Source organism: Mauremys reevesii, linkage group 1 (assembly GCF_016161935.1).
Source record: "Mauremys reevesii isolate NIE-2019 linkage group 1, ASM1616193v1, whole genome shotgun sequence".
Classification (NCBI taxonomy): domain Eukaryota; kingdom Metazoa; phylum Chordata; order Testudines; family Geoemydidae; genus Mauremys; species Mauremys reevesii.
In genome coordinates this window covers 128,139,126-128,206,774 of record NC_052623.1, presented here as the reverse complement: position 1 = coordinate 128,206,774, position 67,649 = coordinate 128,139,126, and the positions used below count along the sequence as shown (strand labels likewise).

The 67,649-nt window shown below is 43.5% G+C and overlaps 2 protein-coding genes across 3 annotated transcripts; one reads left to right on the top strand and one right to left on the bottom strand.

Annotated features, from left to right (window-relative positions):
* The first annotated feature begins 18,074 nt into the window (after positions 1 to 18,074).
* On the top strand, positions 18,075 to 31,983 carry LOC120395794 (acetylserotonin O-methyltransferase-like). The gene is made up of 8 exons (XM_039520512.1): positions 18,075 to 18,146; positions 18,244 to 18,418; positions 22,089 to 22,218; positions 23,620 to 23,688; positions 24,242 to 24,360; positions 28,127 to 28,267; positions 30,235 to 30,357; positions 31,118 to 31,983. Exons 1-8 carry the CDS (start codon positions 18,075 to 18,077, stop codon positions 31,327 to 31,329), a joined length of 1,041 nt encoding a protein of 346 aa, XP_039376446.1. The 3' UTR covers positions 31,330 to 31,983.
* Positions 31,984 to 48,494: 16,511 nt separating this feature from the next.
* On the bottom strand, positions 48,495 to 64,904 carry LOC120383012 (acetylserotonin O-methyltransferase-like). 2 transcript variants are annotated; one of them, XM_039500610.1, is made up of 9 exons: positions 64,869 to 64,904; positions 59,667 to 59,834; positions 57,902 to 58,076; positions 56,083 to 56,212; positions 55,047 to 55,115; positions 54,375 to 54,493; positions 51,096 to 51,236; positions 49,626 to 49,748; positions 48,495 to 48,985 (listed from the first exon to the last, which is right to left on the bottom strand). In XM_039500610.1, exons 2-9 carry the CDS (start codon positions 59,736 to 59,738, stop codon positions 48,774 to 48,776), a joined length of 1,041 nt encoding a protein of 346 aa, XP_039356544.1. In that variant the 5' UTR covers positions 59,739 to 59,834; positions 64,869 to 64,904; the 3' UTR covers positions 48,495 to 48,773. The 2 variants fall into 2 exon arrangements, with proteins under 2 accessions (XP_039356544.1, XP_039356553.1); XM_039500619.1 differs by lacking the exon at positions 55,047 to 55,115.
* Positions 64,905 to 67,649: the final 2,745 nt, after the last annotated feature.

Here is a 67,649-nt window from a genome sequence, read left to right as displayed (position 1 = left end):
AGATTCACATCCAGTATTCACCATTCAAAACATTACCATACAGTTAATGTTCAGGATGGGGTTTGTTTGTATTGTAAAAAAAAACCCTAGAGGGGGAAAGAAACTGGTGAGAAGCATGAGTTGAGTTAGTTTACATTAAAAGTGGTGAGGAGCATGAGTTGAGTTAGTTTACATTAAAAGGACAGCATATGCCAAGGTTATTTTTCCCATGATATTTAAATTCATGTTTTTCTCACTGTTTACAACAGTGAACTGAAAACTGATCTGGTTTCTCTGCTTCAGCTGCTTTTGCTCCATCCCACAAACACACGGGTTTGTTCCTGCAGAGTGGGCACACCTTTAATCATGCAATTTTTAACCAAAAAGGGTGGGGGCTAGTTAAAAAGCCCACCCTCCTAGCTAAACTGGTATTAAAACAAGCCGCTGCCCATAAAAAAAATGGTTCAGCAAAAAAAGCAAAATCGGGCCCAGGCGGGCAGGCAACAAACAAAAAAATTAAAAAACAGGTTAAAAAATTTTAAGGGTATAATAAAAAAAAAGTAAGTAAGTATAAGCATGGGGATTTCAAATACTCAAAAGGATATTTGAAATGGTAATTTAAGTTAATAAAAGTGGCTGTTAAAAAACAAGCAAGTAATTTAAAAAAAAAGTAAAAAGTTAACTCTAGTTGCTAAAGGAAACAGCAGTTAAACTTTGTAAAAATGCTAAAAAAAAGTTCTTGGTGTCTTTAAAATGTTTGTAAATATATTCAGGCAAAAAAATTATTAAATTGCAATTATTTGGCTATAAACAATTTAGTCAAATTAGCTAAAAAAATGTATACAGTGCTATGTAATTAAAATCCTATTAGGCTCTAAGGGGCACTATAAAAAGTGCTTTTCTTTCAGTGTTTAAAAGCAAAAGTTAAAAGTAAAAAAAAAGCCATCAAAATTCTGGTAAAGTTAATTATGTCCCTTTTAAGGTAAAAATCTTTAAGTTGTAAATAGCTTTAAATCCAAAAGCAAGCCAAAAAGCAACTGTATTAATGCAAATTATCTAACTAATAAGGTAAAAGCCACTAAAATCTGGGCTGCCTATAAAACAAATACAAAAAAAATGGGGTAATTCCTCTGTTTTGCCTAAAATCAACAAGGGTATTTGTATATTTTAAGCAATAATTAACTGCCCAGAAGGGGTAGACCTCTGTTTTTTTGTTTTTCAAATAATCAAAAAAAAACTAAGGCCAGCTAAACAGCATTTAACCTACCATGCATGTACTGGCACAATAAAAATTATATTTTGTGTTCTATGTCCTGTCTTGTGGTGTTTGTCTAGTGGCCAAAATTGTTGTGTTTAATATTTTCATAAAATGGTCTGGTTTAAAATCAAGCAAAAGGGTTAAATTAAAATGCAAATACTTGTTTTGTTCAACTTAAAATACAAAGTGTTTAAATACATCAAAAATGTAATATACTAAAGTCTAATACATTTCCTTAAGTAAAAAAAAAAAACTTCATTGGCCAAATTGTTAATTAAAAATTGTTGTTAAAATTTGCATACCAACAGTCTTTAAAAGCAAGAACATAAAAAGTTAACCCACTCCCCATATTGTCCATGGAATCTTCTGGCTACCTCAAATTTCTAGCCAGAGGGCTGGGAATGGTAAAAAGCTATTAAACTAAAGGTTATATTAAGTAAACTCCTCAAAGTGGGTGTGCTTGTCCTGGCTTGTTGCTCCAAAGCGCTGTAATAAAGTGATGGGGATTTTCAGGGACCCTGCATGCCTTGCCCCAAAACGTCCAGCTGGTCCCAAGCTAAGTTAGCAACAGTAGGCCATTGTAGGCCAGCTTGACATTTAGGCATAGGAAAAATTTGCAAGAGCTTGTGTGGCATAATCAAGAGCTTGTGTGGCATAATCAAGAGCTTGTGTGGCATAATCAAAAGGCCAACAGGAGAAAAAGGGAACCCACGCCTACTAGTAATTGGGTAACCTGAGCTAGGATAACAGCATATTAGCTATGGAAGATTAATAAAGCAGAAGAGTCTTGTACAATGAAAACCGCAAGTAGGTGGGCATACAGTTAGGAAAGTGCTTACTGTACAACTCTATTGGAAAATAATTGCATTAGGTAATTTAGGCCTTGTCTACACTACAAGACTATTTCGAATCAACTTAGTGCGAATTTGTGGATTCGACCTTATGAAGTCGAATTTGTGTATCCGTACTAAATACACTAATTCGAATTTCTGAGTCCACATTCACGGGGCCAGCGTCGACTTTGGAAGCGGTGCACTGTGGGAAGCTATCCCACAGTTCCCGCAGTCCCCGCTGCCCATTGCAATACTGGGTAGAGCCCCCAATGCCTGCTGGGAGGAGAAATGTGTCGAGGGTGGTTTTGGGTAAGTGTCGTCATTGAACCGTCAATCACAACCTCCCTCCCTCCCTCCTTGAAAGCGCCTGCGGGCAATCTGTTCATGCACTTTTCTGGTCAGTGACAGCGCGGACGCCACAGCACTGCAAGCATGGAGCCCACTGCGATCATCGCCGTTTTCTCCTCCTCGCACTTTATCGTCCACCTCTTCCACAGTCAGCTGCTGAGAAATTGGGCTACTTTTCAATGGTGCTGCAAGCACTGGGGGACCATAGGGGACGTTTTACAAACATCAACGTCGGGTGGCCGGGCAAGCTTCATGATGCGTGTGTTTTCAGGAACTGTGGGCTGCTCAGATGCCTGCAGGAAGGTAGTTTCTTCCCGGACCACAAAATAACTGTTGTGGATGTGCAGATGCCTATAGTCATCCTCGGGGACCCAGCCTGCCCGCTAATGCACTTGCTCATGAAGCCCTATACAGGCGCCTGGGACAGCGACAAGGAACTCTTCAAATACCAGCGAGCAGCGAGCAGCGAGCAGCGTGACCTGTGACTGTTCAGTTTCTTTACAGAGAAGCTGAACCTGCCCCTGTTTCTTTACCCAGTTACTGTTGACTCTCCTCTTCGGTTACATACCCCGTTCACCCCGTTACCCCCACTTTCAGCACACGTGTAAAAATAAAATACATGTCCCATTATTACTTAACAAAGGTTTCTTTATTCATGACTTTTCGTGAAAGGTTTGAAACTGGGACGCAGGCTGTGCTGGGTAGGGTGTGCGGTGATGTAAAGACCGCCTCTAAACTCAAGGAATGACAGGCTCCTGCTCCTAGAGCAGTCCGCAGTGCCGGAATGCTTCTTTCAACGGAGCCTGCCATCCCTCTTTATGGAATTCTGTGTGCGGGCGGATATGTGACCTTGAGGTGGAGGAGGACGGATACAGATTCCTCAGCTGCGTGACTCAGCGGTCCAGGACAAGGACTGCTGTATAAGATCTGTAACCGCCCTCCCCCGCTGCAAAGTCACATCTCCCCCATCCACACAGATCCTGGAAACCACCTCCAAAAACCGACCAGGGTGCCTACTGACTGCACCGTGTGTGTGACCCGCTGCTGATCCTGGCCCCGTGTCTGTACCCTGGGAAAGGTGACTGTCCTATGCAATTAACCACCCCCTTCCCCACGCCCCCCATTCAAACACAGTCTTCTTTGAAAAAACATAACGGAAACAATAATTAACAGCAAAGCATTTTTATTAATTAAGTAGACAGTTAGGGGATGGGACTGGGATTGGGACTACTGTGAGTCTGGAAGTGAAGGACTTCGGCAAATGTAGGGTATGAGAGCTTTTGGGTACTTGAGCACTGTGCTGTGGTTAGTGACAGTATTCACGTCCCCGGCCGCCCCTCCTCCTGATTATTTTCGGTGAGGGGGGTATGGGACTTTGTGGCAGGAGAGTGCGGTTGCAGATACACTGCAGGGTGTCTCTGTCCTCCTGCGGTCCTGCAGAACATCCACAAGGCGCCTGAGCGTGTCCGTTTGCTCCCTCACTAGTCCAAGCAGCGTTTCAGTCGCCTGCTTGTCTTCCTCACGCCACCTCTCCTCCCATTCGCTGTGTGAGCGCTGGCACAGAGAGACGGTCTCCCTCCACTGGCTCTGCTGGTCCGCCTCTTCTAGGTAGCAGCCCATACGTTCCTCGAACATCTTGTCCCTTGTCTTTTTCTTTCGCTGCCTAATCTTTGCCAGCCTCTGCGATGGGGATGCTGTGGCAGGTCTGGAGACAGTGGAAGCTGTGAGATGGGAAACAGGGAGTGAATTCCTTGCAAAGATACATTTTTGTGAACAATTAACTGAGTCTAGGCTGTCTCTGTGAATTCTGGGTTGAGACCCCTGTGCCTGCTGGGGCACAAATCATTTGCGCGGTGGATTCTGGGTAAATGTCGCCAGTCATTCCTTCCTCCGGGAAAGCAACGGCAGACAATCACTTCAAGCCCATTTTCCCAGAATTGCCCTGGCATACGCCATAGCATGGCAACCATGGACACTGTTTTGCCTTTTGTGTATGTCACCGTATGTGTACTAGATGTCGCTGACAGAGGCGGGCCATCAGCGCTACACAGCAGCATGCTTTTGCTTTTGCATGACAGCAGAGATGGTTACTAGCCATATTGTACCATCTACCATACCATAAATTGGTAATAAGATGGTAATAAGATGGGCATGGTTACCTGTCCTTTTGCACTGCACCATTTGCTGCTGTCATAAGTGCCCCTGACTGAGCAGCCAGGGGCGCAAAAGCAAAAATTGGGAATGACTCCCTGAGTCAATCCCTCCTTTTTGGTATCTAAAAATAGAATCAGTCCTGCCTAGATTATGGGCAAGTGTACTAGAGAACCACTGTATCATAGAACCAGAGAGCACAGCTGCTCTGTGTCAGATCCTGCATAAATTATGAGCTGTATGCTATTCACAGGGGGTGCTCCTGCAACAACACCACCTGTTCATTCCGTTCTTACCCCAGCCTTCCTGGGCTTCCATACCATTGTCCCCCCACTTGTGTGATGAAGTAATAAAGAATGCAGGAATAAGACACAGTAACTTGTTTGTGAGAAATGAGTGGAAGGAAGCCTCCAGCTGCAATGATAGTCCAGGCAGGACATTAAGGAGTGTGGATGAAGGAGCCCATCATCCCTCTGCTAGTCCAGGGGCAATTGAATCTTTTATTTACAATGAAGGGTGGGGGCTGATGGAGCTCAGCCCCCTGTTGCAATGATGAGGACGGTTACCAGCCATATTGTACCATCTGCCATCAAAAATTAGGGACAGGCGCCCTTGATCGACCTTACTGATGCTAGTCGGCATGGTTACCAGCCCTTTTGCACTGCCCCATGTGCCAATAGGCTGATGATGAGGACGGATTTCCATCTTTTTGTACCATCAGCCATCCATAGCATGGGGGGAGCAAGGATGTTGGTGTTGAGTGCTGCACCATCGCGTCTATCTGCAGCATTCAGTAAAGATAGGGTGACATGTAAAAGAGTCAACAGAGGATTGTTTTCACTTCTGGTGGTGGGTGGGGTGTGTGCGCAAATTGCCGAACTATGCCCTGACCCACCGCAGACACTGTGTTTGACCCTAGAAGCATTTGGAGCTCATCCAAGAATGCAAATACTTTTCGGAGACAGCAGGAACTGTGGGATACCTTGCGTCCTCATTCCCCATTCCCTCCATGAGCGTCCATTATATTCTTTGGCTTTCCGTTACGCTCGTCACGCAGCTGCGTGCTGAGTCTGTGCTATGCCGTCTGTCGGTAGATTTTTTAAAAATACTTTGGACCAGGCGTAAAATTACAGTAATTACCCTAATTAGATGCAGGAGTCTCCGAGCGAGATCACCCTGAGGAGGGTCACTGAAGGAGATAAAGAGCGCATGCTGCGTGAAAGCTAGCACGAACCAGGGCCCGATGCAGCCGTGCTCGGGGAGGCAGTGCTCCCTGAGTTCCTCATGAAAGCCTTGCGCGGAAAACTGTGCTACCACGGAGCACCCAATAAGGCACCTCTCCCCAGGAACCTCCTGCTGATACTTTTCGATTAACGCAAGGAGAGCTTCGTGGAGATCTCCAAGGATGATTTCTGTTCTATCCCCATATCTAGAGAGACCTCCTTTTCACACAGTTAAGATTCCTGTTATATTAAGAATAAAAGTTAACATGGTTAAAGCACTTACCGACTGCTCCTTCCCCTGATTCAGGGTCCGGGTTCATGGCCGGGGAGGGTTGTTGGGGGATCTCCGTGACGGTGATGAATAGATCCTGGCTGTCGGGGAAACCAGCGTTGTAAGCGCTCTCGCCTGCCTCGTCCTCCACAAACCCTTCCTCATCTTCCCCGTCCGCGAACATCACCGAGGAACTGGCTGTTGACACTGTCCCATCGTCAGAGTCCACGGTCACTGGTGGGGCAGTGGTGGCAGGCTCCGTAGCGTCCGTTTGCCGCTTTGATTTTTTGGTAGCCTTGTCTGGGGTCCTTGATTTTCACGCGGCGCTGCGTTGCATCCCGCCTGTATCCTCTGTCTCTCATGGCTTTGAAGACCTTCTCGTAGGTCTTCGCATTCCCTGTTTTGGAGCACAGCTCCGAAAGCACAGACTCCTTGCCCCACACACCGATCAGATCGAAGAGTTCCCAGTCAGTCTATGCTGGGTCCCTCTTTCTATTCACAGATAACATGAACTCCTCTGCTGGAGAGCTCTGCATCGTTGCAGGTGCTGCGGAGCTCGCCCCGATGTCCAGCCAGGACATCAGATTCAAAGTGCCCAGACAGGAAAATGAATTCAAATTTTCCCGGGTCATTTCCTGTGTGGCTGGTCAGAGAATCCAAGCTCGGTCTGCTGTCCAGAGCGTCAACAGAGTGGTGCACTGTGGGATAGCTCCCGGAGCTACTAAGTTCGATTTGCATCCACACCTAGCCTAATTCGAGCTAGCCATGTCGAATTTAGCGTTACTCCACCTGTCGGGGTGGAGTACCAAATTCGAACTAAAGAGCCCTCTAGTTCAAATTAAATGGCTTCCTGAGTGCTGCACCATCGCGTCTATCTGCAGCATTCAGTAAAGATAGGGTGACATGTAAAAGAGTCAACAGAGGATTGTTTTCACTTCTGGTGGTGGGTGGGGTGTGTGCGCAAATTGCCGAACTATGCCCTGACCCACCGCAGACACTGTGTTTGACCCTAGAAGCATTTGGAGCTCATCCAAGAATGCAGATACTTTTCGGAGACAGCAGGAACTGTGGGATACCTTGCGTCCTCATTCCCCATTCCCTCCATGAGCGTCCATTATATTCTTTGGCTTTCCGTTACGCTCGTCACGCAGCTGCGTGCTGAGTCTGTGCTATGCCGTCTGTCGGTAGATTTTTTAAAAATACTTTGGACCAGGCGTAAAATTACAGTAATTACCCTAATTAGATGCAGGAGTCTCCGAGCGAGATCACCCTGAGGAGGGTCACTGAAGGAGATAAAGAGCGCATGCTGCGTGAAAGCTAGCACGAACCAGGGCCCGATGCAGCTGTGCTCGGGGAGGCAGTGCTCCCTGAGTTCCTCATGAAAGCCTTGCGCGGAAAACTGTGCTACCACGGAGCACCCAATTTAGCAGCGTTAATTCGAACTAACCGCTCAACCGTCCACACCAGGAAGCCATTTAATTTGAACTAGAGGGCTCTTTAGTTCGAATTTGGTACTCCACCCCGACAGGTGGAGTAACACTAAATTCGACATGGCTAGTTCGAATTAGGCTAGGTGTGGATGGAAATCGAACTTAGTAGCTCCGGGAGCTATCCCACAGTGCACCACTCTGTTGACGCTCTGGACAGCAGTCCGAGCTTCGATGCTCTGACCAGCCACACAGGAAACGACCCGGGAAAATTTGAATTCCTTTTCCTTTCTGGACAGTTAGAATCTCATTTTGTGGTTGGACATCGGGGCGAGCTCAGCAGCACCGGCAGCAATGCAGAGCTCTCCAGCAGAGGAGTTCATGTAATCTCTGAATAGAAAGAGGGACCCGGCATAGACTGACCGGGAACTCTTCGATCTGATCGGTGTGGGGGGCGAGTAGTCTGTGCTTTCGGAGCTGCGCTCCAACAAACGGAATGCAAAGACCTACGAGAAGGTCTCCAAAGCCATGATACAGACAGAGGATACAGCCGTCATGCAACGCAGTGCCGCGTGAAAATCAAGGACCCCAGACAAGGCTACCAAAAAATCAAAGCGGCCAATGGATGCTACGGAGCCTGCCACCACTGCCCCACCAGTGACCATGGACTCTGATGATGGGACAGTGTCGACGGACAGTTCCTCGACGATGTTCACGGACGGGGAAGATGAGGAAGGGTTTGTGGAGGACGAGGCAGGCGACAGCGCTTACAATACTGCTTTCCCCGACAGCCAGGATCTCTTCATCACCGTCACGGAGATCCCCTACCAACCCTCCCCGGCCATGAACCCGGATCCTGAATCAGGGGTAGGAGCAGTCGGTAAGTGCTTTAACCATGTTAACTTTTATTCTTAATATAACAGGAATCTGAAGTGTGTGAAAAGGAGGTCTCTGTATATATGGTGATAGAACAGAAATCCTCCTGGGAGATCTCCACGAAGCTCTCCTGCCGTTAATCGATAAGCATCAGCAGGAGGTTCCTGGGGAGAGCTGCCTTATTGGGTGCTCCGTGATAGCACACTTTTCCGCGCGAGGCTTTCATGCGGTATTCAGGGAGCACTGCCTCCCAGAGCACGGCTGCATAGGTCCGTGGTTCGTGCTAGATTTCACGCAGCATGCGCTCTCTATCTCCTTCAGTGCCCGTCCTCACGGTTATCTCGCTCGGAGACTCCTGCATCTAAGTAGGGGAAGAACTGTTACGTTACGCCTGGTCCAAAGTATTTTTAATAAATAAACGGACAGACGGCATAGCACAGACTCAGCATGCAGCTGCGTGACGAGCGTAACGGAAAGCCAAAGAATCAAATGGACTCATGGAGGAGAGGGGAACGAGGACGCAAGGTATCCCACAGTTCCTGCTGTCTCCGAAAAGCATTTGCATTCTTGGCTGATCTCCAAATGCTTCTAGGGTCAAACACAGTGTCCGCGGTGGGTCGGGGCATAGCTCGGCAATTTACGCACCACCCCCGACCCCCAGAAGTTAAAGGGAAAACAATCCTCTGTTGACTCTTTTACATGTCACCGTATCTGTACTGAATGCTGCAGATAGACGCGCTGCTGCAGCACTCAACAACAACATCCTTCCTCCCACCCCGCCATGGGTGGCTGATGGTACAATAGGACTGCTACCCGTCCTCATCATCAGCCTATTGGCACATGGGGCAGTGCAAAAGGACTGGTAACCATACCAACTTGCTTGGGACCGGTCGATCAAGGTCGCCTGGTCCTAATTTTTCATGGTAGATGGTGCAGTATGCCTGGTAACCGTCCTCATCATTGCAACAGGGGGCTGAGCTCCATCAGCCCCCACCCTTCATTGTAAAGAAAAGATTCAATTGCCCCTGGACTAGCAGAGGGATGATTGGCTCCCTCCTCCACACCCCTTAATGTCATCTCTGGACTATCATTGCAGCTGGAGGCTTCCTTCCACTCATTTCTCACAAACGACTACCTGTGTCTTATTCATGCATTCTATATTACTTCATCACACAAGTGGGGGGACAATGGTATGGTAGCCCAGGAAGGCTGGGGTAAGAACGGAATGAACAGGTGGTGTTGTTGCAGGAGCACACCCTGTGAATAGCATTCAGCTCAAAATTTATGCATGATTGGACAGAGAGCAGCTGTGCTCTCTGGTTCTATGATACAGTGGTTCTCTAGTACAGTTGCCCATATTCTAGGCAGGACTGATTCTATTTTTAGATACCCAAAAAGAAGGGATTGACTCAGGGAGTCATTCCCAAATTTTGCTTTTGCGCCCCTGGCTGATTGGCCAGGGGCACTTATGACAGCACCAAATGGCGCAGTGCAAAAGGACAGGTAACCATGACCATCTTATTACCGTCTTCTTACCAGTTCATGGTATGGTAGACGGTACAGTATGCCTGGTAACCATCTCTGCTGTCATGCAAAAGCAAAAGCATGCTGCTGTGTAGTGCTGCTGGTCCGCCTCTGTCAGCAGCATCTAGTACACATACGGTGACATACACAAAAGGCAAAATAGGGTCCATTGTTGCCACGCTATGGCGTGTGCCAGGGCATTTCATGGAAAACGTGCTCGAAATGATTGTCTGCCGTTGCTTTCCCGGAGGAAGGAATGACTGGCGACATTTACCCAGAATCCACCGCGCAAATGATTTGTGCCCCAGCAGGCACAGGGGTCTCAACCCAGAATTCACAGAGACAGCCTAGACTCAGTTAATTGTTCGCAAAAAAGTATCTTTGCAAGGAATTCACTAACTGTTTCCCATCTCACAGCTTCCACTGTCTCCAGACCTTCCACAGCATCCCCCTCGCAGAGGCTGGCGAAGATTAGGCGGCGAAAGAAAAAGACAAGGGACACGATTTTCGATGAATGTGTGGGCTGCTACCTAGCCGAGGCGGACCAGCAGAGGCAGTGGAGGGAGAAAGTCTCTCTGTACCAGCGCTCACACAGCGAATGGGAGGAGAGGTGGCGTGAGGAACACAAGCAGGCGACTCAAGCAATGCTTATACTAGTGAGGGAGCAAACGGACATGCTCCGGCGACTTGTGTATGTTCTGCAGGACCGCTGCAGGACAGAGCCCCCGGCAGTATCTCTGCAACCACCCTCCCCCGCCACAAAGTCACATACCCCCCTCACCCTAAATAACCAGGAGGATGCCCGCCCTGGGCCGTGAATACTGTCACTGCACCCCAGCAGAGTGCTCAAGTAACCAAAAGCTCTCATACCCTACGTTTGCATAAGTCCTTCCCTTCCGGACTCAAACAAGTCCCAATCCCAGTCCCATCCCATAACTGTGTACTTAAGTAATAAAAATACTTTGCTGTTAAGTACTGTTTCCGTCATGTTTTTTCACTGAAGACTGTGTTTGAATGGGGTGCGTGGGGAAGTGCGTTGCTAATTGCATAGGACAGGCACCTTTCCCAGGGTACAGACACGGGGGCCGGATCAGCAGTGGGTCACACACACAGTGCAGTCAGTAGGCACCGTGGTCGGTATGGGAGGTGGTTTCCAGGTTCTGTGTGGGCGGTGGGGATGTGACTTTTTAGCGGAGGAGGGCGGTTACAGATCTTATACAGCGGTCCTTGTCCTGGACCGCTGAGTCACGCAGCAGAGGAATCTGTATCCGTCCTCCTCCGCCACAAGGCCACATAGCCCCCCGCACACAGAATCCCAAAAAGGAGGGATGGCAGGCTCCGTTGAAACAAGCAGTCCGGCAATGCAGACCGCTGTAGGAGCAGGAGCCTGTCATTCCTTGAGTTTAGAGGCGGTCTTTACATCAGCGCACACCCTACCCACCACAGTCTGCGTTCCAGTTTCAACCCTTTAAGGAAAAGTCATGAATAAAGAAATCTCTCCTCAGTAACAGTGTGACATGTATTTTATTTTTACACGTGTCTTGGAAGTGGGGGAAACGGGGAGAACGGGGTATTTAACCGAAGAGGAGAGTCAACAGTAACTGGGTAAAGAAACAGGGGCAGGTTCAGCTTCTCTGTAAAGAAACTGAACAGTCACAGGTCACGCTGCTCGCTGCTCGCTGGTATTTAAAGAGTTCCTTGTCGCTGTCCCAGGCACCTGTATAGGGCTTCATGAGCAAGTGCATTAGCGGGCAGGCTGGGTCACCGAGGATCACTATAGGCAAATGCACATCCACAACAGTTATTTCGTGGTACGGGAAGAAACTACCTTCCAGCAGGCGTCTGAGCAGCCCACAGTTCCTGAGAACACACGCATCAGGAACCTTGCCCGGCCATCCGACGTTCATGTTGGTAAAACGTCCCCTATGGTCCCCCAGTGCTTGCAGAACCATTGAAAAGTAGCCCAATTTCTCAGCAGCTGAATGTGGAAGAGGTGGACGATAAAGTGCGAGGAGGAGAAAACGGCGAGGATCGCAGCGGGCTCCATGCTTGCAGTGCTGTGGCATCCACGCTGTCACTGACCAGAAAAGTGCACGAACAGATTGCCCGCAGGCGCTTTCAGGGAGGGAGGGAGTGAGGGCGTGATTGACGGTTCAATGACGACAGTTACCCAAAACCACCCTCGACACATTTTTTCCCCCAGCAGGCATTGGGGGCTCTACCCAGCATTCCAATGGGCAGCGGGGACTGCGGGAACTGTGGGATAGCTTCCCACAGTGCACCGCTTCCAAAGTCGACGCTGGCCCCGTGAATGTGGACTCAGAAATTCGAATTAGTGTATTTAGTATGGATACACAAATTCGACTTCATAAGGTCGAATCCACAAATTCGAACTAAGTTGATTCGAAATAGTCTTGTAGTGTAGACAAGGCCTAAGTAAAAAGTAAAAGTTTCCTTTGTTGGTTAAAAAAAGCCCCCCCCCCCAAAATAAAACAAAATAAATTAACTAAAAAAAAAAGTTAGCATGCTCAGTATAAAAATAAAACACTGGCTCCAGTCAAAAACACCGCTCACAGCTAAAACTTGGCTAACAACCAAGAAAAAGGGCGGGGGCTTAAACGTGCCCACGCAGCTATGAAATCTGCAAAACAGTGCCAGGCACTAATAAAATGTGTTAGGTTTCTTTTCTCACAGGTAAAAAAGCGCTACCCAAAACCCCTACCAACCCTGCCACTCCTTAAAACCAAAAAACTAAATCATAGAATCATGGAATCATAGAATCTCAGGGTTGGAAGGGACCTCAGGAGGTCATCTAGTCCAACCCCCTGCTCAAAGCAGGACCAAACCCAACTAAATCATCCCAGCCAGGGCTTTGTCAAGCCTGACTTTAAAAACCTCTAAGGAAGGAGATTCTACCACCTCCCTAGGTAACCCATTCCAGTGCTTCACCACCCTACTAGTGAAAAAGTTTTTCCTAATGTCCAACCTAAACCTCCCCCTCTGCAACTTGAGACCATTATTCCTTGTTCTGTCATCTTCTACCACTGAGAACAGTCTAGATCCATCCTCTTTGGAACCCCCTTTCAGGTAGTTGAAAGCAGCTATCAAATCCCCCCTCATTCTTCTCTTCTGCAGGCTAAACAATCTCAGTTCCCTTAGCCTTTCCTCATAAGTCATGTGCTCCAGCCCCCTAATCATTTTTGTTGCCCTCTGCTGGACTCTCTCCAATTTATCCACATCCTTCTTGTAGTGTGGGGCCCAAAACTGGACACAGTACTCCAAATGAGGCCTCACCATTGCTGAATAGAGGGGAATGATCACGTCCCTCGATCTGCTGGAAATGCCCCTACTTATACAACCCAAAATGCCATTAGCCTTCTTGGCAACAAGGGCACACTGTTGACTCATATTCAGCTTTTCGTCCACCGTAACCCCTAGGTCCTTTTCTGCAGAACTGCTGCCTAGTCATTCGGTCCCTAGTCTGTAGCAGTGCATGGGATTCTGCCGTCCTAAGTGCAGGACTCTGAACTTGTCCTTGTTGAACCTCATCATATTTCTTTTGACCCAATCCTCTAATTTGTCTAGGTCCCTCTGAATCCTATCCCTACCCTTCAGCATATCAACCACTCCTCCCAGTTTAGTGTCATCTGCAAACTTGCTAAGGGTGCAGTCCACACCATCCTCCAGATCGTTAATGAAGATATTGAACAAAACTGGCCCCAGCACCGACCCTTGGTACCCTTGATACCGGCTGCCAACTAGACATGAAACCATTGATCACTACCTGTTGAGCCCGACCATCTAGCCAGTTTTCTATCCACCTTACCGTCCATTCATCCAGCCCATACTTCTTTAACTTGCTGGCAAGAATACTGTGGGAGACCGTATCAAAAGCTTTGCTAAAGTCCAGAAATAGCACATCCACTGCTTTCCCCTCCTCCATAGAGCCGGTTATCTCATCATAGAAGGCAATTAGGTTAGTCAGGCATGACTTGCCCTTGGTGAATCCATGCTGACTGTTCCTGATCACTTTCTCCTCCTTTAAGTGGTTCAGAATTGATTCCTTGAGGACCTGTTTCATGATTTTTCCAGGGACTGAGGTGAGACTGACTGGCCTGTAGTTCCCTGGATCTTCCTTCTTCCCTTTTTTAAAGATGGGCACTACATTAGCTTTTTTCCAGTCATCCGGGACCTCCCCCGATTGCCATGATTTTTCAAAGATAATGGCCAATGGCTCTGCAATCTCATCGGCCAACTCCTTTATCACCCCCGGATGCAGTGCATCTGGCCCCATGGACTTGTGCTCGTCCAGCTTTTCTAAATAGTCCTGAACTACTTCTTTCTCCACAGAGAGCTGGTCACCTCCTCCCCATACCGTGCTGCAGAATGCAGCTGTCTGGGAGCTGACCTTGTCTGTGAAGATAGAGGCGAAAAAAGCATTGATTACACTAGCTTTCTCCACATCCTCTATCACTAGGTTCCCTCCCTCATTCAGCAAGGGGCCCACACTTTCCTTGACTTTCTTCTTGTTGCTAACATACCTGAAGAAACCCTTCTTGTTACTCCTAACATCTCTGGCTAGCTGCAACTCCAAGGGTGATTTGGCCTTCTTAATTTCACTCCTGCATGCCTGAGCAATACTTTTATACTCCTCCCTGGTTATTTGTCCAATCTTCCACTTCTTGTAAGCTGTTTTTTTGTGTTTAAGACGAGCAAGGATATCACTGTTAAGCCAAGCTGGTCGCCTGCCATACTTTTCTTCCTACACATCGGGACGGTTTGTTCCTGCAACCTCAATAAGGATTCTTTAAAATACAGCCAGCTTTCCTCGACTCCTTTCCCCGTCATGTTATTCTCCCAGGGGACCTTGCCCATCAGTTCCCTGAGGGAGTCAAAGTCTGCTTTTCTGAAGTCCAGGGTCTCTGTTCTACTGCTCTCCTTTCTTCCTTGTGTCAGGATCCTGAACTTGACCATCTCATGGTCACTGCCTCCCAGGTTCCCATCCACTATTGCTTCCTCTACTATTTCTTCCCTGTTTGTGAGCAGCAGGTCAAGAAGAGCTTTTCCCCTAGTTGGTTCCTCCAGCACTTGCACCAGGAAATTGTCCCCTACACTTTCCAGAAACTTCCTGGATTGTCTGTGCACTGCTGTATTGCTCTCCCAGCAGATATCGGGGTGATTAAAGTCACCCATGAGAACCAGGGCCTGTGATCTAGCAACTTCTGTTAGTTGCTGGAAGAAAGCCTCGTCCACCTCATCCCCCTGGTCTGGTGGTCTGTAGCAGACCCCCACCATGACATTACCCTTGTTGTTCGTACTTCTAAATTTAATCCAGAGACTCTCAGGTTTTTCTGCAGTTTCTTACTGGAGCTCTGAGCAGTCATACTGCTCTCTTACATACAACGCAACTCCCCCACCTTTTCTGCTCTGCCTATCCTTCCTTTTCTGCTCTGCCTATCTATGTAAAGGTCCACCAACAAAAGACTGCTTTGGCTCCATGCTAAAAAGGCCCTTATTAAGTCCTACTAACTACCAACACCGCTGTGAAGTGCTAAAAACTAACTGCTTAAACCCATAATTCTCACTGCAAAAAAACCCCTCCACCTCAAAAAAATTCTCCTACTGTTGATTAGCCTATTCCTTCTTCTAGCTCCACTGTGCCTTCTAAACACCAAAAAAAAAAAAAAAAAAAACACAAGGTAAAGTGCTAGTTAACCTCTCCCTTGTCCACTAACAAACCTACTGTGCCTTTAAACTTTTCTAAAAAAATCAAAACCATTACAGGGTAATATGCTGGTAACCTCTCCCCTGTAAAATGCTAAACCACAACTGTTTCAAAAAACAAACAAACAAACACTCACTCCACTAACATTGCCAAAGTCCAAAAATTCCTAACCAAAAAAAACATTAAAAACTAACCCTGGTAAGAAAACAAAAAATTATACACTGGCAAAAGAAAATTGTGGAACCCCTAATTAAAAATGTGGTATTAATTAAATTTTGGGGTTTATTCTACAGGCTGTGCCCTGTGTTCTAAATAAATCCTTCAGCATGTATTGCCCTCCCTAATTAAATTTTAAATAACATTGCCCTTATCCAGTTTTCAAATCACTTCTACATACCCAAATTGCTCACAAGGGGCTGCCATTAAATTAGCACAACAAAAAGCCTGGGTTATTTCCTCTAAAAAAAAAAAACCTAACCAGATCCCTGTGGGCTGGGGCCAATAGTGCAGCAGCCATTTAAAATATTCTTAAAAGCCAAAAACATAATAAAAAATTGGGCCAACTAAAAAAGGCCACTAGCCTTATTTCTAAAGCTCAGCTAACCCAAGTACAGGCTAAAGTTGGTAAGTTACATGTCATTTCCACCCTTAGTTCTATAACCCAAAAGTTACTAATAAAAATGGTATTAAATATCACTAAGGCTGAAAAGGCATTGCAGTAAAATCTAGTATGTTTAAAAATTCAAAATTTCCTAAATAACCAGCTAATGGCCATTCAAAATAATCTTAAGTACCAAACTTGGCCCACTGCCCTTACAGACACATCAGAAGTACTATCTAATCTGTGGTCAAAAAAACATACTTACATTCACAGTGCTCCTTCCAAGCATTTAAACCGGTTAGGGGGGTGTGGGCTCCCACATACCAAATACTGCTGGGTCCATAAAAAAAATGCATGTAAAACTAAATTATTTACTAAAACATCTAAAAAATTAAACCACCTAATATACCTAACTAATTTATAGTCAGTGTCCCTAAAATAACACCTAACATTTTAAATAAAACTAAAAAGTCAATAAACATTTTGGCTGTTAAAACCCCTACAGCTTCAGTGTATCTGTAACTAAAGCCAAAAAAAGTTGTCACTGTTCATAATAACATTTGCTAAAAGGGTAAAAAACAAAAAACTATGCTAACAAAACACCTACTTTTTCAAGCCAATAATAGCTGTGTGTATGTTAAAATCACCACATTACAAAATATACATTTTAATTTCATTACCACGGCAGGCAATCATATTGCTTACTGGCTTGCAAATAAAATTTTGCAAGTAACCTTAGGTTCCAAATACTCTTTAATTAAACTAGTTTAGTACCTAAATGGTTTCAAGGTTTGCTTTCATTGTTACCAAAGGTTCAAAAAATCTCTAAAATACAAGGGCAAATTCATGTTTCAAAATATATATCAAGTTAAAAAGTGTGCCTTTCATACAGCTTATAAAATGTTTACTTTATGTACTAAGTGTAATGTATTGTGCTTTGTAACCAAAACTGTATAACAACCCCATCATATTATTGCTATAAAAATATTATTGCTTGTATTGCTATTAATTAGCTTAAAATTATGTTATTGTTGTTATAAAAAACGTAATACCTTTCATGTCCATGCTAATCATGCATTGTTATTACATCCAATAAAAACCCCTAAGGTTAAAACATCTAATGTAAAATCTAAAATCCATGGTTTAATGCAAATAAAATTTTAAAAATATCTGTTGTACTAAAAGTACAAAAGGGGGGAGTGTGAAAGTAGGAAAAAATTAACAAGAATTTGAAGGGAATCTTAATGCATGTCAGTCAGTTAGCAAAAGTCAGGCTAGTAGTTAGCAAAAGTTAGGCCACACTGTAACCCTAATAACGTAAAACTTGTAGAAGCGAGGATGGTGTAAGGCAAAAAAAAAAAAACCTTTGTAAAAAGTTATTACGACCTTGCAACTGATAACCAAATATGTAAACTGGCATCTCCTAAAAGTAAAAAAAATAAAATAGCAAAATGGCTTATGTATAAACAAAATGCAGTTGTTGCTCATTATTGTCTGTATTTTTGCTTGTTATTGTCTGTAACAAAGGTATAAATGCTTGCTGTAATTGTTTACCTGTTGAGAGACCTGTCCGGGACTGGGGCGACCCTGTGTCCTAGGGCACTCCCTCCCTCTATTGTAATTGCTAAAAAAATAATAAAATATTTAATTTTGCTGCACCCAAAGAAAAAGCGAGAACTAAGTTTTTCTCCGACAGACAGAACAACACACCTCAGTCCCAACCCCCCTGGGGAAGAGGCTAGGGACACCCCTGACCAATCAGATTAAGTGAACTACCCAGTGTGATCTGTATCTAGTAGAACCAAAGCTTATTTAAACAAGAAAGGCAAGAGGATCTCTCACAGAGCGCTGAAGGAAAATGAGCTCCACAGAAGACCTTGACTATCCTCGGATCTTATTTCAATACAACAATGGGTTTTTAGTCTCAAAGGTAAGATTACAAATAATGCCTGGAAATTATATTAAAACTCAGCAGAGGGCATCTGCACTTTCTCTTATTCCACTGCCCCACCCCCGTTTGCTTTCAGATTATGTTTACCGCCTGTGAATTGGGGGTGTTTGATCTATTGCTGGAGTCAGAAGGGCCCCTGTCTTCAGATGCCATTGCTGAACGTTTGGGCACCAGTGTCAGTGGAATGGAACGGTTGCTTGATGCCTGCGTGGGATTAAAGCTCCTGGAAGTTGAAATGAAAAGTGAAGGAGGTAATGTTGTTGGGAAGGGAGAAGACTAACAATTAAATCACTGTTGGTTTTAAGGTCTCATTAAATAGTATGTGCGAGACTGAGTTATAATATTAAAAGCAAAACTGCCAGAATGAGGGAAGAGACACAGTGAGATTTGAGAAATCTCAAAGCAGCAGATTTACAAGAACTGAACTTGGGTAGGAGTAAGAGAGTAAAACAGATGCAAAGTCACTTTTCTCCTCTCCTAAGAACCTCTTTAACTCATTGGACCAAATTCAAAAGCAATAGTAATTACCCATGTGTAAGGCAATTTGAGTCTAAGCAGCTGTAAGGGAATCTAAGAGAATGTTGTAAGATGTGTAATGAATATATAGTCTGGAGGCCAGAAGACGGTATTAGTTACACTAATTTAGACTTCTTTAAGCTCTCCTGCTAACTTGGCCAATTGTGTTTATATCTTTATATTAATTATCTTTATTACATAAAGTGCACTTTCAGATTTCCTGAGCTAAAGACAAGAGGTCAGATCCTCAGCTGCTATAAATTGGTGGAATTCCATTGAAATTGACAGAGCTATGCCTGTTTATGCTGTCTGAAGGTCTGGACCAGGGCCGCTTGGGGAGGGTGGTGGAGGGGAGCAAGTGGGGCACTTTGCCTCAGGCCCCGGACCCTGCAGGGGCCCCCACAAGAGTTTTTCAGGTTCCCTGGAGGGGGATCCTTCACTCGCTTCGGGGCCCCCAGAAAACTCTCGCGGGACCCGGGGCCCCGGAGCTTCTTCCACTCCGGGTCTTCGGTGGCAATTCGGCAGCGGGGGGGAGGGGGTCCTTCCACTCCGGGACCCACTGCCGAAGTGCCTGGTCTTCGGCAGCAAATCGGCGGCGGGGGGGGGCTCCCGCCATGGGTCTTCGGGGCTCTTCGGTGGTGGGTCCCGGAGCCGAAGGACCCCCTGGTGCTGAATTACTGCTGAAGCAGGGGCCTCCCCGCCACCGAAGAACTCAGACCCCCTGAATCCTCTGGGCGGCCCTGGTCTGGAGCTGTGCAGTGTGAAGTGTACTTTAGAAATATTTACAGATAGCTTAGAAAGAGATGTGTTCAGACAAAGTAACCCTGAATGAAAATCCTATGTATACGAAGAAACTTCTTTGCTGTGTGTTCTCTGCTTTCAGCCTGAATTGTGCTCTCAGTACACGATTTAGCAGGCAGAAATGAGGAGAAAAGCCCACAGAGAGCAGGAAAAGACTGTATCAGATACATCTACTCTTCCTAATCTGTTGTATTCCATATGCAGCAAACATCAGTAGATCTTTCTGTAAATTCCACTCACATATTTTGCTGACAGATGCAGCAATAGCATGCTTTAAACAAACAAGAACATTGTATTTTTAAAAAAATTATTTGTATTAAACACGGGACGCACACAAATGTTCTTGTGAGTGGGGTTTTCGAACAATAAATACCTTGTAACATTGTCTTTGGATAATTAAAAAACCTGCAGTTCCAAATGATCGATTTAAATTAGTAAATGACAAATGTATTCAGTGTTCATGCCAGGCGCCATGCATACCAACCTCTTCACAATTGTACTTACTTACAACCGCTCAGGTTGCTCCTCATAGATCACACACACGTACACACCCTCCCAGCTATCAAGCTCTCAGGAGTCCCTGTCATCAGTCTTTCCATGGGAATCAAGCAGTGTTTGAAGTTTCAAAAACAGATTCCATCAAGTAACAGCAGAATTGGAATTAATTTGCAAACTTGACACCATTAAATTAGGCTTGAAAAAAGAGTGAGAGTGGATGGGTCATTATACAAAGTAAAAACTATTTCCCCAGGTTAATTTTCCTCCTACTGTTACTCACACCTTCTTGTCAACTGTTGGAAATGGGCCATCCTGATTATCACTACAAAAGTTTTTTTCCTCCTGCTGATAATAGCCCACCTTAACTGATTACTCTTGTTTTAGTTAATATGGCAACACTCATTTTTTCATGTCCTCTGTGTACATATATCTTCCTACTGTATTTTCCACTGCAGGCATCCAATGAAATGGGTTTTAGCCCACGAAAGCTTATGCTCAAATAAATTTGTTAGGCCTGGTCCACACTTATAAGGGAGTTCGAATTAGGGTACGCAAATTCAGCTACGTGAATAACGTAGCTGAATGTGAAGTACCCTAACCACCCTAATTCAAACCCGTCCAGACGCGGCGGGGTCGAAGTCCGCGGCTCCCCCGTCGACTCCACCACCGCCGTTTGCGGTGGTGGAGTACCGGAGTCGACCGCGGCGCTTCTGGAGTTCGAACTATCACGTCTATATCAGACACGATAGTTCGAACTCCGAGAAGTCGAACTCACCGCGTCGACGGGGCAGGTAAGTGAAGACCTACCCTAAGTCTCTAAGGTGCAACAAGTACTCCACATCCAAGAAGAATGGCCTTTTTACACATACCTTCTCTTCTCTTAGGCCACCTCTATATTGGAAAGTTATTTTGGAATAAGGAAGGGGGAATTTAAAGTGCTATAGCCATTCCACAGTAGAATAAGAGTTGGCTTGTTCCAGTTTAACTTGAAGCAGCAAAGAATCCTGTGGCACCTTATAGACTAACAGATGTTTTGCAGCATGAGCTTTCGTGGGTGAATACCCACTTCTTCGGATGCAAGCACTTGATTCACTTGTAAATTAGATTAAACTAAGCTGTCAACCTGGGGAGTTTTTACCAAACAGCTATTCCAGTCCATTTCACCATGTAGACAAGCTTTTAGAAATCTGTGGCCTCTTCTGAAGCCACCTACACCCTTTCCATGGCAATCAGGCCAGCTGCAGGAGCACAAATGAGGCAGCATCCACCCTGCTAATAGAAGTTCAGGTGGATGCTTCAGAGGAACTTTTCACCTCCGTGGCAGCCGCCTGGGTGTAGAACACACACAGAGACTCTCCTGGAACTGCCCAGACCGCTGTCTTCCCATCCAACACAGCTGAAGAACAGATTTAAAGCCTAACCTGGCTCTCATTGAGTTCAGTGGGCGTTGGCCTGTGCTGTAAGAGAGAGAACACATTCTATACCAGCCCATATATCTGTCCATGAAAGACATATTGTAAGCATAGTAAGAGACCCAAAACTTTGCATCTATCAGATGACTCTCATAATCAGCCAGTGAGAATATTGAAATTCAGTAGCAGTAGATGGCCTCAGAAGTGTGTGAGCTACTCAAGTTAGGGATAATGGGTGGTATTATGTCCTGGAGACTTAATTCTCCCTATTGGTTTCCTCATCAGGTGAAAAAAGACTGGTATGTTAGGTGTTATTGCTGAAACAAGATACTTTTGAGCACATACACTAAAAAGTATAGTGGAAAGTGATGTCACCACAGGCATATGGCTTATACACTTTCACAAAGAAATGGTGATGATGATGGTGATGGTGTTGGGGTGTGCTTTTTACATCCTGGAATCCTTCACTCCAGTTCTTTCAGAATCTGATGGGTAGATATGGTATGCTATGCATGAGTGCCTGGATCCTCCCCCATCTCTGGTCTATCTAGACTGGGGAATCTCCTGCAGTTTCTTTGTTTCTTCGATTGCATTCCTACAGCTTGTTCTTGTTACATAGATTATGCTGTAAAACAGGCTTTGCACAATGACAAGTTTGTAAATGTTAACTTACCTTTCCCTTTATTCCCTTTAGCCTTTTACAGGAACACAGAGCTTTCCAACCTCTATCTTGCAAAATCAAGTCCCAAGTCTCAGTATCATCGTTTGATGTACTACTCCAAAACCGTCTCTTTTTGCTGGCAGTACCTGACAGATGCTGTGAGGTAAGGAGATGAAATCTTATGTTGTTAGTACAAAACTCATGTGCCAACACCCATTGCAATAAAGCACTTTGCTACATTTGTGAACCTGCTCTGGAAGAGGTTTGTCTTTGGGAAAACAGGAGAAAATAAAGACATATGTAACCCACACACCTCCTGGGTAACATGGACTGGTAATTGTTTGGGAAGCATGTTGAACTATTACTACACAAGCTTATATTTGCTAGTGCTTCAGTGGATGAATTCACTGCAGATTCAGAAACAGAATTCTATACTATGCTTATTTGATGTGTCCCAAGGGAAACATTTAATCATGATAATAGTTTCTGTGGAGGGAAGCTCTCGGCCAGGCAAATGGTGATGAATAGTGACTGAGGGATGCTTGCAGGGATCCTAATTGGTTGTGTTGCCAAAGGCAGAAGAAAGTGAGGAAGGAAGTCAGTGTAATTGGGCCAGAATCTCAGCCGGTACAAGTCAGCACAGCTCTTTATGGAGCTGTGTCAATTTACACCAGCTGAGGATCTGAGCCCTGTCTCTGGTACATCAAAGAGCAGTTGTATTTCCTTCCTCTTAGTGGTGTCCAATAATGAACATAAAATAATAACAAAGTAGGGACTGATCTTCTTTCTGAATCTTTTGGTGTGGCACAGACAGCTTTCAGAATGATCAAGCCAGGGGTTCTCCTCCCCCAAATTTTATTTGGGGCCTCAGGATGCACCCAACACATGATGGTGGCTATGTCGCCCTGTGGGCCAGGTGCTCTATGGCCTCCAGGGGCCTGAAGTCCCACTGGGAGCCCTGGACTGGGAGCCCAGGTGCCCTGGGACTGGGAGCCCAGCTGCCCTCGCTATCCTTGGGGGGTCCGCTTGGGGATGGGGGCCAGGACCTAGGCTGCCCCAAAACGATCCTACTGCCCCACCTGCCAAAGCGTTGGGCTCCCAAAGCCCTGCTGCCCTGAGAGCCCCGCTGTCCCAGGAACGGGGACTGGAGTCAGATAGCCCGAGGGCCAGGGGCCGGAAACCCGGCTGCCCTGGGGGACCCCACTGCTCCCAGATGGGGGATGGGAATCTGGCTGCTGCTGCCCTGGGAGCCTCGCTTCCCCATGGATGTGGGTTGGGAGCTTGGCTGCCCCAGGGGCCCCTGTGCGGTGAGTCCCGAAGTGCTGGGGCCCATGAAGCCCTGCCACACCGGGGCCGAAGTACCTGCTTCAGGCAGCCCCGTGGCTGCACGAAAAGCAGTTGGTGGCCGCATTTCAGAATCGCTGATCAAAGCAATAACACAAAGGGTAACACTTATACCTTAATAAGTAGAATAAAATGGGTACCTTAATAAGCCAAAGTTGTCACCAAAGCAGAAAGGTGTCAAAGCACAAATACCCCATATATATATATATATTTTTTTAAGAGATGGGAAAAACCAGTATGAGCGAGCATTCGGCATGTCATCAGAAGACATCTTTGGGGCTCTCTACAGGTAATAATTTAGTGTCGGAAATTTTATGCTTTTCTTTTAAATGGATGACTTTTCTATTTTGTGTTACCACTTTGACTGTGAAATATGGTGATTAGTCCTATTCACATGAAAACCCCATCATTTCAATGACATCCAGTGTTGAGAGTAAGGTGCTCGTCACCTTGGTATCTAAGCATCAAGTTCTTACTGTCAACCTATCATGAACAATTTGCTATGTAGAGTGTTTGGTATAATGGAAAATTCTGTTAAATGAAAAACAGCTGGAGACCCTTAGGCTTAACATCATATCACTGCTAGATGATAAGTGTAATTTACAGTAAGTCTCATTAAAATGTAGGATGTGAAACAACGTGGATTTATTCTTAATATTTTGCATATCTGCTAATTTAAGTTTATTTTGATAGTGATCAAAATACACGATTGTGCATGCTGGCAGAGAAACAGGGTTTAATATAGTATTTTAGCTAAAAGAACAAGAGCTATATGATGCTAGCAATCAATGAATGTGTCATAATTTACTTGCACTACAAACAACGTTCTTTCAAATCACTAGATCAGAAGAAGAGATGATCAAATTCATGTATTGTTTCAATGCATTTTGGAGTATATCTGGCAGAGATGTGATTGCTGCATTTGACCTTTCACCTTTCACTGTCATTTATGATCTGGGAGGTAAGTGTCATCAGAACTTTGAACTGTCTTCTTTGATAAGCTATGGATAAATACTACACTTGTTCTACAACCTGCGTGAGCAATGGAAAAACAGGACAGACTAAATAGCCAGGATCTATCATAAGGGAAGCATTTTACATTCTGAGGCAAAGTTATATAAACATTTGAAAATGATAAAAGCATTAGAAAGCAGAATGTTTTCCTGAGTCTAAAGAACCCCATAGATCTAAATAGCTGCTTATTTTCCTTCTCATTGATTTGGGAGGTTTTTCTTCTGCCATCGCTTAAGAAATTCTGCCAGAACAGCCTCCAGGCTACTCTTCTCTTCATTCAGTAACTTTAGGTTGATGAATTGCCTACATACGTCTTACTCCCAAACAGCTTTACCATTGTCTCTGTATTTCAATCCTGTCAGGATTTATAGCACCAGGCAATGTCCATTTGTATTTCTCCCCTGCTGTTTTGCTCTTCCATGTTTCTAAAACACAGAAAGCAGAAATGAAGTCTGGCTAATCTGTTCTAATCACTTTCACTTCTCAGCCTCTAAAGGCATTCAGTGTGCCTCAGCTGTGTCTTATTCTTCTTTGCAATGGCCTTGCCTATGATTTTCTGAGTAATATTGATGACAATTTTCCACTGGAGCTGTGCATAGCATTAGAACAGCCTCTGCCAATGTATTTCCTTGATGGCAGCAAATATAGCCCTACAGTTTGTATGTCAAAATTCTGCAATCTCAACACACCACAATCACTTCTGTGTTTTTCGTGAGCCAAGTGATGTATTAAAATCTGCTACATATGATGATGATGATGATGTTTTCAGTGTTATGTTTTATTATTTCAAGGTTTTCTTGACTACATTTGTTGGGTTATTTCCATGCCCATGGCCCTGATTCAGCCTCAATTGGCATTATCGTGTATTTAAGGATGGGCCTGTTGCCGGCCCAAAGGGCCCGAGGGGGGTGCAACAGCGGGGTTCGTTGCCCGGTGTGCATCGCGCTAATTAACACACCAGGGTGGAGAAGCAAACCAGGTTTATTTGAGCTCAAATAAGGTGCAAGGGAGAAAAAGCAATCTCAAATCCTGCACACCCGCACGCAGGCGGGGTCCCAGCATTTATACCCCCTTGTGAGGGTTTATCTGTACTTTTCCCACCGTGGGGGCTACTTTCTCTTGCATATAACTTTAATTACAGCATCTGCTTTCCGCCTATCTTATCTAGTATTGGCTGCATCTAGTGCCAAGCGGCCTTGCAGCTGCCAGTAGTCAGCACATAACACAAGAGGTTACAAAAGTTTAGTAAGGCTAACAAAAGCACTTCACATAGAGGTACTTTGGTTCACATAGGCCCAGAGCCATCCTCCCAAGTTACCTAGATTTATGCCTAGTGACACCAACAGGCCTGTGCTTAAGCACCTGGGTGAACCAGTGTCCATAAGCATGCTCTGTTCTGCCCTCTGACTATTTCATTTTAAGTAGATCTGGCCGGGAAAATGAATCTCACAGTGCAAAAGTTTCAAGGTTTTAGAAATAAACTGTATCCGAAATTGGGATGAAAAGCCAAAATCTCAAACATTTTTGCAGAAGAGAAATTCTGCAATATTTCATTTTGGAAACACCAAAGTGTTCCCGGTGTGGGTAAAGTTTCGCAAATGAAAGATGCTTCTTGGAGGGAGCTCTGCTCTGTGGCAACCCCATCAAAGGAGCTGCTGAGGAGCCAGGGAGCTGGGGGATCCCAGAAAACTGTTCGCCATATGGGTTACTGGCAAGGTAGGGCAGGCAAGCTGGAAGTAAGTAAGTTATCCTGAAGCTTAATGTATTATAGCCATGGAATCTTTCCTGATTGTCCCACACCCCACCTGTCACTTGAACTCAACTTAAAGTCCCTTTCCCCCTCTCCTGCCTTCTCTCCAAGACAAATGTACTGGTTGTCTTGAGATTTCTTCTGTGCTTCTCAGACTGGAATCAGTGTTTTTATTACAAGGGATTTAAAAGTGTTCTTGGTGGCTGTTTGTATAGAATTGATATTGAAGAGCCACTCTAGAATTTTGTAGGCTCAAAATTTGGACCACTTGCTTCCCTCCCATCCTTCTTTCTGTTTGCAAAGTCCTTATACAGAAAATCTTTCGGTGCCCTTTTTCCGTCTGAATCCAAACCCTACAATAGTTGATGGGAATTGTCCCATTGACTCCACTGATTTTTGGAGCAGGCCATTGTTGAATGCTCACTGCCCGCAGTCTTATGCAAATTACTAGCTCTGCAGGAGCAAACCCGTGTGTTTGTGGGATGGAGCAAAAGCAGCTGAAGCAGAGAAACCAGATCAGTTTTCAGTTCACTGTTGTAAACAGTGAGAAAAACATGAATTTAAATATCATGGGAAAAATAACCTTGGCATATGCTGTCCTTTTAATGTAAACTAACTCAACTCATGCTCCTCACCACTTTTAATGTAAACTAACTCAACTCATGCTCCTCACCAGTTTCTTTCCCCCTCTATGGTTTGTTTTTACAATACAAACAAACCCCATCCTGAACATTAACTGTATGGTAATGTTTTGAATGGTGAATACTGGATGTGAATCTTTTACATTTTTAACCATTCTGTTATTTTGCTCATGGCTCAGTGTGGCATTTTCTATATACCAAGACCTGGCTTTGGTGTAAACCTAATGGGAGGAGGCAAGGGCTTTGGAAATCCAGCTTGTAGGGAAGGATGCCTAGAGTTCTAATGCATTGCTGCAGCGACTGTGCTGATTGTGACTATGCTGGAACTCAGGAGACTTGTGTTCTATACCAGATCTCTGCCCCATGCCTGCTGCATGACCGTAGGCAAGTCATTTTCCCTCTGTGGGCCTCTGTTGTCCCATCTGTACAATGGAGATAACAAAATGTGCCTCCTTTGTAAAGTGTTTTGATATTAATAGCACTATAGACTCATAGACTTTAAGGCCAGTGGGGACCATCTTGATCATCTAGTTTAATAGCACTATATAAGAGGCTAAGTATTATTATTATGCTACATGCCTTCCTAATGACTGAAGATGGGAGCTTTAAAATAGAGGAATGGTCCGTCAATTGTAGCTAAGGGGAGACTATCTGTTGTAGTAAGTCACTTGTACTTTGGCTTTTAGTTTAATCTAATGCTGGTGGAAAAAAAATTCAGAATATATTCACCAAAAAATTTAGGTTTCTGTTTTCTAATGTTCAAAACAGATTCTGTTTTATTTGTTTAAATTCTCATATTTGATGGAAAACATTGAAATGGTGATCTCCATTTCCTCTTTACCAAAATACAGGCTTTCAGTGAAAAATCCTTCTAGTTATATTTTTTATTAAAAAATAGTCATAAAAATATCATGAAAACTAAAATTTAGATAAAGTCAATATTGCACAAAAATTCCATATTCAGAATGACCATTTCTTTGAAAGAAAACACTCTTCCTTTGAAAATTTCCAGCCAGCTGTAGTGGCATCATACTACATTGTTTTAAAGCAATACCCTTTATGGTCCAGTGATTAGATCACTGGGAAACAGAGAATTGGGTCTTATTCCGGAGAGAGAGGCTGAGAGACCATGACCAAATCACTTATGTTTTTTCTATTTCAGTGTCTCCTTCTGTAAAAGTGGATACTAACATTAACCTACCTCACAAGGCGGCATGAATCTGAGTTCATTGTAGTCTAAGTTTCTTAGATGGAAGATATTACAAAAATGACCAATGTTGTTATATTTGAGCATTTACCCTGTATTTCATTTTCACTATAAGGATGTGCAGGTGGTTTGGCCCAGGAATGTATTTCTTTGTACCCAAAGTCTACAGTCACAATTTATGATCTACCTAAAGTAGTGCAAGTGGCGAAGGAGCGTTTTGTACCCCCAGAAGAACGTCGGATCACTTTCCATGAAGGTAAACTTGGTTCATTTTGTGTGTGCTCATATGCAAAGAAAAATGTGCTGAAAGGACCATGTTTCATGATAACAGAATCTCATGAGACATGTACACCATTTGAACTTGTTTACTCACCTGAAAAAGCTGAGATATTAGGTGCCAAGGATGCAAATATATTCCAAGTCCTTGAACATTATCCATATTAAACAGCAATGAAAAAATAAACCAAAACAAACAAACAAAACACCTCCATGAAGTGGCCTTCCTAGCCCTTCCAGGTGTCACCCTGGGGGGAGGTAGGATGTGGCTTCACTGTACAATTGTGGGCAGTCCAAAGCAGGCTAAATTGTTGAAAACAGTCTGTTGTGTAGATTAGTGCAATGTGACTGGTCACAAAGGTCCATAAAGACCTCCATGTTACATTTGAAGGGATAAATGCTGTTGGCTAATGTTACAATATACATGTGACCCACTGCCAGGTGGTTTACTCTTTAATTAGAGTCACCAATCCAGTAACAAAAGAGCTCCTCTCATACAACACTGCTTAACAAGAAGCCAAAACATGCAGTCCCCTTACGCATTCCAACCCCTAGCTCCCAATCCAGACAAATAGATCTTGTACAGTAAGAAGTTACTGAGTGTGACCCAATTCCCTGTACATTAAGGTTCCTCAATCTCAAAGGATTAGCCACAGATCCCAGGTCAATAAATATTTCAGATTTTACCAAAACCAGCTGCCAGTCAATGTTTAATAAACTAACTAAGAATGTATTAAAAATAAAGAAGAGAGTTCTAAAATAGGTATAATATATTTATATAAAACAAAAAAAATTGCTAAGTCCTGAGATCAGGTTTGCAGCTTTGATGTAGTCTGCTGATTTGCAGAAGTCTCTCTGGCAAACTTCCAAAAGCTTGGAAGGGCCTCAGTCCCTAGCTTAGAATACTTCTTTTGTTATAAATCTACAGTGCAGAGAAGTTTGGAGCAGGAATGAGGCAAGATGGAGTTTTCTCAGCTGTAATTTATACCCTCTGCCATGTGCCTGGAAATTTACTGTCCCAAACCAAGCCCACCGAACAGGTACATGGAGAGTTACTGGCCAACGTGGATTCTTAGGTCACATGTCCCCACCACATGTCCATACATGTTTTGCTGAATCACAGCTCCTTGCTATCTGAGGCATTCTAAGGAAGAGGCTATCTGGAAAGCTGATTCTTTCTAATAGCCCTTCCACACTTGGATAGTCCATCCACAATGGGCTGTCGATACTGAATGTAAACATCCTAGAGGGTGTCACTCCAGGAACAAACACATTTGAGATACAAATACATAGCCAATATCATAACTTCACATACAGTGATGGTACAAAGATTTAAACAGGATTTGTTAGCATGTATCTTTTCCATTGTTATCTTACATGACATACTTTGTACAAAGTTTGTTGCAGTTGTATAATAGTGATACCAGCTATGATAAATATAGTTATCCTCAATCATATAGCATCATCCATCACACCAGTGTAGGGGTATGTTGGTTTTAGGTATCTAGTTTTACTATTTAAATAGAAATAAATGGTCGATTTTGGAGGGTGGGAGTCAAGAGAGGAGAGGGGAGAGAGAAAGGGGCCCCAGCAGTGAAGAAGGGGAAAAAGTGGAGGGGACGGGGGATGACCTAAAAGCAAAGGCAGAGAAGTGTGACAGACGGTTTATATGGATGAAGCAGACAGGAAACGGAGAGAAAGAGAGAGAGAGAGAAATGAAATTGGCATACAAGTGGATGGATAAAGAGCACATCACCAATTATTCAATACTGGGAGATTTGCCCCCTAAGTGGGCTGTGAATACTCAGCATGACAAGCCAGAAGAGTGTAGCTTCCCAGCAAGTCTCTGAAACAGTTCTGGAGCTAGCATGTACTTTCCGCAATACCGGATTTAAAATGTTTGCTTATTCAGGCCTGGTTTTTGTATTGTTTTTCTTTTTGTTACAGGAGATTTTTTTAAAGATCCAATTCCAGAAGCTGACCTGTACATTTTGGCTAGGATCCTGCATGACTGGGCAGATGACAAGTGTATGCAGCTACTAACAAAAATCTACAAGGCTTGCAAGCCTGGTATGTTTTCCTCTTTGCAAAATAGAGACATATATGCATCATTTGGTTTGGACCGGGTTTTTTTTAAAGGGCCATTTCAATGAAAGACTAAGTAAAGAAAAATACACTGCAAACCTTTCTCCTTTTACATTAGTGATTTGCATCCAGACCCCATGAGTAAGAATGGCCAACTTGAAAATTTGCTTTTAGTAATATTGCCGAGTTTCCAGAATTGTCCTGGAGTCTCCAAGAATTAAAGATTAATCTTTAATTAAAGATTATGACATCTGACAAAACCTCCATGAATACGTCCATCCAAAGTTGGCCTCTAGGTTTGGCATACACTTTAGACATGCAAGGCCACATTTATAAAGTTATTCAGGTGCCTAATGATGCTGATAGGCACCCATTCAAATTTTGAAAATTGCCAATGTGCATTTTAAATTATTTTAAAACTCTGGCCCACGGGGCTTGATTTTCACAGATGCCGAGCAACCGCACCTCTGGTTCATTTCTGCTGGAGTAAATAAATGTTTCAATCACAGCTAATAGGTTCCCCTTCACTCTCTACTTTGAAGTACAGGAAATAATAGCTTATTGATGCATAGAATCCCTCTTGCTATTTCATTAACTACTGTAGCAACATAACATGATTTTTCTTTTAATATAAAGGGGATCTCTAAGATTATGGAAATAGCTAAAAATGCAGTTGGAAAATAAGCTTGAGTGTCCTTCTCTGACATATTAATGTGTTTGTTTTTAAATCTCTTTATCCCACCAGGGGGCGGAGTGCTGTTGGTTGAAACACTTTTGAATGAAGACAAAACTGGGCCTTTAGAAGCCCAGCTCTTCTCTCTGATGGTGTTGGTTCAGGCTGAAGGAAAAGAACGAACGCCAACCGAGCACAGCAAGCTCCTCGCTGCAGCTGGTTTCAGAGAGATTCAAGTCAAGAAAACAGGAAAGCTCTATGATGCTATTTTAGGAAGAAAATAATTCTGTCTCTTCTTTCTTGCCTGTTGTTAGATGTGTAAATGCAGTGACGTGACCAGCTTTTACTAGACCGCAGCAATGAACCCAGCTCATAGTTAACCATGTCACTTTCTTTGTACAACAATACACTGCTAGAACATTCACTCATATGTATGCTGGGCCTATGAGGCCACCTGCAGCTCTTTTACAGTAAAGTGCGGCTCATGCAGGCCCCCACTAGGGTGACCAGATGTCCCAATTTTATAGAGTCAGTCCCGATTTTTGGATCTTTTTTTTATATAGGCTCCTATTACCACCACCACTCCTCCCCCGTCCTGATTTTTCACACTTGCTGTCTGGTCACTCTAGCCCCCACTTCAGTTCTCCACCTGCCATACCCCACCTGCAACTCCCAGGTGATAATAGGGAGGGGCCGCTGCTTTAGCTCTCCAGGGAGAGAAAGCAGCAAAACCAGCACTCTCCCTGCAGCTCCCAGCTGTTCACTACTGCCTCTCCCATGGCTGCAGCTTCCAGCTTGCTGGCTCCATCAGCTGCCATGCAGGGAGGAGCCCTGGTGACATCATGTGACTGAGTGGGGCCAGCAAACCCTGGCAAAAATCTGGGTGGGCATATGACTCCCCCCACCCCCGGTGACCTTCCCATGCATTGACTCTGACTTCTGCCCAGCAGGGTGGGAGGTTTCGGGCTGCAGCCCCAAGGGGTGTGCTTGCTGCGAGGCAGAAACCCTGAGACCTCACATCGCACACAGGGCTGAAGCGCCAAGGCCCAGCTGGTGAACCCTGGCTCTCGAATGACTGACGATTGTGTTATGTGGCTCAGAGGGTCAGTACGTTTGGCCACCACTACTACTGGAATTGATGATCTGCTAGTTTGAATGTGACTCTTGTTTAGCTCTTGACTACATGGGGGATTAAAGTAATTAACACATGTTTCACCAGAAATAGCATGTGAAAGCAACTGTGGAAATCTTATACTCCTTGCATTATACATTGTTTCTATGCTGTCAGAATTTTTACTTTTCCATTCTTTGCATGTTTAACATAATGGCTGACCAGCCTGGTTTGTACTCAGCTTTCTTCTTGCAAATATAAACTGTACATCACTGTTGGTTGCACTGTGATTCTATGAAAGTTTCTACAGTGTAAAGTAGTGTTTCCCAAACTTGGGACACCACTTGTTTGGGAAAGTCCTTGGCAGTTACATGCCGCGTCCGCAGGTCCGGCCGATCGCGGCTCCCTCTGGCTGTGGTTTGCTGCTCCAGGCCAATGGCAGCTGATGGAAGTAGCGGCCAGTATGTCACTCAGCCCACGCCACTTCCAGCACCTCCCATGGGCCTGGAGCAGTGAACCGTGGCAGGATCCAGAAAAGAAATCAACTTTTATATAGATAAGCGTATTGTAATACTCACTTATACAAAGCAAAGGAATTCCTGGAACACTGAAAGTAACAACTCTAGCACATACAGGCAGGACTCGACTGCCTATTAACCTCCCTCCGGATCAGATACAATAAATAACAACATACAAGACTACAGCTTCACCCTAAAACAGAAATGCAACACTGTATGTTTGGAGATGCTGTCAGCACTGATCATGACACTAACCAAAGTTGCTGTAATAAGCATTAACAAGGGGGAAAAAAGGAGTTTTGGAAGGAATAAAAACTCTTTTTCCAGCTGAGTATCAACTGATCTCTGAGTATTGGGAGTTAGGAGGATAATTGTTCTGGAAGGAAGTCATCCCTCAAACACCTTGGCCTGGGCTGAGCTGACCCTTTTGGGGTGAAGTGGGTCAGGGTGGGGTTTGGACTCAGCCTCATCTGTGGCACTTTAGTCTGCCTCCCCAGCTGAAGGCAATTAGTATAGAAGTCATGTGTTGGGGATCATGTGATTAAGAACCAGGCCTGCTGGGAGATATAAGAGCAGCCTGGGTTTAGTCAAAAGAGAGACTGCAGAGAAACTAGCTGTGGCCCTAACTGTTTCATTAATGAGTAAGACCTAGCCAGGAAAGGGCTAATAAGGAGAAGGTCTAGGATAGTTGCATATGAAGAGGTCCCAATCAGCCCAATTGTGTAGGGTCTAATGGCTGGACTGATAGTAGAAGGTGGGTGCAAATTGTCTCTCTCCTCTCCCTACCTGTTCAGATGGTGTAATCTTCCTTATTCATAAAAGGAAGAAGGGATTGTTGAGAGCCCAAGTGGGAAAGCTGTTAATGAAAGGGCTGAAGGACAAATATGGCAGGTCCTGGGAAGAAGGACTATGCCCAGAATGAGTCTGTGATAGAAAAATGGTCTTGTTTCCTTTAGAATTTAATTTAAATCCAGAAGTGCTGTGAGCTCTGTGTCTTAGCTGGAGGGCTAAGTCACCTCAGTGATGATTGTGCCTAAGAACCCCCCATCAGCCTACATGCGTGTAGATATCTGTTAAGAGGGGAAACTGAGGCAGTAGAGTGGCATTGGCCTGGGTAAGTTTCTGCTATACACTTACTGCAGAGCTTCCTGTGAAATACAAACCCCCTTAATGCTGGCATTTCCTAGCTTTTAAGTACTTGATTTGCAATCCTACTAATTTTTAATGTAGCTTTTTGTATGTAATTTCAGTATAACATGGAGTCTTCTTGAAAGCGGGGTATTATACTACACATCGCTATACCAGGATTGTAATTAAAGCTCTGATAATGCCTGTGCAGAGCTCGTTGAAAGACTGGAGCCTAATTAAATACCTTATCTGAGGTCTGTATTAGACTGATATACGAATACTACACAAGCAGCTGACATACAACACAATAAAAGCACATTTCAATGAAATTTGCAAAAACCATAGGCCAGGCATTCCTAAACTCCTTCGCAGCGTAGGCCACTTTTCAATGCACAGGTTGTTTTGTGGACCCCTCTCATTCAGAATCACATGCCCCATTCTCTGTCTCATGTGTGATCATGTAACACTCTGGTGGGTACTGTAGCAGTTGCTTATGATGGAAAAGCATTTCATTTATTCTGAAATGTCTTAATGTTATATCCTTGGGGGCCACAGTTTTAGGAAGAAATCACTGGAGACACAGAGAGCTGTAAACCTTGGAGCAGCCATTTATTGCCACACACAGAACTAACCAACAGCCAGCCCAAACTGGCTGGGCTATCCCCTAATAATCTAACTCAGTTGCCATAGCAACACAAGATTCTATTACCATGACAACCAAATACACAACATATTCCTCCCCCGCTTAATAAGAATGTCCCCTAAATAAAACAAACACTAAACTAGAGAAGGTGGGTAGACGGCCTCCATTCCCGGCTGAACCCCAGGGATTATTTTGCCCTGTAACCGTGGGTTCGCCCTAGCGAAAGATCCAGCCGATGAGGAGGCCTTCTGTCTCTAGGTGGATTACGGCAGACTTCTGGTGTTGGTGCACCCGAAAGTGTCTTGGGCACGGGCCTGACAATGGGCTCAGGGTTCGTAGGGCGAAGGGGTGAGGATGGGGTATCAGCTCGTGCTGGGCAGAGGGGTATCTCTGGTGCTGGCAGTAATGGAGGGGAAAAGTCAGGAACAGGTGACTTGATTCGGTGTCTTGCTGGAAGTGGTGAAGTCAGGCAACTCAACTGAAGATGTGTCCTGAGGACTGGTATGACCTGGCAGCAGCTGATCTACATGTCGCTGCCAAGTGAGATCCTCTGCAGTCTGGATTGTGTAGGAAACAGGTCCCATTTGAGTAATGACAGTGGCAGGGACCCATTTAGCTCCAGAAGTATAATTACGAGCCAAAACCGGCTGTCCAGGGCTAAAGGTTCAGTCTTTTGCTCTGGGTGCATGCCTGATGACTTGATCTTGCTGCTGACGTTGCACAATTTCTCGGGGTTCAGAAGGTTTCAGCAGATCAAAGCAAGTGCGCCGCTGTCGTCCCATCATTAGAAAGGCCGGGGATGCCTTGGTCGTAGCATGAGGTGTGTTTCTGTAGGATAATAAGAAGGTGTCCAGATGCTTTTGAATGGATAATTGTCCCCTTGGTGATTTCAAAGCTTGTTTCATTGTCTGCACAAATCTTTCAGCTAATCCATTGGTGGATGGATGATAAGGTGCTGAAGTGATGCGGTGTATCCCATTGCCTTCAGGTACTGATGAAACTTCTGAATTCCGAAAATGATTCCCGATGCCTCATGTTCGATTTGGGCATAGTTAGTTTCTGCTTTGCTTAGAGTGCAATTATTTGCCTCCATGCATTCAGCTGGGCCCTCTCAGTGTCGGAGGACTGGGAGGACTACATGAGCTCGGTGAACATGTCGTTCTGAGTTTGTTTTTTCCGCCTTCTAATCTGTACCAGCCTCTGGGACAGAGTAGATAGGGGCTGCATTTAAATATTTGCACCTGCGGGAGGAGAAAAAGGGAGGGTAGTATTTTAAAAGATACATTTCAGAGAACAAAGGGGACACTCTTAGTGAAACAGGCAATTCATAGTACACCGCACATGTTCTTTCTGTACAAGTTAGCATTTTGCCTCTTATACTGCCACTTTGGTGTGAGTAAGCCATCACACACGGGCAACAGAATTCAGCTTGCAGGCAGCCTAGGGGCACGCAGGGTTCTGCTTCTTCTACATTCATTTCAATGCTTTCAGACTGCTGGGCCCCCTTTCCTGTAGCAAGCAATGCCTGGTGGGTTTGCCATGTAAAAGGAGGGCCTGCAGGCTCTCTGGGATGATTGCTTCACACAACCCCCCACACCCACTGCGTGGCTCCAATGAGGGATGAGCCCTTTAAACTAAATGCCAACAGGCCAGCGCAGCTGTTCCCCGCCCCCTCCCCTGCACTGTGTGGCTCCAATCAGGCTCTCACTCACCAGAAGTACCTTCTCCAGGGTCCTGATCTGGGAACCCACCTTGGGAGTGGGGGAGGCTATTGGCTCCAGCGTTAAGACTAGTTCCTGGCTATGGGGGAAAATGTATTCCCCACTTGCCGCCTGTGCACTGTCCTCCTCCTCCTCCTCCTCCTCCTCCTCCTCTTCGTCCTCCAATGACTCATCCTCCTTGCTTCATGCAACTTCCCCCTTGCAGGTGTCCACAGGCAGTGGTGGGGTAGTGGTGGCATCACCCCCCATAACTGCATGGAGCTCACGGTAAAAGCGGAATGTATGGGGCTGTGACCCAGAGCGCCCATTCGCCTCCCTGACTTTTTGGTATGCTTACCTGAGTGCCTTGATTTTTGTATGACACTGCTCTGTGTCCCTGGAGTAGCCTCTTTCCATCATGGTCCTGGAGACTTTAGCGTAGGTATTTGCGTTCCTTTTTTTGGAATGTAGTTCTGCCATAACAGATTCATCTCCCCAACATGCGATGAGATCCAGTACCTCCTATTCAGACCATGCTGGACGCATACAAATGTTCTTGTGAGTGGGGTTTTCGAACAATAAATACCTTGTAACATTGTCTTTGGATAATTTCAAAAACCTGCAGTTCCAAATGATCGATTTAAATTAGTAAATGACAAATGGATTCAGTGTTCATGCCAGGCGCCATGCATACAAACCTCTTCACAATTGTACTTACTTGCAACCACTCAGGTTGCTCCTCATAGATCACACACACGTACACACCCTCCCAGCTATCAAGCTCTCAGGAGTCCCTGTCATCAGTCTTTCCATGGGAATCAAGCAGTGTTTGAAGTTTCAAAAACAGATTCCAACAAGTAACAGCAGAATTTGAATTAATTTGCAAACTTGACACCATTAAATTAGGCTTGAAAAAAGACTGAGAGTGGATGGGTCATTATACAAAGTAAAAACTACATTATTTTACGTTATTTTTACATTATACAAAGTAAAAACTATTTGGCAATTTTTAACATATAACACCAACAGTACCAAGCAAAGCAAACATAAAATAACAAGGGTAAAACAAATAGATGGTGTAAATTTTGCAGGGCTTTTTTATTTTTAATTGCTTTCCAAACTGTGACAAATTTTTGTTATTAATTTATTTTTTATGTTAGGCGATTAGGCTGACACTGCAGGACGTTGGGGGAAGATAAAGAAAACACACCATATAACCAAATTTTAAAGCTTTATTAAAAATAATAAAACAACAATGGAGAGTGTTGGGAACGCTTTTACATTACTTAGGAAAAACATGAATGCCCCAAGCCCTAAGCCACTTTAATACTTACACATGTTTAGACTGGCCGCGTTTGTGTATGACATTTAGAGAAGGGGAATAGGTGGACGGGAGATTATTTTGTATACAGCTTGTTTAGAATTTTTAACATGCTTTTGCTTTTGAGAGGGCTGTTTTTTTATACCCTGGAATCTCCTGCGGTGTTTTTTTAGAGATTCCAGTCCAGGTTAGCTGCCTGTGGCTTTTTTAGTGTCACCAGGCCACACCGGCTTCGGGGTTGCAAAGGCACACTGTTGAATTTTACTGGACAGTTAAGCTTTGCAAATGTAATTTTAGTTTTGTAACTTGTATTGCCTTTCGTTTGTCTTTGTTTATAATTTTTTTACAGCCAGCTGGGGCCGAAAGCAGGGGTTTTTTTGTACTTAGCATAGTTTGCGTTGATTTTTGACCTTGAACGCAGAGCAACTTTTTTTTAATCTTTAAGCTGCATTTTAAATTAACCCGTTTTTAGACAAATTGCTTACACTGTGTTAGAGGCTTTTTTTTGGTGATTAAAAGCTTCAAGGTACCTTTTAATGGGCATTGTTTAGATGGATTTTTACACGTGTAAAGATTTTAATTTTTTTAATACCTGCAGGTTTTAGGACCATAATGTACATACATGTAATATGGGGTACCCTTAGGGGGTGAGGTGGAATGCTTAGACTGTTTTTTACCCATTTTTTACTTACACACACAGGGAGGGTGCCCTGTTTGCGCTAGCGGCTTATAAACTAAGGATTTTTTTTTACAGGGTACTTACACAGGAGAGACTAACGAGGATGACCACAACTTTTTTACACCTTTTTCTAGCAAAGAGCATCAGCTAGTCTCTGGGAGACGGCGCCGCTTACTTTGATTGCGTTTAGTTAGATGATTAGACTGTTAGTAGCCCACACGAAAGGGAAAGGGGAGGGAAGATGGATTTACACGCTTTTAGACCCAGGTAGCTTTTTTGCCGAACGATGCCAGGCCAAGTTAGCCCACCGTGGGTTGGATTTTTTAAAGATTTACTAGTTACCGGGCTTGCGTTAGAGTAGTTTTGGTTACGAGCTTTTGCTTTACAGGGTACTTTGGGCGTCTTCCGGTAACAGTTACTTACACTGGTGTACACACACACACACACACCAAGGCCTTTATTTTTTATTACCACGATGCATTTTTACCTTACGTTTGGACCCAATACCATGAGGCGGTATGACAACCCCTCTTGAGGCGGTAAAAACTCCTTAGCACCGGTGCATACCTAATGCATTTACCTATGCATTAACTTTGTTGGCCAACCCAGCAGTTTTTCAGTACTGCTATAAACTAACCTTGTTGGGGCCTTTTTTTAATACCACTTGCATTTGATTTTGCTGCACAGTTAATAAGTTCAGATGGCGTGAGCCCAACAGAGACAGACGTTTCCATGGACAGTTTTTTTTTGATACCCCAATAGAGATTTTAAAAGGTCTTATACCTTTCATGTGGCGCCATGGGGTTCGAAGGGGAATGATTCGTAGTAGTCTGTGGGTCTGTGGGCGTTGCCATCCCGGATGAGCCCCCAAATTGTCGGAGAAAAACTCAGTTCTCGCTTTTTCTTTGGGTGCAGCAAAATTAAATACTTTAGTATTTTTTCAGTAATTACAATAGAGGGAGGGAGTGCCCTAGGACACAGGGTCGCCCCAGTCCCAGACAGGTCTCTCAACAGGTAAACAATTACAGCAAGCATTTATACCTTTGTTACAGACAATAACAAGCAATAATACAGACAATAATGAGCAACAACTGCATTTTGTTTAAACATAAGCCATTCTGCTATCTTATTTTTCTCACTTCTAGGAGACACCAGTCTACATATTTGGTTATCAGTTGCAAGGTCGTAATAACTTCTTACACAGTTCTTTTCCTCTTGCCTTACACCATCCTCGCTTCTACAGTTTTACGTTATTAGGGTTAAAGTGTGGCCTAATTATTGCTAACTACTAGCCTGACTCTTGCTACTGACTGACATGCATTAAGATCCCCTTCAAATCCTTGTTAATTTTTTTCTTACTTCCACATGTCCCATCTAGTGGCACAGAGACCACTTAGAGGGAGAGAGAAAATTAGTCTGCTCTACAGCTTTAGCTAACAGGCAGTTGGCTTTTGGCTCATGCAGTAGAGGATCATACACTAAACTCTAGAGGCCCCAGGTTCAATCCCATCTGCCAAAGACCAGGCTCTGTCAGCATTACATTGGGACAGTGCCAAATTATTATTATGAATTACTGTGATTGATATGAATGTGGTGAGCATGAGTTTGGCATGGCTTGGTATGTCTGAATTTGTTAGAGGATTCTGGGAGCAGGGTTTTCTTGGCATCAGACAGTTGGTACTGAAATTTACTGAGAGTCCTGAAATTGGTTAATCAGAGGCTCTATCCGTGTGTGTGTTTCAACTTGAAACTTTGGTCACATCAGCTGTTGGGCAGGTCGCAAACCTAAAGAAAACACAAAAGACACGCAATCAGTGAGCTTGGTTCATATTGAGCTGGATCACAATGACCCTTTTGGATGGCACAACACTAATAGCTCAAATGAGTGATTGATGAGACAGTAACCATTAACTGATCTTTGATCTCTGTCTGTTTTGCAGTCCCTTCTAAAATATAATTAGAAATACCAGTAATAAAACACCCACCGTGCATATTTCTGGGACATGACTCCTTTGAGAGCAAGAGGTATAAGTACTAAAAATATCATATGTACAGTGTTTGTTAGTTAGTTCCCCAATTAACATCTGAAGAGGTCAGTGATGCTGTAAGACAGAGAGCCTTGAGGTAGCCAAAACCCTGCTTCAGGGGACATTTGACAAGACCAAGTACTTGAGAAGGAAAGAGAAGGGAAGAAAAAAGCCTCCATCCGGGTTGTAGCTATACCTGCTTTTTTTGCCAATCAGGATACTGTATAAGGCCAACATAGTTACTGAGGGTTTATGCTTGGGGAATTGATGCTTATTAGGAAGAGGTATTGTTAGGGTCTTATCAAATTCACGGCCATGAAAAATGTGTCACGGACAATGAAATCTGGTCTCCCCACATTAAATCTGATATTTTGTGTGCTTTTACCCTATACTATACAGATTTAATGGGATAGACCAGTGTTTCTCAAATTGGGAGTCCTGACCCAAAAGGGAGTTGCAGGATTATCGTAGGGGTGGGTCATGGTAGTGCCACCCTTACTTCTGCACTGCCTTCAGAGCTGGGTGGCCAGAGAGTGGCAGATGTTGGCTGGGTACCCAGCTCTGAAGGTGGCGCCTAGCAGCAGCGCAGAAGTAAAGGTGGCAATACCGTAATATGCCATTCTTACTTCTGCACTGTTGACTTCAGAGCTGGGTGGCTGGAGAGTGGCAGCTGCTGACTGAGGGCCAGCTCTGCAGGCAGCAGTGAAGAAGTAAGGGTGGCAATGCCATGTCATGCTGCAACACACACACCCACCCCTCAAATAACGTTGCAACCCTCCCCCACACAAGCAGTGTTCCCTCCAATTTTTGACGTCCATTGCGGAATGAATTTTGTCATGTGCACCAATATGGAGGCTACGGGTGACACAAAATCATAGAATCATAGAATCTCAGGGTTGGAAGGGACCTCAGGAGGTCATCTAGTCCAACCCCCTGCTCAAAGCAGGACCAAACCCAACTAAATCATCCCAGCCAGGGCTTTGTCAAGCCTGACTTTAAAAACCTCTAAGGAAGGAGATTCCACTACCTCCCTAGATAACCCATTCCAGTGCTTCACCACCCTACTAGTGAAAAAGTTTTTCCTAATATCCAACCTAAACCTCCCACTCTGCAACTTGAGACCATTACTCCTTGTTCTGTCATCTTCTACCACTGAGAACAGTCTAGATCCATCCTCTTTGGAACCCCCTTTCAGGTAGTTGAAAGCAGCTATCAAATCCCCCCTCATTCTTCTCTTCTGCAGACTAAACAATCCCAGTTCCCTCAGCCTCTCCTCATAAATCATGTGCTCCAGCCCCCTAATCATTTTTGTTGCCCTCCGCTGGACTCTCTCCAATTTATTCACATCCTTCTTGTAGTGTGGGGCCCAAAACTGGACACAGTACTCCAAATGAGGCCTCACCAGTGCTGAGTAGAGGGGAATGATCACATCCCTTGATCTGCTGGAAATGCCCCTACTTATACAACCCAAAATGCCATTAGCCTTCTTGGCAACAAGGGCACACTGTTGACTCATATTCAGCTTTTCGTCCACCGTAACCCCTAGGTCCTTTTCTGCAAAACTGCTACCCAGCCATTCGGTCCCTAGTCTGTAGCAGTGCATGGGATTCATGCAATGAAGGTGAGGACTTTGGCTGGGGGGTGCGATCTCTGGGGTGGGGCTTGAGATGAGGAGTTTGGGGTGCGGGAGGGGGCTCAGGGCTGGGCAGAGGGTTGGGGTGCAAAGCAGGTGCAGTTGGACCCACATCTGCTTTCCCTGAAGTCTCTCTCTTGACTAAACCCAGGCTGCCCTTATATCTCCCAGTAGGCCTAGTTCTTAGTGTGGGTGTCACTAGGCATAAATCTAGGTAAGTTGGGAGAATGGCTCTGGGCCTATGTGAACCAAAGTACCTCTATGTGAAGTGCTTCTGTTAGCCTTACTAAACTTTTGTAACCTCCCGTGATATGTGCTGACTACTAGCAGCTGCAAGGCTGGTTGGCACTAGATGCAGCCAATACTAGATAAGATAGGCGGAAAGCAGATGCTGTAATCAAAGTTATATGCATGAGAAAGTAGCCCCTACACAGTGGAAAAGTACAGATAAAAAGAAACAAAAGGGGTATAAATACTGGGACCCCGCCTGCGTGTGGGGGTGCAGGATTTGAGATTGCTATTTCTCCCTTGCACCTTTTTTTGAGCTCAAATAAACTTGGTTTGCTTCTCCACTCTGGTGTGTTAATTAGTGAGATGCACATAGGGCAACGAACCCCGCTGTTGCCCCCTCGGGCCCTCTGGGCCAGCAACAGTTTTGGCGTCCCTGGGTGAGCTCGAGGCTGAAATTTAGCCTTGCCCGGACTCCTCCGATGGCCAGCGGACTACGGTCACAGCCGACACCCAGCGCGCACCGGTGCCTTTACCGGGGGCCTCGGCAGAGACACATCAGGACGACCTTGGAGGACACAACGGTGCAACGCACTCAGATAGCGGAGAAGCAGTTGCGGGCAACGGTGAGGAACCGGTCCTGTGGATAAGGTAGGAACAGTCCAGTGGTGTGGACTTTTGCCTGTTAGGACCTGGGGACGCCCAGTGTCTCCGTATCCCTAGAGTACGGGGCAGGCAGGGCAGGGTGTATGCCCTTAGAATGCATTCTAGTTTGTATGGAGAGCTCTTGTAAAAATCCCCCATCATATGCCCCAGAGCTGCACTGGGACGAGGACTGTCCACGGGGACGTCTGTCTCTGTTGGGCTCATGCCATCTGAACTTATTGACTGTGCAGCAAGATAAAATGCATCGTGGTAATAGGAAATAATGGCCTTGGTGGGTGTGTGTGTGTGTGTGTGTGTGTGTGTGTGTGTGTGTGTGTATACCAGCGTGAGTGACTGTTACCGGAAGACGCCCAGAGTACCCTGTGAAGCGAAAGCTCGTGACCAGGACTACTCTAATGCAAGCCCGGTAACTAGTGGATATTTTAGGAGATCCAACCCATGGTGGGCTGACTCGGCCTGGCATCATCCGGCGAGGAAGCTACCTGGGTCTAGGAGTGTGTGAACCCATCTTCCCTCCCCCCCCTTCCTTTCTGTGTGGGCTACTGACAATCTGATCATCTCACTGGACGCAGAGTAAGTGGCGCCGTCTCCCAGAGACTAGCCGACGCTCTTTGCTGAAGAGAGGTGTAGGAGAGTCGTGGTCATCCTCATTAGTCTCTCCTGTGTGAGTACCCTGTAGGGAGAGATCCTTAGTTTATGAGCCGCTAGCACGGACAGGGCACCCTCCCTGTGTGTGTGAGTGGAAAATGGGTAAGGGACAGTCTAAACATTCCACCTCACCCCCTAAGAGTACCCCAGCATTTTACATGTACGTACATTATGGTCCTAAAACCTGCAGGTATTTAGAGAATTGGAATCTTCACATGCGTGAAAATCCATCTAAACAATGCCCATTAGAAGGTACCTTTAATCTAGATAAGATCATACATCGCAGAGGAGCTTTTAATCACCAAAGAAGAGCCTCTGACACAGTGTGAGCAATTTGTCTAGGAACGGGTTAATTTGAAATTCAGCTTGGCCCAGAGATAAAGAGAAAGTTGCTCTGCGTTCAAGGTCAAGTATCAACGCAGACTATGTTAAGTACAAAGAAAAACTGCTTTCGGCCCCAGCTGACTGTGGAGAAAAAAATATATAGACAGAGGCAAACCAAAGGCAATACAAGTTACAGAACTGAGATTACATTTGCAAAGTTTAACTTTCCAGTGAGATCCAACAGTGTGCCTTTGCAACCCCGGAGCCGGTGTGGCTTGGTGACACTGGAGAAGCCACAGGCAGCTGACCTGGACTGGAATCTCTGAAAGAGACACCGCAGGAGATTCCAGGGTGTAAAAGAACAGCCCTCCCAAGAGCGGAAGCATGTTGGAAATTCTAAACAAGCTGTATACAGGATAATCTCCCGTCCACCTATTCCCCTTCTCTGAACGTTATACACAGATGTGGCCAGTCTGGACATATGTGAGTATTAAAGTGGCTTAAGGCTTGGGGCATTCATATTTTTTCTGAGTGATGTGGGAGCGTTCCCAACACTCTCCATTGTTGTTTTATTATTTTTAATGAAGCTTTAAAATTTGGTTATATGTTGTGTTTTCTTTATCCTCCCCCAACCTGACATGAGGGATAGATTGGTAACAGAAATTTGTCACAGTTTGGTGAGCAATCGAGAATGGGGGAGCCCTGCAGAATTTACACCATCTATCTGTTTTACCCTTGTTATTTTATGTTTGCTCTATGTTGTTGGAGTTATATGTTGAGGATTGCATGATTAAAGGTGAGCCGTAATAGAATAAGGAAACACTATCTGGTTCTGGTTTGCTATCTGGGTTCTGGTTCAGTTCTGTTTAACTGGTTGCTGTCGTTTTTCTGCTCTGTTCATTTGGGCGTTAGGTGTGTGGGCGGAACTGAACTTCTCGTTCATAATTCCTCAGGGTGGAAGCCATTGTGTGTGATGAAGCTCTGAGGTTGTATTGAGATTCTTCTGTCCCGTCCCCTGTAATGGACAGTGTAATAGAAGTAGGAAAATCTGGATTAGACCGTAATTCCCTCTGTTCTCTGTGTAATTCTCTTTTCTGTTTAAGTGTCAGCAGATAGATGGCCTTTACCCAATGGGCCATGTATTTTTGCCCAGGTGGCAAGCCTCACAAGGGAGGACTCGGGTAGTTTTGTAAGTAAAAATGTTTAAGGGAAAAGACCAGAAGGGGTGGGGGCTAGTTAAGAAGCCCACCCTCCTAGCTAAACTGGTAGTGGAACAAGTTAGTGCCCAAGGAAGGGACGGTTCAGCGAGAAAAGCTGTATCGGGCCCAGGCGGGCAGGCAACAGACAGAGAGATTGGAAAACAGGTTGGAAACTTTTGAGGGTGTAGTGGAAGGAAGGAGTAAGTAAGTATAAGCATGGGGATTCCAAATACCCAGGAGGATATTTGGAATGGTGATTTGAATTGATAAGTGATTTAAGAAAGTGATTTAAGGGAGAGTGAAGAGTTAACTCTGTAGTTGCTGGAGGGAACATTTTGTAAAAATGTTAAAGAAGAAAGTTCTTGGTGTCTTTAAAATGTTTGTAAATAAATTCAGGCAAAGAAATTATTAGATTGCAATTATTTGGCTGTGAACAATTTTGTTGAATTAGCTGAAAAATGTATACAGTGCTATGTAATTAAAATTGTATTAGGCTCTAAGGGCACTAGAAGTGGTGATGTTTTCTTTCAGTGTTTAAAAGCAGGAGTTAAAAGTAAAAAGCAAGCCAAAAAGCATCTGTATTAATGCAAATTATCTAACTGATAAGGTAGAAGCCACTGAAACCTGGGCTGCCTATGAAACACATACAAGAAAATATGGGTTAATTCCCCTGTTTTGCCTAAAATCAACAAGGGTATTTGTATATTTTAAGCGATGATTGACTGCCCAGAAGGGGTAGACCTCTTTTTTTGTCTTTCAGATAATCAAAGAAAACTGATGCCAGATGAACAGCATTCAACGTACCATGCATTTACTGGCACAATAAAAATTATGTTTTGTGTTCTATGTTCTGTCTTGTGGTGTTTGTCTCGTGGCCAGAATTGTTGTGTTTAATATTTTCATGGGATGGTCTGGTTTGGAATCAAGCGGAAGTGTTGGATTTAAATGCAGATACTTGTTTTGTTCAATTTAGAATATAAAGTGTTTGGATAAATCAGAAAAATGTAATATACTAAAGTCTAATACATTTGCTTAAGTAACAAAAGGAAACTTTATTGGCCAAATGTTTTAACTAAAAATTGTTATTAAAATTTGCATACCAACAGTCTTTGGAAGCAAGGACATGAAAAGTTAACCCACTCCCCATATTGTACATGGAATCCTTCTGGCTATCTCAGACTTCTAGCCAGAGGGCTGGGGATGGTGGAAAGCTATTGGACTAGAGGTTGTATTGAATGAACTCATCAAAGTGGGTGTGCTTGTCCTGGCTTGTTGTTCCAAAGCTCTGTAATAAGGTTATTTTAGTGGAAGGGTATATGTGGCATACATTAAATAATAAGACTAATGTACTGTATAATGGCAATGTGTGTGTGTTCATGGTTGGGAAAAGGTGTATGAGTAAAGAGTGGAAGTTTCCTTTGTAGGCTAAAAAAAGCCAAGAAGGGAAGAAGAAAAAAAGAACAGAATGAATTAACTGGAAAAAAAATAGCTAACATGCTCAGTCTAAGGATAAGGCGCTGGCCCCATTCAGGGACACTGCTCAGAGTTAAGACTTGGCTGATAACCAGAAAAAGCGGGGGACTTAAATTTGCCCACGCAGCTATGAAATCTGTAAAACACTGCCAGGCACTAATGAAATGTGTTAGGTTTCTTTTCTCACAGGTAAAGAAGCGCTACCCAAAGACCCTAGCAGCCCTGCCAATCCTTGGAACCAGAAGACTGGATCAATGTAAAGGTCTACCAACGAAAGACTGCTTTGGCTCCATGCTGGAAAGGCCCTTATTAAGTCCTGCTGACTACCGACACCGCTGTGAAGTGCCAAAGACTGATTGCCTGGACCCATGATTCTCACTGCAAAAAGATCACTCCACATCAGGAGAATTCTCCTACTGATGATTAGCCTATTTCTCCTTCTAGCTCCACTGTGCTTTCTGGACAGCAGGGAAAAAGTACAAGGTGAAGTCTAGTAACCTCTCCCTTGTCCACTGACAGATTTACTGTGCCTTTGAACTTTTCTAGAAGAATCAAAACCATTACAGGGTGATGTGCTGGTAACCTCTCCCCTGTAGGATGTTGAACCACGACTGTTTCGGGAAAGAAGATGGAACACTCACTCTACTAAAATTGCCAAAGTCCAGGAATTCCTGACTACAAAAAAACATTAAAAACTGACCCTGGTGAAGAAACAAAGAATTATATATGGGCAGGAAGAAATTTGTGGGACCCATGCTTGGGAATGTGGTATTGATTGGATTTGGGGGTTTATTCTACAGGCTGCGCCCTGTGTTTTGGATAAATCCTTCAGCATGTAATGCCCTCCCTAATTGGATTTTAAATGACATTGCCCTTATCCAGTTTCCAGATCACTTCTACATACCCAGATTGCTCACAAGGGGCTGCCATTGGATTAGCACAACAGAGAGCCTGGGTTATTTCCTCTGGAAAAATGGGGAATTAACCAGATCCCTGCGGGCTAGGGCCAGTAGTGCAACAGCCATTTAAAATATTCTTAAAAGCCAAGAACATGATAAGAAATTGGGCCAACTAGAAAAGGCCACTAGCCTTATTTCTGGAGCTCAGCTAACCCAAGTATAGGCTGGAGTTGGTGAGTTACATGTCATTTCCACCCTTAGTTCTATGACCCAGAAGTTACTGACAGAGATGGTATTGAATATCACTGAGGCTGGGAAGGCATTGCAGTGAGATCTAGCATGTTCAGAAATTCAGGATTTCCTGAATGACCAGCTGATGGCCATTCGGCGTGATCTTGAGCACCAGACTTGGCCCACTGCCCTTACAGACACATCAGGAACCATCTGACCTGTGGTCATGGAGACATACTTGGACACTTTCTGGATGGAAGTGTGGACATTCACAGTGCTCCTTCCAAGCATATGGACCGGTTAGGATGGATGTGGGCTCCCACATACCAAATCCTGCCGGGTCCATGGGGAGGATGAATGTGGGACTGAATACCCCCTCATTAATGACCCCAGCTCCCTAGAGCTTAATTGCTTTTTGTCCTCAAAGTTTGAGAAAACTCAGCTAAAAGTTTGTTGAGTATTCTCAAAGGGGGGAGTTGTTGGTGTCCCTAGGCCTAAGTGAACCAAAGTTGTGTCTCTAGGCCTGGGTGAACCAAAGTTCTTCCATACTGTGAACTTTAACCAGCCTAAAATGCTAACAAACAGCAAGCAAAAATTTGTAATTGTCAGCTTTCTTAGCTTGCAGCTGCAGTACAGCTCAAAACAGCAAAAAGCGGCAGTAAGACGGGGGAGAAGAGGGAGGGAAGTCTGCATGCGTCTGTGCTGTGAAGGCCATAGATAAACATGCGAATGAGAACAGTTCTAACAAGCTACAATATAGTATTTAGTGTAACTGTTGCAAGGGGGAGGGAGGAAGGGGGAAAAAGAGGGAGAAACAAAGGCTTGTACAGACAGCTTGAAATATAAAAGGGGAACTTGCTTGTAATTAGTGTGCTTGATTTGAGACGTGTCTGTCTCCTGGCATCGCTTTGAGATCTCAAATAAACTTGGTTTGCTTCTCCACCCTAGTGTGTTAATTAGTGCGACGCACACCGGGCAACGAACCCCGCTGTTGCCCCCTCGGGCCCTCTGGGCCGGCAACACATAGTTGCTTTCACATGCTATTTCTTGTTAAACCTGTGTTAATTACTTTATTCCCACAGTTAGAGTCCAGAGCCAAACAGGATTCGCATTCAAACTGGCAGACCATCAGTCCTTGTAGGCTCAGCATACATAATGAGTGAATGTTCTAGCAGTGTATTGTTGTACAAAGAAAGTGACATGATTAACTATGAGCTGAGTTCATTGCTGCGGTCTAGTAAAAGCTGGTCACGTCACTGCATTTACACATCTAACAACAGGCAAGAAGGAAGAGACAGAATTATTTTCTTCCTAAAATAGCATCATAGAGCTTTCCTGTTTTCTTGACTTGAATCTCTCTGAAACCAGCTGCAGCGAGGAGCTTGCTGTACTCGGTTGGCGTTCGTTCTTTTCCTTCAGCCTGAACCAACATGTTCATAGAGTAAAGCTGGGCTTCTAAAGGCCCAGTTTTGTCTTCATTCAAAAGTGTTTCAACCAGCAGCACTCCGCCCCCTGGTGGGATAAAGAGATTTAAAAACAAACACGTTAATTTATCAGAGGAGGACACGAAAGCTTATTTTTCAACTGCATTTTTAGGTATTTCCAAAACCTTAGTGATCTCCCTTAAATGAGAAGAAAAATCACGTTATATTTATTTAATGAAATAGCAAGAGGGATTATGTGCATCAATTTACTTATTTCCTGTACTTCAAAGTAGAGAGTGAAGGGGAACCTATTAGCTGTGACTGAAACATTTATTTATGCCAGCAGAAATGAGCCCCGGAGGTGTGGTTGCTCAGCCCCTCTGAAAATCAAACCCCCATGGCACCTAGAAACACAGATTAGCAATTTTCAAAATTGAAGAGGTGCCTGTCAACATCATTAGACACCTAAATAACTTTAAATATCTGGCCTTCCATGTTTAAAGTGAAGTGCCCAAACCTAGAAACCAATTGTGAAAATTTTCACACTGGCCATTATTACTAGCATGGCTTGGATACAAATCACCGACTTAAAAGGAGAAAGGCTTTCCGTGTATGTTTCTTTACTTAGTCTTTCATTCAAATGAACCTTTAAAAAAAAAAACACACAAAAACCCTGTCCAAACCAAATGATGCATATAATTCTCTATTTTGCAAAGAGGAAAACATACCAGGCTTGCAAGCCTTGTGGATTTTTGCTAGTAGCTGCATACACTTGTCATCTGCCCAGTCATGCAGGATCCTAGCCAAAATGTACAGGTCAGCTTCTGGAATTGGATCTTTAAAAAAATCTCCTGTAACAAAAAAGAAAAACAATGCAAAGAACAGGCCTGAATAAGCAACCATTTTAAATTTGGTGTAGCAAAAAGTACAAGCTAGCTCCCAAACTACTCAAAAGACGTGCTGGGAAACTACACTCCTCTGGCTTGTCATACTCACGGGCAATGCTAAGCAGTGACTAAGAATGTATGGCAAAAATTCTTAATGCCGTGTGGCAGTGTGAAGGGGGTTTGTTCGTGTTAAGTGTGGAAGAAGCCTGAAAAATGTAAGCAGCCAAACATTTAATAGACATATCTGATTCTTTGGAAACATTTTAGTGCTTCACAATTTCTCCGAAGAGACAGAAATGAACGTACATGTAAGGAAGTAAACAAACCAAAAAAAGTTAATTTTCACCTCCTTCTACATCAATTACATTTAAAAAACCTCCTCCAATCTAGGTGGGACCACGATACAAATAAAGAAGATTCACAGCCCCACTTAGGGGGCAAATCTCCAGGGCCGCCTGGGGGGGGCAAGTGGGGCAATTTGCCCCAAGCCCTGGGCCCTGCAGGAACCCCCATGAGAATATAGTATTCTGTAGTATTACAACTTTTTTTTTATGGAAGGGGCCCCCGAAATTGCTTTGCCCCAGGCCCCCTGAATCCTCTGGGTGGCCCTGCAAATCTCCCAGTATTAAATAATTGCTGGTGTGCTCTTTATGCATCCACTTGAATGCCAATTTCATTTCGCTTTCCTGTCTGCTACACCCCTATAAACCATCTGGCACACTTCTCTGTCTTTGCTTTTAAGTCATCACCCCCCTGTACTTTTTTCTCTTCTTCACTGCTGGGTCCCATTTCTCTGTCTCTCCTCTCCTCCTCCGACCCCCATTCCCTCAAAACTGACCATTTATTTTGATTTAAATAGTAAAAATAGACATCTAAAAGCAAGATGCCTCAACACTCAGTTTATATCGTAACAAGATCCCAACAGCATTTATCCCTTCAAATGTAACATGGGCCTTTGTGGCCAGTCACATTGCACTAATCTACCCAACCTACTGTTTTCAACAATTTTGCACACTTTGGACCTGCCCACAATTGTTCAGTAAAGCCGCATCCCCACCACGTGACACTGACGGGCTAGGAGGCACACAGCATGAGCTTGGTTTTTAATTTTTACGTTGCTGTTTAATTGGGATGATGTTGAAGGCCTTGGTATATACTTGCATCCTTGGCACCTAATAGCTCAACTTCTCCCAGGTGAGAAACCAAGCTCAGAGGGTGTACATTGCTCATTACACTCTGTTATCATGAAACATGGTCCCTTCAGCACATTTTTCTTTCCATATGAGCACACACAAAATGAACCACGTTTACCTTCATGGAAAGTGATCCGACGTTCTTCTGGGGGTACAAAACGCTCCTTCGCCACTTGCACTACTTTAGGTAGGTCATAAATTGTGACTGTAGACTTTGGGTACAAAGAAATACATTCCTGGGCCAAACCACCTGCACATCCTTATAGTGAAAATGAAATGCAGGGTAAATGCTCAAATATAACAACATTGGTCATTTTTATAATATCTTCCATCTAAGAAACTTAGACGGCAATGAACTCAGATTCATGCCGCCTTGTGAGGTAGGTTAATGTTAGTATCCACTTTTACAGAAGGAGACACTGAAATACAAAAGAGATAAGTGATTTGTTCATGGTCTCCCAGCCTAGCTGTCTTCTCTGAAATAGGACCCAATTTTCCCTGCTCCCAGTCCTCTGATCTAACCACCAGTCTGTAAAGGATATTGTTTTAACAACACAGTGTGAGGCAGCTATAGCTGGCTGGAAATTTTCAAATGAACAGTTTTCGCTTTCAAAAAATTATAAGTTTGAATAAGAAAATTTTATGAAATATTGACTCTCTCTAAGTTTTAGTTTTCATGACATTTTTCAGACTTTTTTTTAAGTGAAAGCAGTGACTGGAAGTTTATTTCACTGAAAACCTCTGTTTTGTTAAACAGGAAATGGAGATAACCATTTAAGTGTTTGCCATAAAACACGAGACTTTAAACCAATAAAATTGGGTCTGTTTTGATCATTGCAAAACAGAAACCTCAATTTTTATGAAAATATTCTAAAAAAATATCAACAAGCCTTACATGAAACTAACAGCTAAAATACCAGTGACCCACCACAGTAGATATTCCCCTTATCAAAAATCGACAAACCATTTTTCTGTTTTAAAGCTCCCATCTTCAATATTTAGGAAGGCATATAGCAAATAATAATACTTAGCCTCTTATATAGTGCTATTAAACTAGATGATCACAGTGGTCCCTTCCAGCCTTAAAGTCTATGAGTCTATAGTGCTTTTAATCTAAGAATATCAAAGCACTTCACAAAGAAGGCACGTATCATTATCTCCATTGTACTGATGGGAAAACAAAGGCCCAGAGAGGGGAAATGACTTGCCTAAGGTCATCCAGCCAACCAGGGGCAGAGCTGCGGTAAACTCCTGAGTTCCAGCATGGTCAAATCAGCACAGTCGCTGCAGCAATGCATTAGAACTCTAGGCACCCTTCCCTACAAGCTGGATTTCCAAAGCCCTTACCTCCTCCCATTAGATTTACACCAAAGGCAGGTCTTGGTATGTACAAATAGCCACCAAGAACACTTTTAATCCCTTGTAATAAAAACACTGATTCCAGTCTGGGAAGAAGAGGACTGAAATCGCAGGACAACCAGTACATTTGTCTTGGGGAGAAGGCAGGAGTGAGGACAAGGAACTACAAGTTGTGTTCAAGTGATGGGTGGGGCATGTGACATTTTGGAAAATTCCATGGCTCTGAACACATTGAGCTTCAGCATAACATACTTAAATTAGAGCTGGTGATCAATTTTCCACAACACATTTTTCCATCAGAAAATGCTACTTCGTCGAATGCAAAATATTCCATGGGAATGTGTCATTTTCAACAAATCTTTCAAAAGGAAACCAGACGAGTTTCCAATAGAAGCCTGCCTGCTTTCTGTCAGCTTGCCTACCCTTCCCCACCAGCAGCCCATCTGGTGAGCAGTTTTCTGGGATCCTACAGCTCCCTGGCTCCTCTGCAGCTCCTGTGGTGGAGTTGCCACAGAGCAGAGCTCCCAAGAAGCATCTTCCATTTGGGAAACGGTGAAACACTTTGGTGTTTCCAAAATGAAGTATTACAGAATTTTTCTTCTGCAAAAATGTTTGAAACTTTGGCTTTTCATCTCAATTTGGGATACAATTTATTTCTAAAATCTTGAAACTTTTGCAGTGTGAGATTCATTTCCCAAGCCAGATCTACTTAAAATGAAATAGTCAGAAGGCAGAACAGATCAAGCTTACGGACCATGATTCACCCCGGTGCTTAAGCACAGATCTATCCCTAAATACATGATAATTCCCATTGAGGCTGAATCAGTGCTATGGGCATGCAAGTAACCCAACAAATGCAGCCAAGAAAAATTTGAAATAATAATACACAACAATGACAACATCATAATCATCATAATCTGCAGCGGACCTTAACACATCAGTAGCATCACAAATGCACAGAAGTGATTGCGGTGTGACTGAAGATATCCGCAGAATTTTTACAGCCAAATTACAGGGTAGGGGTCGGCAACCTTTCAGAAGTGCTGTGCCAAGTCTTCATTTATTCTCTCTAATTTAAGGTTTTGCATGCCAGTAATACATTTTAACATTTTTAGAAGGTCTCTTTCTATAAGTCTATAATATATAACTAAACTACTGTTGTATGTAAAGTAAATAAGGTATTAAAAATGTTTAAGAAGCTTCATTTAAAATTACATTAAAATGCAGAGCCCCCCCGGACTGATGGCGAGGACCCGGGCAGTGTGAGTGCCACTGAAAATCAGCTTGAATGCTGCCTTCGGCACGCGTGCCATAGGTTGCCTACCCCTGTTATGGGGCTATATTTGCTGTCACAAGGGAGCTATATTGGCAGAGGCTGTTCTAATGCTATGCACAGCTCCAGCGGAAAATTGTCATCAATATTACTCAGAAAATCATAGGTAAGGCCATTGCAAAGAAGAATAAAACACAGCTGAGGCACACTGAATGCCTTTAGAGGTTGAGAAGTGAAAATGGCCAGAACAGATTAGCCAGACTTCATTTCTGCTTTCTGTGTTTTAGAAACATGGAAGAGCAAAACATCAGGGGAGAAGTAATAATGGAGAGTGCCTGGTGCTATAAATCCTGACAGGATTGAAATACAGAGACAATGGTAAAGCTGTTTGGGGGTAAGACATATGTAGGCAATTCATCAACCTAAAGTCACTGAATGAAGTGAAGAGTAGCCTGGAAGCTGTTCTGGCAGAATTTCTTAAGCAATGGCAGAAGAAAAACCTACCAAACCAGTGAGATGGAAAATAAGCTGCTACTTAGATCTATGGGGTTCTTTATACTGAGAAAAACATTCCACTTTCTAATGCTTTTATCATTTCCATAATTTTATATGACTTTGGCTCAAAATGTAAAATGCTTCCCTTGTGATTGGTCTTGGCCTTGAAGTGTGTCCTGTTTCTCTCTTGCTCACACAGGTCATAGAATAAGTGCAGTATTTATCCATAGCTTACAAAAGAAAACAGTTCAAAGTTCTGATGACACTTACCTCCCAGATCGTAAATGATGGTGAAAGGTGAAAGGTCAAATGCAGCAATCACATCTCTGCCACATATACTCCAAATTGCATTTAAACCATACATGAATGTGATCATCTCTTCTTCTGATCTAGTGATTTGAAAGAACATTATCTGTAGCACAAGTAAATTATGACACATTCATTGGTGGCTAGCATAATATTAATCTTTCACTAACTTTTGTCTCAAATACTATATAAAATCCTGCTTCTCAGCCAGCATGCACAATAGACTACGGCGACCACTAGTAAGAAGAACTTACACTAGTAGCTATTCAAAACATTAAAAATAAACCCGCCCTGCTTCCTGCATTTTTATGAGACTTACTGGAAGAAAAACATGTTACACTTATAATCTAGCAGTGTGTTATGATGCTAAGCCTAAGGGTCCCCAGATGTTTCTCATTTAACAGAATTTTCCATTATACCAACTATGGTACATAACAAACTTGCATGATAGGTTGCAAGTAAGAATTTTTTGCTTTGATACCAAATGACAAGCATATTAGAAATACCAGAAATTCTCAACACTGGATACCATTGAAATGACGGGTTTTTCATGTGAATAGGACTAATCATCATATTTCACCACTGAAGTGGTAATACAAAATAGAAAAGTCATCCCAACACTACATTGATTATTACCTGTAGAGAGCACCAAAGAGGTCTTTTGATGAAACGCCAAATGCTCGTTCATACTGGTTTTTCCCATCTCTTAAAAAAAAATTACAAAATTGTGAGCATATTTTTGGTTTAACACCTTGCTGCATTGGTGGCAATTTTATTAAGGTACCTATTCTATTAAACTTATTAAGGAAAAAGGGAATCACCTTTGGCATTACACCTTTATTTGATTCATTGAATCATTCTGAAAACTGTCTGTGCCACACCAAAAAATTCAAAAAGGAAATCAGTTTCGCCTTTGTTATTATTTAAAGTTCATTATTGGACACCACTAAGAGGAAGGAAACACAACTGCTATTTGATGTACCAAAGACAGGGCTCAGATCCTCAGCTGGTATAAATTGACACAGCTCCATAAAGAGCTGTGCTGGCTTGTACCAGCTGAGATTCTGGCCCAATTACACTGACTTCCTTCCTCACTTTCTTCTGCCTTTGGCAACACAACCAATTAGGATCCTTGCAAGCATCCCTCAGTCACTATTCATCATCATTTGCCTGGACGAAGGCTTCCCTCCACAGAAACTGTTGTCATGATTAAATGTTCCCCTTGGGACACAACAAAGAAGCATAGCAGAGAATTCTGTTTCCTGAATCTGCAGCGAATTCATCCACTGAAGCACTAGCAAACATAAGCTCATGTAGTAATAGTGATACTTTGCACTTCAACATGCTTCTGAAACAATTACCACTCAATATGTATTATCAGCAGGCAGGATTGAACCTGGGAGCTCTGGAGCTAAATGCATGCTGCTCAAGCCACATGGCTGTTAGCTAACACTGGAGCAGATTCATTAATCTCCAAGTGGTCTCAGTTCCACTACATGGGACAGAGCACCACATGCAGGAGGTGTGTGGGTTACATATGTCTTCATTTTCTAATGTTTCCCCGGAGACACGCCTCTTCCTGAGCAGGTTCACAAATGTAGCAAAGTGCTTTATTGCAATGGGTGTTGGTACGTGAGTTTTGTACAAACAACATAAGATTTCATCTCCTTACCTCACAGCATCTGTCAGGTACTGCCAGCACAAATAGACAGTTTTGGAGTAGTACATCAAATTATGATACTGAGACTTGGGACTTGATTTTGTAAGATAGAGGTTGGAAAGCTCTGTGTTCCTGTAAAAGGCTAAAGGGAATAAAGGGAAAGGTAAGTTAACATTTATAAACTTGTCATTGTGCAAAGCCTGTTTTACAGCATAATCTGTGTAACAAGAACAAGCTGTAGGAATGCAATCAAAGCAACAAAGAAACTGCAGGAGATTCCCCACTCTTGATAGACCAGAGATGGGAGAGGGTCCAGGCACGCATGCATAGCATACCATATCTACCCATCAGATGCTGTAAGAACTGAAGTGAAGAATTCCAGGATGTAAAAAGCACACCCCATCACCATCACCATTTCTTTGTGAAACTGCATAAGCCATATGCCTGTGGTGACATCTTTTTCCACTATGCTTTTTAGTGTATGTGCTTAAAAACATCTTATTTCAGCAATAACACCTAACATGCCAGTCTTTTTTCACCTGGTGAGGAAACCAATAGGGAAAATTAAAACCCCAGGACATAATACCACCCCTAATCCCTAACTTGAAAAGCTCACACACTTCTGAGGCCATCTAGTGCTAGTGAATTTCAATATCCTCACTGGCTGATTATGGGAGCCATCTGACAGATGCAAAGTTTTGGGCTTTTACTTTGCTTACAATATGTCTATCATGGACAGATATTGTGGAATATCAGTATCTTTTTCCAATTTAGATTAATCCATTTTGGAATTGGATCAAGCTAAACTGGAACAAGCCAACTCTTATTCCAGAATAAGAGTTGGCTTGTTCCAGTTTAGCTTGATCCAGAATATTATTCCAGAATAATAGTATCCATATGGGGAGCTACTGTGGAATGGCTATAGCACTTTAAATTCCCCCTTCCTTACTCCAAAATAACTTCCCCATGTAGACGTGGCCTAAGAGTAGAAAAGGTACTTGTAAAAAAGGCCACTCTTCTCAGAAGTTTATTATAGCAGTCCCTGTGTACCAATGGGTTTATATTAATCCTTAGAACACTGCTTGATTCCTGTGGGAGGAGACCTACTGCTGCTTCTGTCAGCAAAATGTGTGAGTGGCATTTACAGAGAGATCCACCAATGTTTGCTGCATATGGAATATAACAGATTAGGAAGAGTAGATAGATATTGTACAGACTTTTCCTGCTCTCTGCGGGCTTTTCTCCTCATTTCTGCCTGCTAAATCTTGTATTGAGAGCACAATTCAGGCTGAAAGCAGAGAATACACAGCAAAGAAGTTTCTTTGTATACATAGGATTTTCATTCAGGGTTACTTTGTCTGAACACATCTCTTTCTAAGCTATCTGTAAATATTTCTAAAGTACACTTCACACTGCAGAGGTCCAAACCTTCAGACAGCGTAAACAGCATAGCTCTGTCGATTTCAATGGAGTTCTACCAATTTACAGCAGCTGAAGATCTGACCTCTTGTCTTTATCTCAGGGAGTCTGAAACTGCACTTTATGTAATAAAGATAATTAATATAAAGATATAAAGACAATTGGCCAAGTTAGCAGGTTCTTAGGAGAGGTAGAAAAGTGACTTTGCATCTGTTTTACTCTCTTACTCCTACTCAAGTTCAGTTTTTGTAAATCTGCTGCTTTGAGATTTCTCAAATCTCACTGTACCTCTTCTCGCATTCTGGCAGTTTTGCTTTTAATATTACAACTCAGTCTCGCACATACTATTTAATGAGACCTTAAAACCAACAGTGATTTAATTGTTAGTCTTCTCCCTTCCCGACAACATTACCTCCTTCACTTTTCATTTCAACTTCCAGGAGCTTTAATCCCACGCAGGCATCAAGCAACCGTTCCATTCCACTGACACTGGTGCCCAAACGTTCAGCAATGGCATCTGAAGACAGGGGCCCTTCTGACTCCAGCAATAGATCAAACACCCCCAATTCACAGGCGGTAAACATAATCTGAAAGCAAATGGTCATGGAGAGAGTGGACTAAGAAAAAGTGCAGATGCCCCCTGATGAGCAGGTTTTGAGGGGAAAATTTTTTACAAGAATTGTAAAAACCACCATTAAAGCATTTTTCAACCATCAAAATGCTGCAGTTGCTTTTAGCACTGAGACCATTACTTAAGTTGCACTGCTTCTTTCATTTCTGTTCCCTGCTGAACTACCCATTAAATGATTACATATTAAGGCCAGGTATTGTGTATGCATATTTTTTTTTTGCCTTTATACGTTTAGAACAGACCCTTACAATACCACATTTTAAAGGCCCTGTGATATGATTAAGGGACTGATGATGTGACATATTGTTAAAAAAACAATGAAAATCTCGTGCATCAAAGCCAGAAACAATCCTAAAAGCTTTGGAGCCCTTAGATAGATCTAATAGCCTATCTCCAAATTGTAACAAATGTCTTTTTATTTATGTCTTTCTATCTAGCATGGAACACATAATGCTAAATTGCATATTTTATTGTTGTCATAGAAAAAGTTCACAAAAATGCCAGAGTGTAACAGTTCTAATCTCCTGCTTGCCATGATCCTTCGTAAACCTCCACAGAGTTTCCCCTCTCAGAGATAACATAACACCATCCAGCAGAATCAAAATTATCTTCCGATTATCTTTCAAAAATATAATTTAAGAGTGTGAATTTGAAAAATGTTGGCCATCCACTGCCTCTCTGAGTGCTTAAAAACCTGTTACTGTTTGAACTATCCTATATTCTCTCCACAGTGGAAAGGAGATTCATTGGGCATTTAATTCCCGCCCCCCTCCATGAATGGTATTTCTTGTTTTGCTGTGTTGGCTTTTGACAGAGCAGGAAATATTAAATACTAATTGGAATATATGGTTTGTAAAAAAATCTTCAAAGAGGGAAATGAAATCTCTGGGTTTCTACCTCTGCCTTACTACCATTCTGTTTATTGAAAGACAGTCATTAAACTAGATCTGTTTTCCCCCCAAGGGATACAATTTGCCAAAATATAACTGTGTTCTCTTTTGCAGCACAAGGTAAGTACAGATATGCAAAATTCACTGTAGTTGAGAATATTTTTGCAAAACTGTGTTATCTGGGGTTAGATTTTGCAAAATCAAAACCAAGGGTCATTTGGATCTGTGGTCTGTTTATCTGAAAACCAAAATTTCGAGGTATGTGGAAATATTCTATTAGCAAAACAGACTGGCACGATTGTGGGTGATTTTAATTTAGCAAAGCATCATTTGGAAGATTTTATAATAATACAACTTGGTTCAGATCTGGGTTCCCTTTATCCAAAACCCCTAAATTCAAGGAGTTGGATAAATTATCTCAGAGTTGGACCATCATTGAAGGTGACGTCTCTTACAGGTTTTTTTCCTGCAAACTTTCATCACGCCTATTTCAAGTTAAAATTTGACAAACTACTAGGAGATTGAAGTTAAAATTGGGACCCCTTGTACTGAGTCTGTTCCTTTCTTGAGATTTAAAATAACCATCTAAATTGAGTTTGGAAATTTCTACCTACCTAGTTTTAATATAATTTCCAAGCATTATTTGTAATTCTTACCTTTGAGACTAAAAACCCATTGTTGTATTGAAATAAGATCTGAGGATAGTCAAGGTCTTCTGTGGAGCTCATTTTCCTTCAGCGCTCTGTGAGAGATCCTCTTGCCTTCGTCATTTAAATAAGCCTCTTTCCCACTAGATACAGATCACACTGGGTAGTTCACTTAACCTTATTAGTTGTGAGAAAGACGTTATTAAAAACACACACATATTGGCTGAAGAATTTGAATCAGCTAGTTACTTCTATTAGATTTCTAGCTGTTCTTTGGCTCTCTGTTCAGAAAGTACAGGCTGGAGAATTACTATGAATTTACGTATTTTATCAGCCAAAATGGCATTTAAAATGCTAATGAGAAGTTATAGAAAGCAAAATAAAGATGTTTAGATGATAGTGTTTACAATGTCGAAAACCTGAACAGGGGATGTTACAGTTTATCAAGACATAATAAATCAGTTACATTAATTCAGGGTCTAATCACAACCATGGTACAACGGCAAACTTTTATCCTAGTTCTATGGTATTCTGAGCAGGTGATTTTGGCACCAGTGTGGAACTATAGGATCCTTAAATATAGATCCTTATTTATCTCCAATCAAGTTTATCAGCCAGTGGAATTATGGAATTGCTTGTGTCAGTTCAACCACACAATTCTAAAGTAGAGTTTAAAAATGTGGGAAAATGAATGATCAAACAATCCCCAAACAGCTTGAAATTACCTTTTCCAGATATATACAGCCAAGCTTTGCCATCTATACCAGCACAAGACTATCTCCCATTATACACAAAATACAATATGCAGGTATCATTTTGAAACTATTTTAATTTTTCTGGAATTTCACCAGTATTGTAAGCCTTCTTTTAAGTAAAGGTACAAAGGATGGGAAAATCTTTAGTTTACAAGCCAGTTCAAAGCTTCCTCCTTTTTGCTTTTTTTCTCTCTAAGACCCATCAGTTCTCTTGACCATGAAAAAGATATGTGATTTCTAAGCTAAACTCTTCAAAACAGGGTTCTTCTTTTGCTGTAGATAAGCACAGTTTCCTATAACAAATAGTAGTAGCAGGCTTAGTTAAGGTAATTAGTTTCTCCAGCCTCTGTACTCTCAACTACTTACTGATTTTACATAATTTCTAGACAAGACTAAACTTGTATGTGAAATACAGCTAACAAAACATCATGTGTTTTAGTCACTTGGGATTTGTCTACACAGCGAAATTGACCAGCATAGCTAGTGCATGAGGCACTGTTTCCTCAACAGTGCCTCATGTGGACACTCTGTTCCAAAATAAAAGTAAACTCCAATTATCCAAAGGTTGCTGGAGACACTCCGCCTAAATTTAGGCCAAAATTATTACAAGCATTCTGGCCTATGTGTGGATGTACAGAATGTTATTATTTAAAATGCCATATTTTCTCTGTCTTCACTGCATAGCACCACTACAAACATGTTACATGCACTTATATTACCAGTATGGTATTCGCCGAGCACGTCTGCCATGAAACAGAGAAACCATCCCCCAGCATGGAAAGGGTTAAGGAGAGCCTTTGGGCCCAGCTAGCCCTGCCCCATTATATGGTGCCTTGTCCACCTTCAGTCCACGCTATTATAGAGGACAAATCTTGACAATATTTTTAATCAAGGGAAGAGCACAGCCTACTTGCCTTTGCAAGATTGGGGGATTATAACTTAAATTAAAAAAAATTGGCATGTGCAGCAAATGTGACTTGGAAAGTTGCCAAATGGCTTCTTTAATAAGTTATTTCCTTCCCAAATGTCATTTAATTCTGTCACCATCTGTCAAGTGTTATTCACTCCATTGGTATTAGAGTTGTTCCAAAGAAGTCATATGATTTTTTTCAGTGGGAGAAGGATTTACTACTTCCCCCTACTCTCTGTCTATTCAAATCAGATCCACCATTGTTACTCAAATTGCATTTCCTCTCCATCAGAAAAAAAAACGAGAGAGACAAACAGACACCCACCTTAGAACAGCCAGCAGCCCACTGATTACGATTTGGAAGATCCAGGCTCACGTGCCTGCGCTAAATTATCTATTGAAGTCATGGGAAGGGGCGGGGGGTGCAAGCCCACCCACAACTGAAGGCTCTTCCCCTAGCCCCAGGGGAGAAGCCACTAAGCCAGGTGTCAGCAACCTCTGGCACGCGGCTCGCCAGGGTAAGCGCCGGACCAGTTTGTTTACCAGCCGCCTCTGCAGGTTTGGCCGATCATGGCTCCCACTGGCCACGGTTCACTGCTCCGGGCCAATGGGGGTGGCGGGAAGCTGCAGCCAGCACATCTCTCAGCCTGGCGGGCCGCGGGCCAGAGGTTGCCAACCCCTGCACTAAGCCCAGGGGTCAACTAAATTTGGGAGACAACAGATGATCAAACAGGAATGGGAATGAGCATTACAGAGCCAAAAACAGGGATCCTGAAGGGGACATCGAGCAGAGACAGCACCTACTGCTCCTCAAAAATTTCTAAGGATCCAGCACATGTGCAGCCCAGAGGAACTCTGCCTGGATGTGTGATTGAAGGGAGGGATGGAAATAAGCCCCACAGGCGCAGAGTGCCTCTCTGTCCAACATCCTCATCCTGATTTTATGGATGGCCACTTTGGCCAGTGGCAGGAGGAGGTTGATGAGAAGATCTTGTGAATTCATGGGGCCACGGACAGGGTGTGCGTGGAAATTAGGAGGTGCAGGGGGAAAGTGCAGCCAGAACCTTAGGCGAAGGTTCTGGAGGAGCTGAGAAAGGGGCTGTAATCTGGTGCACTTGAGATAAATGTGTGCCAGAGTCTCCCTCGTGCCACAAAAAGGACAAGTGTCGCAGAGATAGAGGTGAACCGCGCCAAGTACACACCCATGCTCACAGCTCCATGAAGGAGCAGCCAGCTGATCCTGGTGGGCCGTGGAACCAAGGTGGAATACCACGGCTGGCCCACCAGGGTTCCTCACCCTCCACAAATGGCAGAAGGTCCTGCCACTGCGTATCAGGGCGGCACACAAGGGTGAGGAAATAGAACATGTGGAGTACAAGTGTGTACAGATGTTTCCTTGGCGTGGTTCAGAAATGAACCAGCTGCAGATCACACAGCCGGCTCATACTATTGGGGGGGGAGGGGAGCGGGGAGAGCGGGTTGGAGATCCTGGACCTGAGAAACTGAACATCTAAACTGAGTTGTTCCACAGAAGGTTTTGGTTTTGATGAATTTGCATTTTCTGATAAAAAAACAATTTTGGCTAAAATTTCCCAACCTGCTCTACTTTCAGCATCGTGGCACAGACTTCTGCCACTTGAACTAAAAACAATAATTCCATTAGCTGGCAGGTATTATCCTCCAGCTTGCAGGCTGCTTGCCTCTGTCCGGGTAGAGCAGTCTCTAGAGGGGGATGACACCTTAGCATGAATTACACTTTGGTTAAAGGTTCACCACTGTGAAAATGTTTTTTGATGCTTTATTCTTGCTGTAGCTTTGGCTGCATAACCAGACATTTAAGGGCATAATAACTAACTAAACTGCTGTGTTGCCATAAGACTGACAGACTTTTTTTTTTTCCAGTCCCAGCAAAGGACAGAAAAGACTTGGGTAATAAAAAGGCCATACAGTTTATTAAGCCCACTTGGAGAGCTTTTGTACCATGGCTACCAAGATTATTTTTAAGGACACCAGAGATAATCATCTTAGAAGATTACTAAAAGCAAGGAGACTGAGGAGTGATGATGAGGTTTGCAGATAACTGCACTAGTCTGATAGTGTTTTGAAAAGCAACATGTTTCCATGTATACTGTTACTGAGGCGTAAACTCTAAGCTCCTGTTAAGACATGAAGGAACTCTAAAAAATAAAATGAAGGTTGCTTTCATTCTCTGGAGGCACCATCAGACATCTTAGCACAATGCCAAATATGTGCTATGTAAAGTTGTTACTTTGTTAAATCTGCAAGGAGTTGTCTATGTGTTTTTGATTAATGAACCTATCTTTCCACAAATCACTTGCTGTAGACAAATAGTACAACAGAAAATAATTACAGCGACAAACAAGTCATGCAGAATAGGAGAGATTTTTTAAAAATGATATGACAATCAGATTGGAGAATAAAATATGATTAAATATTAAAAAACAAAAAGCCACCCATGAAAAATGAGGACTGATACCAATTTACCATGTAATATGTACAATTGATAAGGATAGATATGTTACTAGTATGGAAGTGACTAGGCTAGTGAGATTATGTAATGCTAGTATGGAAGTAACTATACAACTGTTGGTATGAAGGTACAGCGCATACTCAATATAAAATAGATGTCTTTAGAAGCCTGAGCAGACGCAGACTGAGCTGAGTGCTTATGAAGATAACACAGTGCTGTGCTTTTTTGCCTGACTCCTGAGTGCTTATTGAACATTGGACTGTATGTCTGTTTGAAGGAATATGCAATATGGATATTCAACAAGCTTTCTTTCCTTGTGTATTGTCTTTCCCTTCTAGATGCTGCAAAATAAATCCAGTTCCCATCTGCATTTAGCAAACTTTTTGCACAACACACCAGAAATGGTGACCAAAATGAGTTTCCCTGCTTATGTTAGATTAACTATTAGCAGACACTTGGAGTATATGGAGCTCCACAGATTCCCACCACCTCCAAACAAAAAACCCACAGTTTCAATCTTCCTCAGAGCTGTAGGGGGTCTTTAAGAAATAAGCCTTTTAAGAACAGAGCTGGAGACCAGAAGCCATTGTTGCTCCATTCAGTTTTGCAGAGACACTGTCAATAACTCACTTGAACTCAGACTTTGCTACCAGAATGAAGCCCCAGGAAAAGAAAAAATTGCTGCAAGCTTTGTGAGGCCTGACAGATTCAGAGCATGAAGCAGTGAAGCTAAAACTTAAACAAAGGAGAGAGTCAAAAAAGGGAAAAAAAGGGGATAGTGATTGGTGCAGGCGTGGCTGTAGGGAATGGCTTGCTCCACCACTCATCACAAAGGTAGTAGGTGAACACATGCCTACTGGCTACCCCATGCAGATCTTGTCATTACCTGACCTTCTCTCTCCCTGTCTGCTGTACAAACTAATCTTCAGCAAAAACTCTAGGTACAGCTTCATCTTGGTGGTGTAGAATCACTGGAGTCTTCTCTATTTTAGGGTCCTTCACTCTGTGTGAGGGGAAAAGACTCATAATGGTGGACCTTGAATGTCTGTACTCACTGTCTTGGGAGAAACCCCTCTTCTTGCTGAGAACTGCTTTCCATGTCACCTGTTGAGGGTTAAGGCAAGCAGGCATAAATGAACTTATAGATTGAAATAAAGATGGTCTCTATCTACAACAAGACTTGTGGTAGCACCCCCTAGGATGGTCATTTTTTTTTTGACAGGTAGGAGGAGGAGAAGAAGAAGAAGAAAGGAGCACTTTTCCTCCCTCAGCTATCTGGTTGGAAGGGGTTGGGGGAAGAACAATTCCCAGACCCCCAAAGAGTGTTGGACAGACTGATGGTGAGGTTGGAAGGGAGCAGAGACAGGTGGGAGTATGGCAGGCTTCACTTCATGAAGAGCAAGTGGAACCTCAGTCAGCTGGCTCCACCGCACATGACTAGCCCTTCTGTTCTGATTCCCCCTCCCAGCACCAGATGCCTTAGATGGTTGGGGCTGGAGCAGAGAAACTCCTCTCTCATCACTCTTCTCCAGTAGAATTACGCTACCTTTTGCCACTGATAACTCTGCCTAGTTTTACTAGATACACCTCATTCAAGCACCCTCATATTTCTGGATTCTGCAGGAGCTTAAGAAGTATGTCCATCCCCTGTTAGCATGTTCCTATTCTCATTGGAGGATATTCTCCATCATAATTTTCAGAGGGATCAGAGAATTGTTTTTAATGGTCGATGTGAAGTATTTGCCCTGAAGTCTCAAGAACTGAGGGTCTGGCTACACTTGCAGCTGTACAGCACTGTGAGTTAAACCTGTCTTTGTACAGCTGAGTAAGGAAAGCGCTGCAGTCTGGCCACACTGACAGCTACCAGCGCACTGTCGTGGCCACATTTGCAGCGGCATTGGGAGTGGTGCATTATAGGCAGCTATCCCAGCATTCAAGTGGCTGCAACATGCTTTTCAAAAGGCAGAGGGTGGTGTGTGACAGGGAGTGTGGGGAGAGAGAGAGTGGATTTTTGTAGTGTGGACACTGTGTCAGCTCCCTGCCTTGCAAGTTCCAACCCCCCTCCCTCGTCCATCCCTCTCTCACTCACTGAAAGCAAACAGCAGCTGTTTGTTTTTAAGAGTTACTGGCGGGAAACTGCCTGAGTTTGCCTTTAAAACCAGACATTTTCTGATCAGACCCCCGGAGAGGTTCCTGCATTGCCACCTGGTCTGATCAGCTAGGGGTTTTTGGGGGGCCCTCTCCCCACGCTCGTTTGTTTTTGAGCATACCCTCATTTTTAAACTCCCCTCCCACGAACAACTAATTTTGCCTGGAGATCTCCTGATTATTGTAAGCGAATCGCGTCCTCTCTGCATCCTCTGATGCTAAAACTGCTGTTCCTGTTGCTGCTTTGGGGATTGGTAAGAACTCCCTCTTGCAAACTCCCCCTGTCCTAGCTGCTGGCCTTGTTTCCCCAGCAGACAGACCCAAGCTAACTCCTTGGTCTGTATCTGTAATCTGTTTCTTGCTCCGCAGCGCCTTTGCGGCTAAAAATAAGCCTGTGCCGCTGCTAAGCTGTGCCTCCCTGGACTCTATCCTGGGCAGCCTACTTGCGGTTGTCCCACTGCTGCAGCCACCACCTTAAACCCCCACCTTGGAGCTGTATCCTGGGCACACACCACTCTGCCCTCTGGAACTACCCCTAGTATAAGGTGCACCCATTAGGTTAGGTTTAGCCTTCAGTCTACATAAATTGTAATTTCATTTTGCATAGCTGTGGTTAAGTTAGGTTTAAAAATTGTTTGCATTGTACTCTGTAAGTTAGGCTTAGAGAATTGTTGTATTGTGTATTGTTACTTGCTAATTTGTGTAGTCTTGGTTAAGTTAGATCATAGATAAAGACCTTGCTGTGTTCTGTATAATTGTGTTTCCCCCGTTCTCCCCGTGCCCCTCCCCCACCCCGGGCTTCCCCAGTCACTTGCTGCTTAAACTTACAGCCTGTCTGTTCTGTGTCTCCCTGACTTGTTGCAGTCTTTGCTGTTTAAACCTGCAGCCTGTCTGCTCTCTGTGTCTCCCTGAGTTTAAATCTCCCTCCGCAGCACTAGCATAAAACCCCATTCGTTACCCTTTTTCTCTCTGACACACCTCACATTTTACATTTACACCGCTGTAACGCATTTTTACCTAGAGTTGTTGGTTATTTAACACATTTTACCCATAACTGTTAGTTGGTTATAGGCTGCTGTGACACACCCTTTACATAGAAATTGTTAGCTACCTGTTACATTTATACTTCAGTGTTAATTGGTTACCAACTGTATTGTACCCTACTGTATTGTACCCCACTATTGAAACCCCCTATACTATTTACTAAAAGAAACCCCTCCCCAATTGTCTACCTTGACACCCCCCCATACCCCTCACTATTGAATTTTCCCTGTTTTTGCATTTTCTTAATAAAGTTTATTTTGCACCCCACCAGTGCAGTAGTTGTCCCCCAAGATCCCCTACCTGCTGGCAGGGTCACAGTGAAAGCTAAAAAGATCCATTACTCTTGGCATTCTTGACATACCAGTACCTCCCCCCAGCAATGTTCATTTCACATTTTAAATGGAAAATAAACACAACAAAAACAGTGCTTTGAAGTGTAAGCAGTACATGTTAATTAGGCTAAGAGCCTGTTGATCAGAGAGATTAAACTTCAGTGAACAGTAGTATCTATTTTAAAGCCACTACAGCTGGCAAAGGATAATGGATTAAGTAAATATCTTTCTGATTATATGAACATGAAGTCACTTGCCAAGACTACTTTAATTCAGTAGAAAAATCACAGAAATAGTACCAGATTTTAATCA

Excerpts from the sequence above, each read along its gene's own strand:
- LOC120395794 (XM_039520512.1), top strand. The coding sequence starts at position 18,075 with ATGAGCTCCACAGAAGACCTTGACTATCCTCGGATCTTATTTCAATAC. Across the intron at positions 22,219-23,619 it reads TACCTGACAGATGCTGTGAG|AGATGGGAAAAACCAGTATG; the intron begins GTAAGGAGATGA and ends TATTTTTTTAAG. Across the intron at positions 24,361-28,126 it reads TGTCATTTATGATCTGGGAG|GATGTGCAGGTGGTTTGGCC; the intron begins GTAAGTGTCATC and ends TTTCACTATAAG.
- LOC120383012 (XM_039500610.1), bottom strand. The coding sequence starts at position 59,738 with ATGAGCTCCACAGAAGACCTTGACTATCCTCAGATCTTATTTCAATAC. Across the intron at positions 51,237-54,374 it reads CATCATTTACGATCTGGGAG|GATGTGCAGGTGGTTTGGCC; the intron begins GTAAGTGTCATC and ends TTTCACTATAAG. Across the intron at positions 48,986-49,625 it reads CCACAAGGCTTGCAAGCCTG|GGGGCGGAGTGCTGCTGGTT; the intron begins GTATGTTTTCCT and ends TTATCCCACCAG.